Genomic DNA, 71,872 nt, shown 5'->3' with positions numbered 1-71,872 from the left:
CCGTTTAGCGAATTTCACGGCCTTCCCCAAAATAATAATGCTTTAGTCTCTTTAGGCGCGTATTTTAATAATATTACCTTCTTAAACTCGGGTGCACATTTATGTGACCCAAATCCAAATCTCAACAGAGTTGAAATGTGTCAATAACCACGGGTGCATTGATGTGACGTGGTTCGAGATGTATTTCCACGATGTTACAATTTTCGGTAAAAATAATATTAGTAAAAGCGGTACGCAGTTAAAATTTGCACATAGGTTCAACATGTATTAAAATCAGATAAATAAGTCGAATATGACAGTTGAGCGACCGTGCTAGAACCACAGAACTCGGGAATGCCTAATACCTTCTTCCGGGTTAACAGAATTCCTTACTCGGATTTCTGGTTCGCGGACTGTAATACAGAGTCAATATTTTCCTTGATTCGGGATTCAACCGGTGACTTGGGACACCATAAATCTCCTAAGTGGCGACTCTGAATTAAATAATAAATCCCGTTTCGATTGTCCTTTAATTGGAAAAAATCTCCCTTTTATGCCTCTTTGCGGGCGCGGGTAAAAAGGAGGTGTGACAGCTCTGGCGACTCTGCTGGGGATTTCAACCCAGAACCTCTGGTTCAGGGTTCAAAATTCGAGCTTAGATAAATTGTTTTATTTGGCTTTATCTGATTTTGTTACATGTTTGGGCCTAATGTGCTAAATGCTGCTTTTACCGCTTTGCTATTATCTGAACTATGTATAAACTGTGCCGAAACCCTTCTTTTCTTACCTCCGGGGATGAGCTTGCTGGTCGAGACTCCCTATTCTGTTAGTGTCAATTCCTGAAATAAGAAAGAGGTCAGACAAGTTACTAAGCCGGATGACCTTTTGGTTCCCGGTACGTAGCCCCCTCCTCGACTCGAGTTGTCCGCTCGGGTACACAGTCTAGAACAAATACCCAGGTTATGAACCTAGAATAACTCAGCTTCATGCCGGATCCCTAGTAGGAACGTTTGTTTGCATCACGTGCATTTGACTTTGGAGGCTCAACACAGGGGTTGGGTCTGTCTAGGACAGGTGTACCAAAAAATGAAAATGACCATCCTGATGCATCTTACTTGCTTCTACTTGTGCATTTATTTGCTTCGGACTTGCATGCTGACCGACTTTTTAAGGAAAGCGAAATAGCAGTATGAGAGTTAAGGAGAGTTAATCGCCTGTTTTTGAAAAAGAAAAAGAAAAAAAACCAATGTCCAAATAGTGTCGAAACTTTGCCGAATTTTTTTTGAAAATATATATATATATATATATATATATATATATATATATATATATATATATATATATATATATAGTTTTGTTTGCCAATGAAAAGAGTCTGTTTTTCAAAAAAGAGTTTGTTTTATCGACCCGAACTACGCCGGTTTGATTCTCACAGGGTGCGGGATACGTAGGCAACCCTCATCGGGTCCAACCTCCCCTTTTACAAAAATAGCCAAAAATGTCAAATGTTAATTGTCAGCATAAATAAGTCGGGTGACGCTGTTTTTTGTCAAAATAGCCTAATGTTCCCAAAGGGGACGCCGGAAGGCTGACTTTGCATAAACGGCCACTTTTAGTCATTTTTTGATTTTTGACCGATTGACTCACCCAGCTTTAAAATCTTCGTTCCCGAAGTGCTGAAAAGCCGTGTGCGGAACCGGGTCTTCCTTTTAATCTGTGAAAATTAAAAAAAATATATAGTCAATTTGTTGAGTCAAATAAATTTTATTTCTTAATCACCTTAATAAATGTGCAGGATGAACGATGCAAAATGAACCTTTTTTAATAATGACTAAAATCCCTTTCAAGTTACGGCTATGGTGGGATGATCTAGGTGGTGAAGGGCAAGATGAGGTCAAGAAATATCTAAAAGGTCTTACGGGTTTGTTGGAAATCCAACCTCGGGCCATAACCCAGATTTGGCTGCAGGTTTTTGTAATCCACGCTTCATATACGACAGATACGGTCAGGTCGGAGGATTCAACAACCCGGGTAACAAGTTATGCAGCAAAAGTAACCGTCAGAAATGGGACGAGCATAGACGAGTGGCTTTTATGATAACCTTTTTGGGCCTTTTGGAATTTCCGAGGAAAGACGGAAACATTGATCTGAAAATAGCCGGGGTCGTCAGTACCTTGATCACTCAAGATAAAAGCACTCTTACGCCTATGATAGTATCTGATATCTTCCGAGCTCTCACAACCTGCAAAGCCAGAGGGAACTTTTTCGAGGGGTGTAACGTGTTGCTACAAATATGGATGACTGAGCATCTCTGCCACCATTCCCAGCTCTTGAGTTATGGTTCCTCGAAGAAAACTTGCATAGAAGAGTTCTACACAAGAATCAAGGGGGTCAGTCTACCCGAGGGAGTTACGATGTGGACATCATTCTTTTGGACCCTCACCGCCAGCCAAATACAGTGGACACTAGGATTGTTGCCTGTGGATGAAATCATATATATGCCAGCCACGGGACCCCATTTCCTTTTGATGGGACTCCAGAGTATTCAGCCCTATGCCCCGTATCGAGTCTTGAGATAGTTAGGGAGATGCCAAATAGTTCTGAAAGATGAAGATCTCAGTGGCAAAATAGTCGATATCGGGCCCAACGGACAGTTTCCTGAAGAAGCAGTCTGACAAATTTGGAGCGAGTGTCAATACTTAACAGCCAATACATGTGTACGCGATCGGTCCAAGGGTGAAGTTTCGCCGGGATACCTTGCTTGGTTTAAGAAAGAAATCAAGTTTGGGAGACCGGCCAAAAGGCCCCATCTCTAGGAGTTCGTCCAGGCGTCGCAAGAACAGTGGGATTGGTTGGCAAAAGAAGAGAGTTACAGGGCAGAAATAGGCCAGCTAAAGCAACAGATTAAAAACCTGGGATTTGAAAATAGTCTGCAAGTTGACGCCGATCAGGGAAAAAAGAACAAATTGGCCCAAGAAAATGAGGCGCTGAAAGCCCAAATCCGACAAATAAGGATAGATGCCGACAACCAACAAAGGAGTCGATCGGATGAGCGATTAATAAAAGGGTTGAAAAAAGAAATCAGTGAGTGCCGGAATGACTTGAAGCAATAGGAGGGTACCATAGCACAACTCCAGGCGCAATGGGCAAGAAGAACCGAAGAGTGCACACGGTACTTACAGCAGGCGAGGAAGGATTATGAAAAGATCATTGCCGGTCTAAAAAGAAAGGTAATCACCCTAGAGAGCAAGGCGGCTAAACAAGCCAAGGCTTTTGAAACCGAGAGTAAACACTGCTATAATCTGATGGCTTCAATGAAAGATGAAATGCAGCAGTTACGGAAACAAAATCTGCATGATTCTCGGGTTTTGAAGGCTAGAGGGGATCATATAGAATGCCTACTCCTAGGAAAGAACCGAACCAGGAGCAAGACTCTGACTATTGCTCGTGATATTACCCGAAAATGTCGGGAATGTGAAAACATGACCCGTACTACCTTCTTCTCGGCGGTGATGATATTTGTGAAGCAAATCATGTATGAATTGGAACAGCTGGAAAAGAACCTCACCCCTAAACCCGCGGCGAGGCCGAATGATGCCCTGCGGGCACCCAAATTTAAAACTTTAATGTGTTCATAGTTTGAATCTGCATTTTTCTTTCTTTCCTAGAGTCTGTTGTCTATTAGAGTTTGTCTTTCTTTTGCGTCAGAGTCTGTCAGTAGTTATCGAGTTCGTACTTGGTTTGGTTTCGAGTCTGTTATTTTCCTTTCCAAAAAGCATCGGGTTTGTAATAGAATGTTTATTAATGAAAAATCGAAGTTATTATCTTTGCTTTTCGCACTTATAGGGCAGAACTACGTCCGGTCTGATTCATGCGAGGACATGATACGTAGGCAATCTCTATAGGATTCGACCACCACTAAAAAAAGAAAAATAAGGGAAAATGAAAAATGAATAAAGAAGGATAGAATAAAGGAAGCTTAAAAAGGGACACAATTATGAGAAACTCTTTTGATACATATATATGGAGATGCATGATAGAAATAGTTAATTGCCTAGATGCATTGCATCCCAACGTGTAATCGCATATGTGTTAAACTCTGAAAACTATCAAGTTTGTTGATTACCAGAGAATTCAAGCAGTTAGTTTATTTAGAGGATACTGGCACCTTACCATTACCAAACCAGATCGAAGGGACCAATACCGGAAACCATGTCTATTCCAGATGTCGACACTAGTGTTGAAGTAGAAGAGTTGGACGTCTACAAAATGAAAGAATAGATGCTCAAGCTCAAGCAACAGATGGCTAAAATGTACTAGGCCTGGTCCAAAGGGCAATCACCGCCAGCTTACCCTGCCAACCCGGCTCTTACCCCACCACTTGCTCAAGATCCTCCCGCCACCGATCCAGGTTTTCCCATTTATCAGCACTACCATGACACTACTTCTCATACGCCACAAGCTCCACCACCAAAATCAGTTCCATACCCTCCTCCGCCAATCACCCCTGTCTTTGTGACATCTCTACCAACTGCACTCCAAAAATCCCCGAGTGAACCTTTGTTCCAAGCACAGGACAACCAGTATTATCCCCCGAAGCTTACCTTCAAAGCGCCTGGAGCCTATCCATATGATCCACATTATGACCTACCGGAGAAAGCAGAGAAACCGTCCAGAAATCCTGAACAGGAAGAGATGTTCAGAAAAATGAAAAGCATATAGCAATCCTTCAGGGATATGAGAGGGCTAGGAGGTCAGGTAAGCGTGGCTTACAAAGATCTGTGTTTATTCTCGAATGTACAACTACCGGCAGGGTTCAAAATGCCCAAGTTCGACTTGTACAACGGACACGGCGATCCGGTGGCTCATCTGAGAGGTTTTTGTAGCAAGATGAGGGGAGCGGGCGGAAGAGATGAATTACTGATGGCGTATTTCAGCCAAAGTTTGAGTGGATCGGCGCTAGAATGGTACACCAGGCAAGATCATAACAGGTGGTACACATGGGACGATTTGGCCCAAGCATTCGCTTGTCACTTTCAATATAATCTTGAGATCATTCCGGACCGACTGTCCCTGACCAAACTAGAAAAGAAGCACAGTGAAAGTTTTAGAGAGTATGGGTTCCGGTGGAGGGAGCAAGCAGCAAGGGTAGATCCCCCAATGAAAGAAAGCGAGATGGTCGATTAATTTTTGCAAGCTCTGGAGCCGACTTACTTTGGCCATTTGGTGTCCGCAATTGGCAAATATTTTAATGAGGTTGTAAAAATGGGAGGCATGGTTGAGGAGGGGCTTAAGTCCAACAAAATCATGAGCTATTCAGCGATCAAGGCAACCACTCAGGCCATCCAAAGCGGCACTGGGGTGTACTTGGGAAGAAGAGGAAAGAAGATGTCACGACTGTTGAGTCCGGAGCCTGGTTCGGATCTAGAGGCCAGTCACCCTACTATAGCCAACCACGACCCTACCACCAAAATTACCCCCATACTCCATATAGCCCTCCACAACATCACTACCCACCGTCAGATCCCCATTTTTCCGTCCATCATGTACAAACTTATACCCAAACTCCAGCACACGCTCCATGGCGTACGCCAGCTCCACAAAATCCATACCCAGCTCCACAAAACACATATCCACCCCCGAGGGCCTATAGAATGAGAGGTCACAGAAGCAAAAGATTTTCACTCCACTGGGGGAATCATATACCAGTCCTTTCCACAAATTGAGGCAGTTGGGCATGTTAAGTCCTGTTGAGCCCAAAATGCCAAATCCTCCTCCTAGAAATCTCGACCATTCGGTGAGTTGTGAGTACTGTGCAGGGGCCCCAGGGCATGATACAGAGAAATGTTAGAAGCTGAAAACAGCTGTGCAAGAGCTTATCAATACTCATCGGATCGAGGTTCAAGCACCAGAAGCACCAAATATTAATCAAAATCCACTGCCAGCTCACCATGAGACACACATGATTGAGTTGATACACAAAGAGGGGGAGCCCAGGAATCCCTCACAGACGGTAATGATGATCCGTTCCAGCGAAACCAGCTCAAAGGAAAAAGTAACCAGTGGGAAGTCTGTGGTCCAGTTGAGAGGGGTAGATGATAAGCCAGTTGTGGTAGCCAAGAGAGGGTCGTCAAGCAAAGTTGCAGTGAAACCAGAGAAAGCTAAAGTGGTAGTGCCAGGGGTTGCAAGTAAACCTGTTGTGGTTGTTAAGGGTGCTCGCACAAAGCCTGTCTTTATAAAATCGGTAACTCAGCTTCCACTGATCAACAGCAAAGCGTTCCTTGGAATTATGAACGAGCGACGGTGATATACAAAGGGAAAGAAGTCAAAGGAGAAGTGTGTGAAGCCCAAGGTCTAACTCGGTCGGGGAGGTGTTTTGCTCCCGCAGAGTTAAGAAGGGCCAATCCACTAGCAACAATGAATCCAGTTACCGAGGAAGAGGCAGAAGAATTTTTAAAGAAAATGAAGGCGCAAGATTACTCCATTGTGGAGCAGTTGAGGAAGACCCCGGCACAGATCTCATTGTTATCCTTATTGATCTATTCAGAGGAGCATCGTCAGGTATTGATGAAAATTCTGAACGAAATCCACGTTCCGGATAAGATCTCTGTGAACCATCTGGAGAAAATAGCAAACAAGATTTTTGAGGTCAACAGGGTCACTTTTTCAGACGATGAGTTGCCCGTGGAAGGTACATAACATAATAGGGACCTCTATTTGAAGGTGAAGTGTGAAGACTCGGTAGTCACTCGAGTACTGGTCGATAATGGCTCCAGTGCCAATATCTGTCCGTTGACCACCTTGAAAAAATTGAAGGTCGATGGTGACAGATATCAAAAGAACAGTATTTATGTTTGAGGGTTTGATGGTGGTGGTACAGACACAGTGGGTGACATCGTGCTTGAACTAACACTTGGTCCGGTCGAGTTCACCATGGAGTTTCAAGTGTTAGACATGGCAGTGTCATATAACCTTCTGTTGGGGCGACCCTGGATCCACGCCGCCAAAGCAGTGCCTTCTACATTACATCAGATGGTCAAGTTTGAATGGTCATGCCATCGTACCCTTCATAGAGAAAACAATACAAGCGACGTGAATGATGCCATCATACCCTTCATAGAGACTGACGATGACAAAGGGCCGTGGGTCTACCAGGTTTTCGATACGGTTTTAGTGGACAAAGTTCCCGAGGGTGAAAGCATCCTACTTCCCAAAATAGCAGCTGCAACTGTCATGGTAACCTCGGAGATGTTGAAAAACGGGTTTGTGCCAGGTAAAGGTTTAGGGGCTGATCTTCAAGGTATTGTTTTAGCCGGTTTCTTTGCCCAAAATTCTGGATACCTTTGGTTTGGGGTTCAAGCCTACAGTGGCGGATTGAGACGGGCCCGTAAATTGAAGAAAAGAGTCTGGGTCCTTCCCAAGCCAGTCCTGCGCCTGTCCAAATCTTTTGTCAGGCCAAGCATCAAAAAGCAATTATTATCCAAGGTTACAGGGCCATTGATTGGTGCAGATGGAGACTTAAATGAAGGTTTCAAAAGATTGTTTACCGAAATAAACATGGTAGAAGTTGGGGAGGGGTCCAGCAAGGCGGATGTGCAGTTTGTGGGGGCAAAGGCAAAAATCAATAATTGGATGGCTACTCTTTTTCCCATTCGGAGGAAGCCTTGGTAGTTGGCTCTGATTTTCCTTCCCGTTTTATGGATTATTCCAGGGTTGTAGTCCAGATTTCTTTATTTTGTTGTGTTCGTCAAAGTGTGAAACCTTGTTATCCTGTAATTCAATAAAATAAAAAGTTTCTTCTTCATTCCTTATTTTATTTTAATTTTGTTTTCTTCTTTTCTTTTTTTTGTACAGTTCTCTTTATACTGGTCTTAATGACATGGCACGCATAAGGAATTCTCAGCCCAGTCTTAAAAATCAATCTGATTCCGAAATGATAGTTCAAGAAGTAGATTGTGATTACGAATCAGAATATGATGATGAAGATGAAGCCTTCGAAGAAATTAGTAAGGAGTTAATTCACTTCGAAGAAAAACCAAAACCCAATTTAAATGACACAGAAGCCGTCAATTTAGGGGACACAGACAATGTTCGAGAGACTAAAATAAGTGTCCACCTCGAGCTAAAAATCCGGGAGGAGTTAATCAAAACACTCATTGAGTACAAAGATGTTTTTGCGTGGTCATATGACGACATGCCAGGGTTAAGCACTGATTTAGTGGTCCACAAATTGCCCACTGATCCAGCATTCCCTCCCGTCAAGCAAAAGTTGAGGAAATTCAAAACTGATATGAGTGTGAAGATTAAAGATGAGGTTACCAAACAGTTGGATGCAAAGGTTATCCGGGTCACCCGATATCCTGTTTGGTTGGCTAATGTTGTGCCTGTGCCGAAGAAGGATGGCAAGATCAGAGTATGTGTCGATTACCGCAATCTCAACAAAGCAAGTCCGAAGGATAACTTCCCACTACTCAACATCCATATTTTGATCGATAATTGTGCCAAGCGTGAGATCGGATCTTTTGTGGATTGCTATGCCGGGTATCATCAGATTCTAATAGATGAAGAAGATGCAGAAAAGACAGCATTCATCACACCCTGGGGAACTTATTGCTACCGGGTAATGCCATTTGGTTTAAAGAATGCTGGGGCAACCTATATGAGGGCAATGACTATTGTGTTTCATGATATGATACACAAGAAGATTGAGGTATATGTAGATGATATGATCAGAAAATCAAAGCATCAGGCCGACCACGTCAGGGATTTGAGGAAATTCTTCCAGAGGCTTCGCAGGTACAACCTCAAGCTCAAACCCGCCAAGTGTGCATTCGGTGTTCCATCCAGAAAACTGTTGGGATTCATAGTCAGTCGGCGAGGCATCGAGTTGGACCCATCAAAGATCAAAGCCATACAAGAGTTGCCCCTTCCGAGGAACAAGACTAAAGTGATGAGTCTGTTAGGAAGGCTGAACTACATCAGCAGGTTTATTGCCCAACTCACGACAACTTGTGAGCCTATTTTCAAGTTGTTAAGGAAGGATGTTGCGATCAAGTGGACCGATGAGTGTCAAGAAGCGTTTGACAAGATAAAAGGTTACTTGACAAACTCACTTGTGCTGGTTCCGCTGAAACGAGGGAGACCTTTGATTCTTTACTTGACAGTCTTGGAAAATTCGTTTGGATGTGTACTGGGGCAGCATGACGTCACCGGCGGGAAGGAGCAGGCCATCTATTATCTTAGCAAGAAGTTCACAGCTTATGAGGTTAAGTACACTCACCTGGAAAGGACATGTTGTGCCCTAACTTGGGTGGCACAGAAGTTGAAACATTATTTGTCATCCTACACTACTTACCTTATTTCACGCTTGGATCCTTTGAAGTATATCTTCCAAGAGCCTATGCCGACAGGAAGACTTGCAAAATGGCAGATTTTGCTCACAGAGTTTGACATAATCTATGTGACTCGGACTGCGATGAAAGCCCAGGCATTAGCCGATCATTTGGCCGAGAACCCGGTCGATGAAGAGTATGAGCCACTGAGGACTTATTTTCCTGATGAAGAGGTGATGCATATTGATGAACTAGAACAAGCCGAAAAACCAAGCTGGAAACTTTTCTTTGATGGGGCTACTAACATGAAAGGAGTCGGAATAGGAGCTGTGCTTATTTCTGAAACAGGGCATCACTATCGTGTTACGACTCAGCTTCGTTTTTATTGTACCAATAATATGGCTGAATACGAAGCATGTATTTTGGGTTTAAGACTAGCTGCGGACATGGATGTCCAGGACGTCTTGGTCTTGGGAGACTCGGACCTCCTGGTGCATCAGATTCAGGGTAAATGGGAAACAAGGGATTTGAAGCTCATACCATATTGATAATACTTGCTTGATCTGAGTAAACGATTTTGATCAGTGGAGTTCATTCACATCCCAAGAGTTCATAATGAGGTCGCCGATGCTTTGGCCATTTTAGCATCGATGTTGCACCATCCGGACAAAGCTTATGTCGATCCTTTGCATATTCAAGTCCGAGATTAGCATGCTTATTATAACATGATTGAAGAAGATTTGGATGGCGAACCATGGTTTCACAATATCAAGGAATACATCAGAATGGGGATATACCTAGTGCAAGCCATGGGGGATCAAAAGAGAACAATTCGATAGTTGGCAAATGGATTTTTCTTGAGTGGAGGAGTTCTGTATAAGAGAACACCAGACCTGGGACTGTTAAGATGCATAGACGCTAGATAGGCTATGGCTATCATGTCCGAAGTACATTCAGGAGTCTCCGGACCACATATGAGCGGATATGTGTTGGCAAAGAAAATTCTCCGATCAGGTTATTATTGGCTCACCATGGAGCGAGATTGTATCAGTTTTGTGCGCAAATGTCATCAGTGCCAGATACACGGATATCTGATTCATTCTCTACCATCAGAATTGCATACAATGTCAGCACCATGGCCATTTGTTGCCTGGGGCATGGATGTCATTGGACCTATTGAGCCGGCAGCTACCAACGGTCATAGGTTCATTCTGGTGACCATTGATTATTTCACTAAGTGGGTTGAAGCTAAGACTTTCAAGTCAGTAACCAAGAAGGCAGTGGTAGATTTTGTTCACTCCCATATCATCTATAGATTTGGAATCCCGAAGGTGATCATCACAGATAATGGTGCTAATCTTAACAGCAATTTGATGAAAGAGGTATGTCAACAGTTTAAGATTACACACCGCAATTCCACCCCATATCGTCCCAAGGCGAATGGAGCAGTTGAGTCAGCCAACAAAAACATAAAGAAGATACTTCGGAAGATGGTAGAAGGCTCGAGACAATGGCATGAAAAGCTACCATTTGCATTGTTGGGATATCGCACTACTGTTCGCACTTCAGTAGGTGCAACTTCTTATCTGTTGGTATACGGAACTGAAGCAGTGATACCGGAAGAAGTTGAAATCTTATCCCTTCGGATTGTCGCTGAGGCTGGGATTGATGACGATGAATGGGTCAAAGCCCGATTGGAGCAGTTGAGCTCGATTGATAAAAAATGATTGGCAGCAGTATGCCATGGCCAACTATATCAAAGGAGAATGGCAAGAGCCTACAACAAGAAGGTGCACCCCAGGAAATTTGAAGTAGGGCAGCAGGTGTTGAAACAAATCCTGCCACATCAGGCCGAAGCAAAAGGCAAGTTCGCCCCGAATTGGCAAGGGCCATTCATTGTAACCAGAGTATTGTCCAATGGCGCTCTATGTTTAACAGATACCGAAGGGAAATGCATCGACATGGCTATCAATTCTGACGCAGTTAAGAGATATTATGTATGATTTCTTTTGATTGTAATTGTTGTTTGTTTGTACTTGGAATTTATCGAAGACTGAAATGACGGAGGCAATTCTTTCTTCTATCCAAACACTTTAACCTTTGCTTCCCCTTTTGAGCCTTATTTATTCTTTCATACCCCTCTTTTGGAATCAGTAGTGAAAATGAAAGAAAAAGAGAAGAGAAAAATAATGATAATAAAGACAAAAGAAAAGTCACAAGAAAAACAAAGGAATTGGGAACTACGTTTGACCTGATTCCTCAAGAAGGATACGTAGGCGCCTCACGGCTCGGTCATAGTGTAACAAAAAATAAAAATCCCCAAGCAAGAAAAACTAGGGCAGAAGTTTGTGTTTGTAATTTTAGAAAGAAAGTTTGATTCCAAGAGTTGTACTGTTTTACCCATCAAAATTATTTTGAACTCTTGATACCCCTTTTCTTTAGCCATACACGGAAACCCATATTGATGTCCAAAAAAGACCTCCCGATCGGTATCCGAGAGTGCCAAGTCATGCAAACGGAAGTCGGGGATAACACCCCGATCCCCAGCAGAGGAGAGGATCACAAACTAGAAATGAATTGATAGCCGAAAAGAATCCCCAGCAGAGAGAGTCATATCGGCAGCACTCCAATCCCCAGCTGAAAAATAAAATAAAATGAGAGTCTTATCGGTGAAAACCTTCACAGGCACCATAAAGCGACGGAAGATGAGAGAAATAAAATGAGAGAGTCTTATCGGTGAAAACCTTCACAGACACCATAAGACGACGAGAGTTTAGTGAATCTTATTAGTGAAACCCCCTCGAAGGGCACTATGAGGTGACTAGAAAAGATTGGCGGAAAGGATCCACATTTGGCAAAGAGTTGAGTGCTTGTTTATCCCCAGCAAGATGGCGTCGTCCGAAAGATTGATTGATACAAATAGACTGGGTTTGTTAATCCGGAATGCACGACATGATCGTTGGGATCAGTTACATCATTCAGATAAGTTCTTTTCTTTCCTTTCCCCCAGCATTTGTTCAGAAAGATTTCTTCTTTTTCTATCTTTTGAAATCATCACTTTTGCATTTTTTGGTCTAAAAACTTTATCCCTCCAGCAGTTTGTTTTTTAAAAGGATTTTTAGAGCTTATTACCAGTTGCCAAGATGGTGCAAAAGCACAATGTGGATAGGACGGGCCAAAAATAATGCAATAGAACGAGAAAGACGTTCGTTGCAAGACCAAATGATGGATTGATCTAGGATTCCAGGGGAAGTTGGAGAAAAACAGAAAAAACAACAATGGAAAAATTGTGGATCAAACTCCAAGAGGATCCCCAGCAGATTTGCGAGATACAGGAACAACTCCGACAGATTATCGACCAAGTTCCGCGATGGTCGGACAACACAGAGCGAGGAGGGAAGGAAAAAGAAAAACCATCCCCAATAGGAATATCATCCCCAGTAAATAATGTCATACCCAGCAAGTTTTGTAATAAAATGCAAAGTAGGGAAAGGAAAAAGGGAAAAACCATCCCCAGCAGAAGTGGCACGACCACTCACCACGTTTTAAACTAACAAATTTTTCTTTGATTTGAAGCAGGGAAAGGAAATATTATTGACCGCATGAAGACATGGCCACAAAGAAGATTATCAAACTGGGGCAGAAAATTTTCTCTCATTGCAAAAAAATTCTCGAAAATCAGATAGCCACTTGGGGAAGAGGGAAGATAACACAATATTTGGAGGAAGTGAAATCCCCAACAGTATATGAGAGAAGGCGATACAAGTCTTAAAGAAAGCAATCTTGGAAGAAGCAAGATAACCTGAGTTTTAAGGGTAGTGGTCTGTGAATCAGTGTCGTCCCTACTATTGTTAAAGAGGGGAAAGTAACTAGTCATAAAGAAGGAAAATAATTCCCCAGCAGTGTTATTCCTGGCAGGTTTCAGAGAAGTGAAAACACCAGTCGGAGGGGAGTAATTCCAGTGGAAGGAAAGCGCCAGCTTTAAAGAAAGTAGTCTTTGAAGTAGGAAAATGACATATTTTTGAATAAAACATCGGTGTTATCCCCAGTAGTTTTTGGAGGAATAAAACACCAGTTTTGAGGGAAGCAGTTCTGAAAGAGGATGATTCAAGATTAGAAGGAAAAATGGTTAAGGAGGCAAGAAGGAGCAACATCAATGTTGTATTTTCAAGTTGTAGTCAAAGTCAGGAGCCCGCCTAGAGAATGGAGGTTTTATATTTTTAAGAAGTAGTCGAAGTCAGGAGCCCGCCTGGAGAATGGAGGTGTTGTATTTTTCAGAAGTTGTTGAAGTCAGGAGCCCGCCTGGAGAATGGAGGTGTTATATTTTTAAGAAGTAGTTGAAGTCAGGAGCCCGCCTGGAGAATGGAGGTGTTGTATTTTTAAGAAGTAGTTGAAGTCAGGAGCCCGCCTGGAGAATGGAGGTGTTATATTTTTAAGAAGTAGTCGAAGTCAGGAGCCCGCCTGGAGAATGGAGGTGTTGTATTTTTAAGAAGTTGTTGAAGTCAGGAGCCCGCCTGGAGAATGGAGGTGTTATATTTTTAAGAAGTAGTTGAAGTCAGGAGCCCGCCTGGAGAATGGAGGTGTTATGTTTTAAGAAATAGTTGAAGTCAGGAGCCCGCCTGGAGAATGGAGGTGTTGTATTTTTAAAAAGTAGTTGAAGTCAGGAGCCCGCCTGGAGAATGGAGGTGTTGTATTTTAAGAAGTAGTTGAAGTCAGGAGCCCGCCTGGAGAATGGAGGTGTTGTATTTTAAGAAGTAGTTGAAGTTATGAGCCCGCCTGGAGAATAGAGGTGTTATGTTTTAAGGAATAGTTGAAGTCAAGAGCCCGCCTGGAGAATGGAGGTGTTATATTTTTAAGAAGTAGCCGAAGTCAGGAGCCCGCCCGGAGAATGGAGGTGTTGTATTTTTAAGAAGTTGTTGAAGTCAGGAGCCCGCCTGGAGAATGGAGGTGTTATATTTTTAAGAAGTAGTTGAAGTCAGGAGCCTGCCTGGAGAATGGAGGTGTTATGTTTTAAGAAATAGTTGAAGTCAGGAGCCTGCCTGGAGAATGGAGGTGTTATATTTTTAAGAAGTAGTTGAAGTCAGGAGCCCGCCTGGAGAATGGAGGTGTTATGTTTTAAGAAATAGTTGAAGTCAGGAGCCCGCCTGGAGAATGGAGGTGTTGTATTTTTAAGAAGTAGTTGAAGTCAGGAGCCCGCCTGGAGAATGGAGGTGTTATGTTTTAAGAAATAGTTGAAGTCAGGAGCCTGCCTGGAGAATGGAGGTGTTGTATTTTTAAGAAGTAGTTGAAGTCAGGAGCCCGCCTGGAGAATGGAGGTGTTGTATTTTAAGAAGTAGTTGAAGTCAGGAGCCCGCCTGGAGAATGGAGGTGTTATATTTTAAGAAATAGTTGAAGTCAGGAGCCCACCTGGAGAATGGAGGTTGTTATATTTTCAAGTTATAGTCGAAGTCAGGAGTTCGCCTGGAGAATGGAGTCGTAGTAGAAGTCAGGAGCCCGCCGGGAGAGCGAAGGGTTACAACAAAGATCCCCAGCATAAATTAAATTCAGATGTCGGAAGGAAGGCAACACTAGTCAGAAGAAGGTAGTTCAAGCTTCGAAGAAAGAATAATTCGAAGCTCACAAGAAGGAAATAAGCAGTTCAAATTCGGCAATCAAGAGAGAATACGAGTCAAGTCAGAAGCAAAGAAACATCAGAGGAAACGCAAGACAGCAAGACAGCAAAGCAACAAGGCAACAACAGTCACATCACCGAGTTTGAGAATAAATCTTTGTAATTCATAGGCCATAGCTTAGTATAACTTCTTTATTTCTATCAAGGTGTAACAAGGAGGTCAGTAAGTAGCAGCAGCAGTAGCAACAGCAGTAACAGCAAAATCCCAGTCACATGGTAGTCCCAGCTACCAAAACTTCCCGAACTATATTGACCTGATTCCCTTTTAGCCAGGGATATGTGGGAAACCTTTGAAGCAGAAGTTCGGTCAAATCTTTTAAAATGCTTCTCACGGAGTACCCCAACGGGCAAAAATCACTCGTATCCACTCACTTTATCTTTGCACGAAAACATTTTGTGTTTTCGGACAAAGAGGGGCAGCTGTGAGCACGTGATTTTTGCCCTATGAGAACTACTCCCAAAAATTCAAAACAAAATGGTTTTGTGTTGTTTGCAATTTATTTGTATTTTTGTCTGCGCATGTTTGTTTCTACTTTAAATAAGAAAAATACAAAATATGTGTTGCATGTGCATTTAGGATTTAATTATGCATCTTTAAATTAATTAAACCACGTCCTATTTTAAAGAATGAAAATCACAAAAAAATATATGAATTCCGGTAGTTTGTCATTTTATTGTTTAATTGTGCGATTTTATTTTTCGATCTTGTGTGTTAACTGTTGTTAAGGGTTAATTAATATCCTTTTCAATAATCTTGGTTTTTCAACTCAATTTAGGAATTTTGAATTAAAAAAAAAAAATAGAAGAAAAAGAAGAAAAACAAGAGAAAATCGGACTGGGCCAATTGTAAAAGAGAGTCCAGGCCCAGCCCAAGTACCTTGTTTACCCGGTCCAATTAGTCTGGCAACACGACCGTCCAAACGACGTCGTTTTTGCCAGTCTCAGTCTGGGCCGTTGATCTCACTGGATCAACGGTCCAGATCACTCCACCCTTACCTATTCCCTGGCCCGACCCACTTGCACACGGATCGACCCTGCCCCAACACTAAACCAAACGACGTCGTGTCTGTTAAATGAACTGATCCAGGCCGTTGGTCGGGCTTGATCCAACGGCCAGGATTAAAACACCCCCCCCCCCCCGTATACACCCGTATATAACATTGATTCCTTACCCCCACGCCCCCTAAACCAACCCCCCCTTCACCTTCGTCTCTGAGCTTCAGAGACCAAACATGTCCGCCACCTTCAACCACTATCCTCTGCCCACCGGAAATTGCCTCACGGCGGTTCCGGTGGTCCAAACAGCCCCAAAAATTACACCATGGAACCCCCTTACCATCCTCTTTCCGAATCCCCACCCCATCGCCCTCGAATCATCCCCGAGTTCTTCGAATCTTAGATCGCAGAACTGGCCCCTAACCCTAGTTCATCCAAACAGCCCTAAATTTACACCACAGCTTCCCCTCAACCTCCCCAACCTAACCCCTCTAACCGTCACCCTCGAATCCTAGCCGTTTATTTCGAATATCAGATCAAAAATCGGACCAGAACCCTAGTTCATCTAAATAACCCTGAAGTCACACCACTGAACCACCTAGCTAACCCCGTCCCAAATCTCACCCAGGTTCTGTCCAAATCTTGTCAAAGCCTTTCGAATTTCAAGTCGAAGGCAAACCCTAGAGGAACCAGCTTCAGGTTGTTAACCATAAGGGTTAAAGGTTTGAGGTCTTAACTGACTTTAGTCGAGTGTTCTCAGTAGAGAACACTCGATTAAGGTCCGTTTTGGCTTCAAAATTTCAAGACGAAGTGTCAGTGAGAACGGAGTTCATTTTGGTTTCTGATTTTTGAGGTATTTCTCCTCTTTTCCTTTTTCTTATCTGATTATTGTTTGTTGTTGCCTAATTTTCCTTGCTACGTTTGTCAATTAATTCCCCTCCTCTTTCGAACCTTTTCTTGGTCCAGTTTCCTGCTATTGATTAACATGTGTTTTAAACAGTTTCGTCATTTAATCCATTCATGCCTGTATTTTAGTATTTCTCGTCAAGTTGTTTGGTGTCGTTTGTTTTGTTTTCAGTCGTAGGGCTCCATTCAGTATATCCTCAAGGTCCTTACATTTTTGTGTTTAAGGCTAATTTAGAACCATGAATATTGGTTCGAATTGCTTCATTTCTGTGATGTCTGATTCCTTGTTTGTTTTGTTATTCGTCATTTTACGTTGTAAATGCAGTTGTGCCCATCCAGTGTGAGAGAGTATTTCATGCATCTTGTTTGATTTAGAATTGGGAACTTAGTTAGTCACCCCCCTGTCCGTGTCAATCATGGTCTGAAATTTGACCTTGGTAGTTTAATAGGATTTTGTTCACATGCATTAGTCTTTATGCTATTTGATCTGACCTGAGTTCTAGTTTGAATTGCTGATTGGACTATTAACTGATTTGAATTGGTTATAGCTATGGTAGTTAGTTGGATTCAGTTTAGTTAATGGTTAGGTATGAATAGGTTATAGTTGAAGGTCTCAATGCAGAGTGAAAGGGATTGGGTAAGATAGTGATTCCAGGGGCTTTATGAGGGTATTTTGGGGATTGGAAAGGTTAAAAATGGCTAGTTTAAGTGGGCTGTCTGTAAAATACTAAACTAATGAATTGTTTAGTATTAGTGGGGAACAAAACATAAAAGCATGGGGGATTAATTGAATATTATAAGTTGCTCATACCTTTGGGCATAAGACACTGGATAATGGGCTGTAAGGGAATATCATGGGCAAAAAATTTGATAAGATAGAGGGGGCAGGCCTGCCTTGGGGGTTATATATAGAGTCATTTTTAGATAGGAAAAGAAAAACAGACCTGAAAAGAAAGGGAGGGAGTTTGAACAACAGTTTCAGAGAGACTTTTAAGAGTTTAGGACCTGAAAGAGAATCTGAAAAAGAAAGAGTTAAAAGAGAGGAAGAGAGTTAAGAGCTGGGGAAAAGGGCTATAGGATATAGATACAACTACTGTTTCATGGCATTTTGAGTGAGCTTTTGGTTTTCTTTTCAATTCTTGAAACCCTTTATTGAGTAGGTTGAGACTAGAAATGAATTAAGCTTGATATTGTTGTGTGATTAGAGGGGTTTTGAGTTTATTTGGGTATTTGCTGTGATTGTTGTTTCACACTTCATTCCGGACTGTGTTCAAGTGTGTTCTGGGCTGAACTGGTTGTGTTTGTGGCTGTTTGAACTTCAAATTGCTGCTGCGAACTGCTGTTATATTGTTGCTCGTATTACTGCTGCTGATTTTTCTTCTATTTTTTTTTGTGTTCCAATCCCAGGTACACATTCGAATCCACCATGATGTAGCTTTGAAATGGAGTTGATGATATAAAAGTGTTCATCAGATCCCTATTTATTTGGATTTCAGCTGTATTTATGGTTAACATAGACAGTAACTGTTATGGGTTGCCAAGCGTAGTTTAGTTTTGTATTTTGCTGTTAAAACTTGGGCTGTGTAATTAGAACTATAGTGGACTTTTGGATTATTGTGTAGAATGGTATTAGCTGTAGCATAATTTAGCTTGATTCTGTTTAGTTTAAACTTTTAGAACTAAAAATAGTTTGAGCTGGGAATCAATATGGCTATCCGTTGTTTAACATATACATGAGAATAAGTGTCGTGGAATTAGCTAATGTGCGCATCTGAATTGTTATCGTTGAATTAACGTTAGGTCTCGTGAGTACTCAGATTCATGGAATTGGTTCGTTGAGTCTAGTAGTTTGCTTTAGTTAATAACTTCCCTTAGTTTGATCAAAACCTTCAAATAAATACCTTCAGTTACTTTCATGCCCGAGTAGGAAGCTACAATCAGAACAATCAATACTAACTTGAATCAAGTAAATGAACTTGAGACGACTCTCTTCATCGGGTTTATCTTAGAGCCCGATGGCTTTGGTGTAGATTTATTATGTGGTTTGCCTCAGTCCAGCAACAAATAAATTAGGACCTCTCTTTTATCGGTAGAGACAATAAAGGTAGAAAATCGTAGTCACTTTAGGATCAGCCTTAAAATAAAAAGGTGAGCCTCGCCGAATAAAAAATGCAAAATTACGGGGCCCACAATAATTCTGTATATTAAAATACTTAGATTTCGGGACGGGTCGTTTAGCGAATTTCACGGCCTTCCCCAAAACAATAACGCGTTAGTCTCTTTAGGCGCGTATTTTAATAATATTACCTTCTTAAACTCGGGTGCACATTTATGTGACCCAAATCCAAATCTCAACAGAGTTGAAATGTGTCAATAACCACGGGTGCATTGATGTGACATGGTTCGAGATGTATTTCCACGATGTTACAATTTTCGGTAAAAATAATATTAGTAAAAGCGGTACGCAGTTAAAATTTGCACATAGGTTCAACATGTATTAAAATCAGATAAATAAGTCGAATATGACAGTTGAGCGACCGTGCTAGAACCACGGAACTCAGGAATGCCTAATACCTTCTCCCGGGTTAACAGAATTCCTTACTCGGATTTCTGGTTCACGGACTGTAATACAGAGTCAATCTTTTCCTCGATTCGGGATTCAACCGGTGACTTGGGACATCATAAATCTCCTAAATGGCGACTCTGAATTAAATAATAAATCCCGTTTCGATTGTCCTTTAATTGGAAAAAACTCCTTTTTACGCCCCTTTGCGGGCGCGGGTAAAAAGGAGGTGTGACACACGTAGTACGCATTTTCAATAGAGTGGGAAAGAGACTTCTCGATCCTTCCAACTCCCAGAATGTATCCCTTCTTGCCATTTTCTAAGGATACACTCCCTCCCTATAGGGTCTTCAGTGAAAAGAAATCATTTGTACTTCCAGTCATGTGCTTCGAGCAGCCGCTATCTATGCACCACTGTTGACTGGTCCCTTTCACTGTTCCCTGCACAAGGAAATCAAGGGTTAGACTTAGGAACCTAAACAAGTTTGGGTCCCTTGTAATGAGGAAAGGGGTGAGGGCTCTTTTGGTCCAATCAGGCATTATATGTTTTTTATGTGAAGGACCAGGTTCCGTAGCAGCAATTACTTTTTCAGCAAAAATTTTGTTTTTCTGTTGAGACTGAATTCTGGCCTTACAATTTTCTTTAAAGTGTCCAGTGTTGCCACAGTGAATGCAAAGCCAATTGTCAGGTACAGTAACGTACTTGCTCTGAGGGTTGTAGGGAGTCTTTTCCCTTTGGAACCCGATTCCTTGCCTATTTCCCCCATTGTTTGTGTACAAGACAGTGATAGCATCAGAGGACCAGGTCCACTTAAGTGATTTTTCAAGATCACTCTTCACTCTTCCTAGTTTTTTCTGAAGTTGTTTATTTTTCTCAAGCTTGGCACACAAACTAGATTTCACTAATTTTAACTCATTTTCAAGCTTAAGGTGTGCCTTACTTGCAACTTCCTTTCCCTTTTGAGTGTTCACAGGCCTATTTTCCCTTCTTAGTTCCTCAATTATTTCCTTTAGGTCTACAACTACCACCAATAGGTCATCTCTCTCATGCTCTATGTTTGCAATTCTCTCAGTCAAGGTATCCTTTTCCCTTTTTAAACTCTCAGTGGTCTCTCTTAGATCAACCGCAACCACCACTAGATCATCTCTCTCGTGTTCTATATCTCCTAGTTCCATAGTTAGTGCATTTTTATCATTAATGAGACTGTGATAAGCATCAATTAAAACTTTTGCCAAAGATATAATCTTCTTTTGAGAATAGGATTTAAAATTTCTTTGAACATCTAGAAGGTTTACCTCATCATCATCATCGTCATTTCCATCATCATCAGATTTTGCCATCAATGCAAATATGGAATCATATTTTGCAGCTTTGCTTTCAACGGCCATCATGGAGGTGTCTGTATGTTCATTATCACCCTCATATTCACTAGAGGAATCTCCCCAGGCATCCAGAGCATGCTTTACAATATTATCAGCGCACTCCCTTCTCTTGAACTTTCTGTCGGGGGCCGGGTTCCTCTTAACCATCTTGTCAGCATTATGTTTGTAATGGTACTAATTATGGAGAGGACAATCTTTGATGAAATGTCCTGGCTTTCTGCACTTGTGACAATAATCGTATCCTTTACTATTTTTGTTATAGCTTCCCTTCTTGGGAATGCCTCCATTTCTACGAACCATTTTCTGAAATCTTGGTAGTTTGTTGGTTGATTGACTTTCATCGAAGTTTGGTGGAGCATACATGTTGATATGTTCTAGGTGCTAACCTTTTTGAAAGAACCTGCTCTGATACCAATTGATAAAAACTAAGCATCCACCAAACTGTATAGAGAATCGGGTTCTCTATCAGTTCCCACTGTAAGCAACAGACTGTAAAACCAAAAAGTATAGGGAATCAGGGTCTTTCACAGTAAATCGACAGTAAATAAAGAACATACAGGAATTTTACGTGGAAAACTCCCAGCTCAACGGGATTAAAAACCACGACCTACCCTTGTAGGATTTCAACTTCACTACTGAGAAATCTTTAGATTACAACCTATTGTAACCTAGGAATTAACCTCTTAATCCTTCACTAACTTGTAACTACACTATTACAAGCTACTTTGTAGTAACTCTATTACAAAGACTTAATCACTCACTAACTTGTAACAATACTATTACAAGCCACTTTGTAATAACTCTATTACAAAGACTTCACAACTCAACTAACTCTAGCCAAGACACAAACACAAGGGTTTATGATTTATAAAGGGTTTCCTACACAATGCTTCTAACTAAGCTAAGTAGGAATTACAAGTGAAGGACAAAATAACAAAGACTCAACGAACCTAAGGACTTATGATATCTTCAATCTTTGGATCTGGTCTTTGAGGTTGCAGTAGCTTTGTTCTTGAGAGATGTGGTGGCTAGCACTTGAGAGAATATTTTCTTTTGATTTGCAAGTGTTCAAGTGATTGTGTTTTACCTCCCTTGTTGTTAATAATACATGTGTGACCTCACATACAATGATGTAAGCAAGGTAGGTAAAAAGATTTCTGCAGAAAAGTGACTGATGCACTGTTCATGCACTGTAGCATGTGTAGACATGTAATTTTTGACTCGCATAGTTTTAAAGTTAGTTTTAGTATCTTTATGTTTTAAAATATCTACTTGAGTTATTATGTAATTTTAGCCCCTTTTTTTTTAAATTTCAAATCAAATTAAAAGAAAAAAAAAGAAGAAAGTTTCAATTTATCTTATTAGATATGCTTGTTTTTGTTTTAATTTTTTTTTAAGTTCATTAGTATTTTTATAGTAGTATCATGCTAAGTTTTCCATGGTTTTTATATTTTTATTTTTAGTATAATCCTTGAAAAATACAAAAAAGAATAATAAATATATATATAGTTTCATGTTTTACCTTATTTCTATTTAGTTTAGGCTATTAAGATTTTTATAGCCATATATTTTGTTTTTACTACGATTTTCACTCTTACTTTTAATTTATATAAAATATGATATATTAGAAAATATATAGTTTCATATTATTACATAGTTTATTTAATTAATTGAAATTAGTTTAGTTTAATTTAAAAAAAGATTGGGTTGGTTATTTAATGGACTTTTAAAAATTGAAGAAGTACAAATTTTAGCCCAATTTTACACAAGAGAAGGCCCAAATCGAACAGCCCACGTCCCCCACTAAACCCGCCCCAAATAACTCTCTGACGGCGGCCATCCCCTCTTTGAATCCTAGCCCTCCATCCCAATTAATCTAATGGCCAGCATTAATTCCACCAACCATATAAAAGCTTAATCTTCCCCAAACCCTAAACCTAAAAACTAGCCGCCCCATACCTTCCCTCTCCTCCAACCCCTCTGCCCACATCCAACTCGCCCAAACTCGCCGTAATCGGGCGAGTTCGCCCTCAACGAATCCCATGGTCCCCCTCTCTCTCTTCTCCTTCTTCCATGTCATTCATTCCGTACTAAATCTCATCATTTCAATCCGATTCACGGATTTCTTCTTTTATTTCTTTTGTTTAAACATAAATCCGAGGCCCTTGAATAAATTTGGGAGAAATGGGAACCGTTGGATGAAGATTTTTGTCCAAAGTCTCCAGTTTTCTGATTTTTGTTTGTGAAAGGGGGATTTTCGGATTTGATTTTGGGGTCCCACACGATATCTTGCTGAGGAAGAAGAAGCTTTAAGAGAGGGTATATATTTGGAGCCTTTAGATAGAGAAGAGGAAAAAAAAAGTTCGAGGGTTTTGATACTGGATTTCGACATTTCTCTTCTGATTTCGATTTTTCATAAAAAAAAATTCAATTCTTCTTGGTTTTAATTTGACTCCCACTTCGAAAAATACAAAAAAAATTATTATTTTCAGTTCTGTTTTGATTCTCTTTCATGGAGTTCAACTGAGGCATTGTGGAGTTTTGAGGTTTTGTTAGCCGTTCGAGTTGGCTCGCGATTCCGTTCGAGTTAAATTTGTTCGTGTAATTGTTGGAATATCTTTATTAATCGAAAACCAGCCTTTCTCAGGTTCGTCTCTTTACCATTAGATCTTCTCTCATTTGCTTATGGTGAATCAAGCCTTAAAAGAGCCATATTAAGATGGGTTATTTGGTATTCTGCATTGAAACACTTACCTCCAGAAATATGGGTAATTGATAGTTGAGATTTGTTTAATTTTCTTGGGGTTTGTTCACTCCTCTGTTTTAGCATTTCATTTAGTCTTGTTTAACAGATCTTTGGGATTGAGTGAATCTATTTTGTGGTGAATTTACACCTGAACGGCAAAGAATTTTTATACAAGAATACCAGGATCGCGTTTGATTTTAGTCAAATAGGGATGAATATTCATGTAATTCTTTACCATTAAAAATCACTTAAAACTATAATTATCCATATGTTCGCTCGCTTTCTTTTTATGGCCAAAACATGGATTATGTGAGTTGAAGTTGTCAACTGGCCTTTACAATCTTCATATAAGATGCATCCATCATGAGTGTCTCGAGGTTAACCTGTCAATAGTTGGGTTTTCTAGCCTACCAAAGGTGATTTATGGCATGTTTCAGTCCACCTCTTGAGTTGAATTTTTTGTCGAATCTTAAAAAGTTGGGATTTAGTTCTTCGATTGAATGAGTTGAGAGTCTTTCTTAAGGAAGAAAAAATTAGTTCTATAGCATATTATCTCAATAGCGTAGGAGCTTTTGTCATCGGGTATGATTGTTTGGCATTATTTTAAAACAAAAAATGAGTTTTAAAATCATTGTTGTTGTTTCGTTACCTTGTAAGATTTGTTGGTTTACTTTTGAGGTAGATTTGGACGTGTAGTTAATCTGGGGTATAGAGCACAATTTATGATTGATTTAAATTGTTTTCTAAATGATGTAAGATAAAGAAGAATTAGGGTGATTAGAAATCTTTTAATGGCTCTTCTTAATGGCTTTGATTCACATTTTCCTTTATTGTTCTTCAGCCCTCCCTTTATTTGCTGAACGTTTTTCTTATCTATTTGAATGCTACTTTGTTCGATCATGCTGGGTGTGAAATTGTATGAATGATGAACTGGGTCGTGGGATTGGAGGGTACGACCAGCCCATTTGATAATTATTTTGTTTTCATATTTTTAGATATAGGGCTCGGTCCCATAAAAATAAAAGTTAAAAACAATACATGAGTGAATTTAATTGTTCTTTTATTCAGTTCTTTACTTTATTTTCTTTATTGATCATATTATTCATTAGGATCATGTCTGGGCCGGCCATATTTGGGTAGGCAAATCTTCAGGACATTCGTGTTTTAGCTTCTTTTGAGGCGAGAGGTCGTTCCCTTAGTTAAATTTATCCGGGGAATGACCCGAAGAATTTGTAAATATATTTTATTCCGGGGAATGCCCCATCGTACATGTAAAAGGAGGCCAAAAGTAGAAACTTGTAGTATTTTTATTTTATTTTCATTTTTCTTTCTCTTTTATTTAGGTGGGGACGACCTTGAACATCTCGTGTGTTTATTTTCCTTTTTCTATGTTTTCTACCTCAATTGAATATTTTTTAAAAGCCGACTAGATCGACTACGCAACCGTGACTTTCACGGGACTTGGGGAGTGCCTAACACCTTCTCCTCGAGTCAAATGAACCCCCTTACCCTAATCTTTGGTGTAGACTTAGTTTTAGAGTTCAGAGTGTTTTGAAAGGAAAATTATTATCATTTTTAGAAAAAACGGTGACCTGACACACCGAAATCAAATGTCAGGTGGCGACTCTGAGTTATTTTCTTTTGAACACAATTTTTGTCACATTCTAATTGGAAACCCTTTTCAAAGCTTTACTACATCTTTCTATTTATTTAAGAGGGTCAGTGAGGTTTGTTAAAAAATGGGGTGTGACAGCATGTGCAAGTAGCACTTTCCAACTGGAGAGTTGACTTCGTATAGTCACCTCGGGAACTGGTAGGGACATGTTCCCTCAGTTGTTCCTTCGACTCTGAAGAGTTGAGCCATAGTCCAAACTGGATCCCAAACTGGAACATTGTGATCTTAAAGTCTTGAGAATGTTTAATGTAGAGTTGACTATACGACGACTAGGGGAGCTGATCTATATCTGTTCCCTCTGTTGTTCCCTTATCTGATTTCATAGAAAATTGAACCAGACATCTGACTGGTTACTCTGAATACAAGAGAACTAATTGTATCAGGTTCCTTATCTGTTTCTATCATGAAGTTTGTCAAATCATCAAAACAAAAGACGCATAACTTATCAGGAAGGAAGACCACATCGACCATCTAAAGGAAGCCTTCGATATAATAAGGCGATACGGCATGAAGCTGAACCCCAAAAAGTGTGCCTTTGGCATAACCTCGGGCGAGTTCCTCAGCTTTCTGGTGTCATAAAGAGGCATCGAGGTCAACCCCGACCAGATCAAAGCCATCGAGGAAATACCCGAAATATTGACCAGCAAAAAACAGGTACAAAAACTGATTGGTTGTATAGCTGCCTTGTTGAGGTTCATCTCACGATCCTCTAACAGATTCCACAAATTCTTAAACGTTCTTAAAAAGGACAATGAACTCTAGTGAAATTCAAAATGTATCAAGGCCTTAAGAGAACTAAAGGCATACTTGTCCTCGCCCCCACTACTCGCCAAAGCAGAACCCGGCGAGCGCCTCCTGATATACTTAGCTGTATCAGAGGTTGCAGTAAGTGCAGTGCCAGTCTTTGAAATCAAAGGCACGCAATCTCCAATCTATTACATTAGCAAAACCCTAGTCGACGCCAAAACAAGGTACCTCCACCTCGAAAAGTTGGTTTTGGCATTGGTCATAGCTTCACGAAAGCTTAGACCCTATTTTCAATGTCACCCTATATCAGTGGTCACGACCTTCACCCTAAGAAGCATCCTACATAAACCCAAGCTGTCAGGTAGATTGGCCAAGTGGGCCATAGAATTGAGCGAGCACGATATAACATATCAACCGTGAAGAGCAATAAAATAGCAGGTACTCGCCGACTTCGTCGCCGATTTCAATGCCAAAATAAAGCCTGAGGTCGAGCAGGAAAGTTCTCGCACCTCTCCTAGGTTACCCGACCTATGGGTCCTATACACCGATGGCGCTTCCTACGCGTCAGGATCTGGACTAGGACTCATACTCGAGGTCCCAACAGGAGAAGTCATCTGCCAGTCCATACAGTGCCCCGATATGACTAACAATGAGGTTGAGCACGAGGCCGTAATTGCAGTACTAAAGCTAGCTCTCAAGTACGAAGCACGACGAGTCGTCCTCTGATGCGACTCACAACTCGTTGTCAACCAATTCACAGGGACTTTCCAAATCAAAGAGTAGAGGCTACAAAGTACCAAGCAGAAATTCATAAACTACTGCCGGAATTCGACGAATGTCAACTCGACCAGATACCTCGAGCACAAAACATCGAGACAGATGGCCTCGCCAAGTTAGCAGCAGCCACCAAAAACATTAGAAAAGAAAACGTGGTTACCCTCCTCCACTCTTCAATAGACCAACTTGAGGTACACTCTATAAATTTAACTTGGAACTGGCGCAACCGTATTATAACATATTTGCAGGAGGGAATACTCCCATCAAACAAAAAATAATCCAAAAAGCTTCGAATGCAGGCGGCCGAATACAACATTATAAACCACGACCTATACAAAAGAATATTTGGCGGTCTTTTGGCAAAATGCCTAAGGCCAAACCAAACAAGATTCTTCCTCGAGGAAGTACGCGAAGGCCACTGCGGTACCCATACCGGCAACCGAGCATTCATCAGATGCCTCATACGAGTAGGCTATTATTGGCCTACCATGAAGAAAGAAACCGCCAACTTCGTCAAGAAGTGCGAGCAGTACGAGAATACGCTCATATGATACACCAAGCGGGCGAGCACCTCCACTTGGTCACATCGTCATGGCTATTCATCAAATGGGGAATGGACATCGTGGGACCACTCCCAACGGGATGATGTAATGTGCGTTTCCTTTTGGTTTTAACTGACTACTTTTCCAAATGGGTAGAATAAGGTGCATTCGCCCAACTACGCGGACAAAAAGTTATCACATCATATGGAGGAACATCATATGTCGCTTCGGCATCCACAAAGAAATCAGCTGTGACAACGGACCCCAGTTCCACCGGGAAAAAGACCGCTGAATTCTTTGAGAAATGGCACATCAAGCGAACACTCTCCACGCCATATCACCCTGCAGGCAACGACCAAGCCAAATCCTCCAACAAAACAATACTAAACATCATGAACAAGAAACTCGAAGACGCCAAGGGACTATGGCCGGAACTACTACCAGAAGTGTTATGGGCATACCGCACCATGCCAAAAACAAGCACAGGAGAAACGCCATATTCACTAGTCTATAGGACTGACGTAGTGATACCAGTCGAGGTCAGGGAATCAAGTTTGAGATACTCCATGAGAGCGGACCAAGCAACGACGAGAACAGAAAGCAATACCTCGACGAAGCGGAGGAGCGAAGAGACATGGCTCATATAAGAATGATAGCCCAAAAACAGCAAATAGAATGGTATTACAACAAAAAGGCCAAAGTAAGACCACTCAAAGTCGGGGACTATGTACTCAAGGAGAAAACACAGGCGGGCAAAGACCCAAGAGAAAGCTCCCCGCAAAATCACGGTCCATACAAAATCACGACAGCAGCAAACAAAGGATCATTCCAACTAGAAACAATGGAGGGAAAGCTACTACCAAACAATTGGAAAATCGCCCCCTCAAATACTTCAACTTCTAAGAATGGACGTTCTCCAAATCGTACTATTTTTTCCCTCACCTTAGTTTTATCCCAATTGGGTTTTATCGGGGAGGTCTTAATGAGGCGACGAAGGGGATGTCTTGAAGTTCAAGTATAATTCATCGCCCCGCCTATCGACTACTTTTCCAAGCCGAGCGATGAAGGGACTAGGTAGACTAGAACTTCTCAAATATATGTATGGAACAAACAGAAACATGTAATATTCTCCAATGAATGAAATAAACAAAACAGCATGCAATATTTTTGCACAACTCCACCAAATAATTTTACATCCTTCATTCGACCTCGCTCGAATTATTTGACACTCGACCTCGCTCGAATTACTTTACACTCGACTCGCTTGAGTTATTCGACCTCACTGGAATTACTTTACACTTGACTCACTCGAGTTATTCGACATTCGGCCTCGCTCAAATTATTCGACATTCGACCTCGCCCGAATTATTCGACATTCGACCTCGCTCGAATTATTCGACATTCGACCTCGTACAAATTACTTTACACTCGACTCGCTTGAATTATTCGACATTCGACCTCGCCCGAATTATTCGACATTCGACTCGCTCGAATTGTTTTACATTCGATCTCGTTCGAATCAATCAAACCTCGACCTCGTTCGAGCTAACTAATATCCGACCTCAAGTCGGTCTATGTTCGACTCCGCCAAAATCAACATTACAGGCAAACAGCCGAAATTCAGGGACTTCCCACATAGCAGACGAGAAGAAAAAGAGAATGGAAATCCAAAAATACATAGAAAAAAAGGCAATTATTCCATTTCAATTGTCAGATTACAGTACTTTTTACAAAGGTCTCGAGGACGCCCTCACAAAAATAACAAAGCAAAAAGAAAACTAAGTACAAAAGCTTCACGCCACATAATCCCCATCAGCATACTCATCATCATACCAAGGATCAGAGGCAAGCCCATCCATGGCGTCGTCATCATCATCCCCGCCGGGTATACCAGGGTCGTAACCACAAGCTTCACGAGCTGCACATGCCATAACACAGACGCCCTCAAGCTCCACCTCAAAAACCTTCCCGACAGCCTTCAAAGACTTGTACACGTCAAGTTGAGCCTCAGCGTGAACCCACATCTCATACAACTCTCGTGATATACTAGGATCAGCAGAAGTATGAAAAGTAGACGGTTGGGCCTGCTGTTGCTCCTTCTTGACCTTTAAGGTGACGACCTGTTCATTTAGCCCATATAGCTCTACCTCCAAACTCTCGACCCGCTCCTCCAACCTCGCCACCTTGAGCGTCGACGTATCCACCTCGTTAGCCCGCTCAGACCTACAAACACTTAAGGTACCCTCTAAAGTTGCTGCCTCCGCCATAGCGGCCATCCTGGTCCTTTCAGCCAGATTCAGCTCCGCGACCCTAGTGCTCAATTCCGCCCTCAAGTCGACGACCCTAGCCTCGATTTTTTCAAACTTGACCATTAGGGACGCCTCCTATGCCAGGAGATCTGCATTCTCAGCCATCACTCCCTTGCTCACGTCGAGCTCGTCCTCTTTAGCCTTTAGCGCTCCCTCAAGCACGCTGAATCTGTTGATGGCCCTCAAAAGCTCCTCGACATTCTCCTTCAGCTCCTCGTCTTTCTTCTTCAGCTCTTCGTCTTTCTGCTGGAGCCCATCACGGAGTGACTGAAACTAGCGGTCCTGGCTGAGTAAGTCGGCGAGCGTTCGGTGCTTAGAATGGTACTCTCCGTACTTGGATGCCATTTTCTTGAAAATGACCGTCCTCCGCTCTTCCCACTGATCCCACTCAATCCCCATGATAAGGGTCTGACATGCAAAAAAAAAAGAGAAGAGGTCAGTGGAAGAAAGTTACACATATGAAATGAACTTAACCTAACATGGGAAAAGAAAACTTACTCGCAAGGCCATCCAAGATATACCCAACGACAGAGCCGTATCTTTCAGCGTCTGCAACGTCCTATTCTTAGAATTCGCGCAGAGGGGAGCGAAGGCCGGCACCACCCGTTTTGAGTTGGCTAGAAGGTCGTAATCTACGGCAATGACTATATGCCAATTAGGACCCTCCGTCCTTATCTCCACGCGAGTAGCCTTCTCCACGAAGGTCTGTACCTCCTCAGGGTCGATGTCTGAGCCAGAGTCATCGTCCCCCGCATGGACAGCTCTCCCTCTCCCAGCTGCCGATGATGAGCCACCTTTAACAGCCCGCGTAAGCTCCCCGTTACTACGAACCCCCTAAACCTCAGAGGGCCTCTTCTCCATGGCGGCACCCGCTGCAGAAACAGCCTCAACGTCTGGTGTAAGCACTGATTTCGCTTCCAAAGCAATGAATCTTTCTAGCTCAACATCAGCGTCAATGGCCTTCACGGTCTCTACCCTTCGTCTTTTCCTCGGCAATGCCTCATCACCGTAAGATGACTCGTCCACAAGGTGAAAGATAGGCTAAGAAGAGATCTCATCCGGCACAACAACCGTTTGAGGGGCAGAGTCCCTCATTGGCGGAACTTGAGTTTGACCTCGAGCAGACTCAGCTAGAGCAAATTGCATCCCGATCGAGGCCACCACCTGACAAAATGCAAGCACAAGAGCCTTCGCCTTTTTGGAAGCTTGCCAACCTAGCACCAAAGGAAGGTCGCATCAAAAGGCGATAGTGAGCGGCAATAAGTTGGAAGGTAGAAATAACACTTACTGGACGAAATCTTGGACCCAAAGATCTTGTGAAAGGACGCCCAATCACGAATTCCCACGGTGTGGGGTAACACGCAAGCCACCCAATCTTCAATATCGAAGACGAGAGAAGGTACACGCTTCTCAGCTGAAAACAAGGAAGCCTTGAGTGGGTCGAAAATGAAAGAAGATGAGGAAGAAAAGAGAAAAATAATAAACATATGGAAAGATACTTACGATTATAGTTCCATTGCTCGGGGAACCCGGTCAGATTCGCCACCAGATGCTCGATCTTGATGAAAAGTATTTATACCAGAACCGCCGGTTCATCTTATCATCCATCCCGGCCACCAACCATTTGGTCTCACGATGTCGCAGATGTATCAATGTACTCTATAAAAACTGGGCAAGAATAGATGCAGCAGATGGTGGATATTGACCTCACAGCCGGCGAACTCTGCATACTTCACCAGCATCATAAAAACTTTGTATACATAAGAGGAGAGTTGAGCCGGCAGACATTGTAAAAGCGGCATAACTCCTCCGCTAATGGAGGGAGAGGAAGAGAATAACCAACTAGGAATGGATAAATATAGAAAACGCAATATCCGGGCCGATGAACCTATACTATATCGCCTCTTGCCAGAACAATTTCGACGTGAGAAGGAATACGATATTTGGACTGAAGGTCGGCTATTTGACGCAACCCCGTCTCAAAAAGCTCCTAAGCAGGAGCGGGAGCAGGTTCCTTTGGGAAGTCATTTCCGACCAAAAGATTATTAGGAACCACTTCCTCCACAGTGGGAAAGCTTTCTTCCTCCTCAACCATAGATTCCTCACCGCAGGGAGGAATGGCCACCGATAAAGGAGTGGCATCGGAGACTCTGTCGTGAATATGAGGGGAATCTGACATATTCCAGCAGTAAAGTGTGCACAGCAAAGTCGGAGAAAGAAAATATCAACCGAGAAAGAAACCAGGGACTGAAATTGAAGAAGCTGTAAGAAATCGAAAGTGGAGATCAAAGAAGAAGGTCAAAGAAAAACAATATGCATACAAAATGGAAAATGCTGAAAGTTTCAAAAGTGAAGCCCCTCTCCTCTATTTATAAGGTTGGGTGACACCAAAATCGAGGCGAAGAGTCGTCAATGGCACCAAAATCGAAGCGACAGAAGCATATACACTGTATTGGGAAGACGTGTAATGATGACGTGCCTGGCCATGACGTCATCCTACGTCAGCCACACCGACCGCAGCCCTGCTGACAACGCCACCAGTTCGACCTTGGTTGATTCGATTCAATCATCACGACCAAATTTCCTCTGAACGGTTGCAAACAAAATCCGCTCATCGAGGACATCCAAGATCACGACCTCAACAAGCGGAGGGACTAACTGTATTGGTCAAAATTTAGACTGGACTTAATAACTTCCAATGGACGTGGTCGAGGATTAAGCCAACCACGACGCAATGACGAGGAGTCATCCTAAGAAGGATTAGTGCCGAGGTCGAGTAAAGAATGTACGAAAGCAATGGTGGAATAAGTTTAGAATAGAAAAAGGGATATTCTATTGAATATTCCTTTAATTGTACTTTTTTTAGGGTTTCTTAGGAATATCCCCTATAAATAGGAAGAGATAAAGAATAAAAAGGGATCTTGACTTTTGGATAAGAACACATTGTAAAAGTTGACTACAGAAAATATACAAAGCTTGTCTTGTCCATTGATTCCATTATTCAACATACATCTTTTACTCACAAGATCCAAGGATCTCTTATCCACCTTCATTTTATATTGTCCCCGCGTTATTGTCAGGAAGGAGAATCATACAAGTCATCTAACATTTGGGTGATAACTTCCTTCTTATTACATTTATTGTCATTGCCTACATTCATTGCAAGCTTTCTTTATTGCATTCATTGACAATCATTGAGCACTCTTAATCGGCATTCAATATTATCGGACATGATACTACATCGTTAATGCATTAAGTCTTCAGATCTAGTAGTTATTATATTTAACTAGAATTCACCCCCTATTTTCTTATTAATTCGTTTTAGGAAAAGGTTTAATACTTTTTTGGTAAAACAAGTTAAGCATTGACCTTTTATTCCAGACCTATTGCGGTATTATTAGTAAGTTGAATTTGCAACACTAGAACTCTTCCAACGAAGAAACAAAGAAATAGTACCCTTTCAATTCTAATCATATTGCATTCTATATTTAAAAATGTCTTAAATGATTGATCAAATTAATTATAAAATCATTTTCACATATGGTTTTAGTATCCTAACTCAAATTACTGTTAAATTATTCTTTTTTCCCCAGGAATTACTATTAAATTAATAACTCGGTCTAAAATAAAACAAACATTTAAAAAATAACACAGGTGCATTTGGTTGAAAGAAAAGGAAAAAAAAAAAAAGAACTACTGTTTTTGTGCTTCTATTTTCAGCTACCTCGGAGTAAGCCTGGACAAAAACAGAGTTAGTACTGTTACAGTAGTAGCAGCAGCGACTAAATGGAGCAGAATAAAGCTTCCGCCTCTATTCCTCCAACCAAACGCGTCCGCTGCATCGTCAAGCTTGGTGAGTTATTCTTTTTTCTTACTGCTCAATCTTGGTATTCATAAATTTTTATTTTATTTTTATCTTTTAGTTTCTTTCAGTTCCTTTTTCATTCTTTCTCTACATTTGATCTGATATTTGTGGATTTGATTGAAAAATCTGAAATTTGGAATACCCAGTTTGCTTTTTCCGACCAGTACTAGGGAGAGTGATCTCGGATCTTGAGCAATTTTTTTATTACTTTTTCATTTACTTATTGGAATGGCTGAGGTATTGAAATGGGTCTAAGAAGTTTTCATCTGGGACAATTTTGTGATAATTTTTACCTATAAATAAGAAGGGAAAAAATAACTCATCCTACCATGAAGAGGCTCTTATTTTGTGAGGTCCAGCTCCAGCCCCATCTACCAAAGTGTGAAACCATGAAAAAGAGGAAAGAAAGTTTGTTGTTCCTATTTGAACTTAATAGGCGGCCAACCAATATAATTATGTGTTTAGGGCTGTCTAAGGGGAGGGTTCTGGGTACTTAAGGGATCTGGGTAAGGGGGCGGTACCGGTAGGGAGGGGTTCCTTAAGGGGACTGGGGCTAAGGGGAATTAAGGGTATAGGGTAAGGGAATTTTTTGGGGTATCGTACTAGTACCACTTGAGGGGGTCGGTAAGGGTACTTAGGGGTATTTTAAATTAAAATTTTAAAAAATTGCTATATTTAAATACACACAAACTATACGGGCCTTGAAAAATTCTAGGCTATGAAGTGTCTTTAATTTTATTTAATGCAATGTTAATATTATATTTCTAATACATGTTATAAGTATTTATTTGTATTCCAATACTTATAATAATTTACTTATATATTTCCTTACTTCATCAAAAAAAAATTATTTATATAATATTTCAATAACTTTTAGTGGTTCTTTGCTTGAAATTGATAGTAGTAGTTCTTCTGCTTCCTCGCCATCTCTGGTAGATAGTATTTCATTTATAGGCATCGTCGTCTTCTTGAATTATTTTTGGAAGGACAATGTTTCTTTTTTCCGCTTTAATCCAATATTTCACTAAGTTTTCATTTCCTTCATCATCGCAAACATTATTCTAACCGTTGTTCTAGGAAGCCTTGAAAAGCAGAATTATATGTTTCTTGTATGTAACAAATAAACTGGACTGGTTAGTATTTGTTTCAAAACAGGGACCCCCTCCCTAGCATTACCCTTAGTAAATCTATTAAACACCTTTTTTACCAGTTTAGGAGCCATTTTTAATAATAAATAATTAAAATAACAACAAATAGCAATACATGTATAACAAAAATAAATATGAAACTTAATAAAAGTTGGAACGAGTGAACCAAACGACAATATATAATTGATGTCGATGGAAGAAAATTGCTCTGACTAGTGGTATAGTGCCAACAAAAAAAATGCGTTGTCGTATAATTGATGTTGATGCTTGAAAAATTATAGCAAAATAATTGAGTGCTAGAATGTTAATTGCAATTAGAGAGAGAGAGAATTAGAGAGATAAGAGAGTTTGATTTGACAAATGAAAGAATAAAATGAGGTATTTATAGTTTTAAAATAGGGCAAAAGTGTAATTTAACAAACTTAGAGGTTAAAAATATAAATTAAGGGGTAGAGAGGGTGTTAGGGGGTAGGGAGGCAAAAATAGCCGTTTTTCGTTGTTGCCAATAACCGTTGGCTAACGGTCAAAAAATAGTTAAATTAAAAAATAAAATAAAATGGTTAAGGGTATCGGTTCGGCACCAGACCGTTGCCGGTACGGTATCTTTAGGGTACCAACCGGACCGGTTCTAAGAGTACTTTTTTCAGTCCCCTACCCCTTCTCCTTAGCCCCGATCCCTTACTCCCCCCCCCCCCCACAAAAAAAAAAAACCCAACTGGGGTGGTACCGGTTTCGAGTAATCTGAGACAAACCTAGTGTTCACCACTGTCAAACTTGACTTTTGGCATAAAGGATGATGTCATCAATGACATCACAAGGCAATTCTACTACTATATATAAGCCAAAGCTCTCTTAGTTGTATGACACAAAACACAGAGAGCAAGAGAAGAATTTACGAAGTGTGAGAAATAAAATACTTTGAGAGGAAAAATAGAGAGTGTGAGCAATATTAGTCAAGTGGAAAAGTTCTTGCTATAGTGAAATCAGTGGCTCCTCTTGGGTCATGGTTTTCTTCTTTTTAAGAAAGATTTTCCATGTTAACATACAAGTGTCCTTGTTTTTATATTATTATTGTTGATTACCGTATTTTGGTTCTCTGTGTTTATTGCAATTATATACCGTGGATATTTTTTGTTGGTTATTTTTCCCAGCAATTGGTATCAGAGCATGTGGGTTTGCTCATGCATAAAATTATTGTTCATGGTCGGTTGTAATGTACTTTATGAAAAAAAATATATCATGAGTAAAATACGAGGTAACAAAATTCAACAGTGATAGTGATAATGGTTTCTCTGTATAACAATGAAGGATGAAAGATCTACCCATCTAACAAGCAAGGCACTAGATGGTAATGAGTCGAAACTCAAACCCTTGAAACCGAAGGATTAGGCAAACATGGATGGAAATACGGTTTGTGCAATTTGATTACACTTGCCTAATGAAGTACTCAGTAATATAGGTGATGAAGGTAGTACCTGTGACATTTGAGAAAAACCTAAAAAGTTTGTACATGTCCAAATCCTTGACAAACAAGTTGTTTTTAAGAAAAACTGTATTCCATTCATATGACTGAAGGTACGAATTTCTTGTCATATTTAAATTGTTTAATGGATTAATCACGTAGCTAGCCAATCCCGGAGAAAAATGTAGTGAAGTAGATAAGGGTATCCTGTTCCTAAACTCATTGTCATCTTCCTGTGATAATTTGGAAACAACCATCTTGCACTGTAGAGAACTAATGTGCATCTGATGCCACAAATCTGCAATCCCTTCTCCCTCATATGGCACAATTATTGGTGCCACAAATCTACTGGTATATCATCTAAAATCGCATCACATATTGAGTGGCTGCCTTGTAGAATATGTAGCGAGCAACTCCTTTAGCAATCACCAATGATCCTTTGATGAGCCTCCACTTCCTATTGGCGAAATGATTCGCGTACCCGCCTCAATTTGGAGCGACCCTAAAATCAAATTCATTCGCAGATTTCCTATGTGTTGCACAACTTTAGAACTAATGTGTCTCCAACATTTGTCTTGATACAAATGCCACTAATCCCACAATCTTTGAGTGATTGGTATTTCCCATCTTGAACGTCCTAAAGTTTTCTCTGTTATACCTATAGAAGAACTATTTCGGACTGGCATGGTAAGATACTGCTGTGTCAATCACCCATTCTGACTCCTGGCTTGCCTAGTATATGCATCCTTCCTCCTCGTGAATGAAGAGAGCCACCGAATCATCATTGTGCACAACGACAATTATGTTGTCATCATTCTTATGGCCACTGCTTTTTGATCTTTCTTTGGATTTGGGCAATTTCTTTTGAAGTGATCGGGTTGGCCGCAATTGTAACAATTTCTACCTTTTGACCGATCCCAGGACTTTCCATGACCTTTGAATTTATCACGGCTACTCGAAGCTTTATAATGACTCCTGCCTCTGATTTCCATGATAAGAGCCCTGCCCCGGATTTTCAAGCTTGTTCCTTATCTTCTCATTGAGTAGGATGACTGATATGACCTCCTTTAACTCAATGGCATCTCTACAATGCAGGATGATTATTCATAGGAAGATGGCAACGAGTTTAGTAGCAAGATAACCTTATCTACTTCACTAATTTGTTCTCCGAGGTTGGCTAGCTGCATGATTGATCCATTTAACATATTTAAATGTGATAAGAAATTTGTACTTTGTTTGCCAAGGATTTGGACATGTACATGCTTTTAGTCTTTTCTAAATACCACAGTCACTATCTTAATCACCGACATTATTGAGTACTTCATCGGACAAGTACAATCGGATTGCACTAGTTGCCTTTCTCATTCATGTCTGCCTCGTCCTCATGTTTCATGGGTTCGGGCTTCGTCCCATTGCTATCTAGTGCCTTACTTGATGGATAAGTAGACCTTTCATCCTTCTATGTCATATAGAAAGACCGTCATCACGGTTGAATCTTGTTACCTCGTACTTTACTGACATTTTCTCTTAGAGTTACAACCGACCATGAAAAATATTTCTATTTATGAGCAGAACATGTGCTGTGATACCAATTATTGAAAAAAATAACCAACAAAAAATATTCACGGTTATAATTGCAAAGAACCAAAATACAGTAATTAACGATAATAAAATGAGAAACAAAGACACAGGGATTTTAACGTGAAAAATCCTTCTAAATAATTAAAAATTACGACCCGAGAGGAGCAACTGATTTCGCTATAGCAAGTACTTTTACACTTTGTAGTTCTGCGGAAAATACTCAAAAGAAAGAACCATTTTTTAATTTTTCTATGATCCTTGTATCTTCTTCAGGGAAAGAGTTCCTTTACTTATCAACCCTCGGATATGATGATACCTCAGCTTAGATGTGCTTTCATCTTGCACGAAACACTGTTATTTTCTTTTTTGATAATTTTTACCTACAAACAAGAGGGGAAAAACTAACTCCACATATGTGCAAAACATAGCATTACAAGCCTGGATAAAGGAGAGTTATAATAGGTTGAGGGACAACATAAAAATAGCCAAACAAGAATGTATATTCTTTCACTGATACGGAAGATTCCTTGTATATGAGCCCATAGTTTGGGATTGAGACATAATGATTGATTTTACCTGTAGAAAAAATAAAAATAGAAATGTGTTGGTCACTTAACAATTAGAATGGACCAGTTGATGCCCTCTTCGGAGTTTGTATTTAACTATTTTAGGTTACTCTTAACAATGTATAAATAGCATTTGAAGTGACATCAGGTTGGTTTACTTTAAACAAGGGGATTAGAATCCTTTTCTACTTATTAGTATGTCTTCTTTCTGAGGATTCATTATTTGTTTACTGTTTAGTTCAGGAGGTGCAGCGATCACATGTAAAAATAAATTGGAGACTATAGATGAGGAGAATCTTAAGGAAGTTTCATCCCAGCTTCGTCAAGCATTGATTCCGAATTCTGATTCTGCAAAAGTTCTTGGAATGGATTGGAGCAAAAGGCCTGGACAGTCTGAACCTCCAAGTTTCGTCGATGAGTTCAGTGATCAACCAGTTGTGGATTCAGAAAGTTTTATTGTTGTTCATGGAGCAGGTTGATATTGTCGAGTGTGCTTAGTCATTAGCAAGATTTCTAAGGTTCATTAGCCAACAAAACTATGTGAATTATGAAATGAATAAAATATAAATCTACCAGATTTACTGCTCTAGAAGGACAATTTAATTCTTAGTTTCGTGTAAACTCGTGACCCTTTTACGTTGTCATCATTGCCTTCAGGTTCCTTTGGACACTTTCAAGCTAGCAAGTCAGGTGTTCATAAGGGTGGACTAAGCCAACCTCTTGTCAAGGCTGGTTTTGTTGCTACAAGAATTTCAGTAAGATCCAGCCCTCACCTTTCCGTTTTCAAGCAATATCTTTGTTCCGCGTGGCATACATTTTTCAACTCTATTATATAGCTGATATTTGGTCTTTATTCCTTTTCTACATTCTGCTTTTAACTTAGGACTAGCGGCGCCGTTGCTGAGACCAGTGAAATATTTGCTTCCCTCTGTTTCTTTTGCATTTCTACATTCCATGGTTTTTTCATTTGGGTCACAAACATAACAGAAAATACTTCATGCATGCATCTTAGTTCTCCTCTTCTTTTGGGCATATTTCCAGGATCTTATGCGGGCTTAACTTCCATGCTTGAGTTCTTATCTGCTTAACCTTATGCACTACCTGAGAGATGTCTATTTAGGTGTGACGGGTTTGGTGTGTCCTGCACAAATTAAGTGATTGTCACTTAATTACTTGTTAGACTCCTTTGTCTCTATGTAATGATCCCCTTTTTATGCTTTTGCTTTGACTCCCTGGTAATATGCAATAGAATACTCATTTTTCTTTATGCCAGGTCACATCCCTCAATCTTGAAATCGTGAGAGCCCTAGCAAGAGGTACTCATAACAATTTCTTTTCTATACCACTAGTCTCTAAGCCTGTCTTGAAATAGATGAGATTAAATGTAACTGGTAGCGTGACATGTAACATTTTCACATCTGCACTTCATTTACCTCCAGTGGGTCTCACTTTGGGCAGGGTTGGGATTTGAAATGAATTTTGATGTTTAAGTGCTGAAATCTCTCTCTTAGCCCAACTTCTTTACTGCACGATAAGAAATAGGATTTGAAAAGACACTGTGAAGGCCATAAGTAATTGTCATATCAGACTGGAGGGGCTATGATGCTCTGTGGAAGATGTTACAAGGGCACATCACTCTTTTTTAAAGCTAACATCCTAATTAATCTAGTCATGCTGTTGATCTACATAGTACCAGATAACTGTCCATCCAGTCAACCGTCAAACAATCAACGCTCTTCATGTACAAGGCTTGTTAATGATTCATCATAAATGCATATTTTTAACTTGAAGAGCTTACTTGAATTCACTCTTCACAGATTACTTAGTCATGCGCTACGTTACGATTTTATGTCTTTGTCTCTTACCAGTACATCCCTAACAAATGCTTTTTGTTGTTGCAGAGGGTATTCCTTCCATCGGAATGTCTCCATTCTCATGTGGTTGGTCAACATGTCAAAGAAATGTTAGAAGGCGAAATGAATATCATTTTATTAAATGGATATATTGCTATATTTTAAGCTCTTTTGAAAAAACAAATTGTTCCTTGCCATGAAATTGTTTGAAATTTGACAACTTGTGCTTTTGCAGATGACAGAGGCTGACATTTCAATGGTCATTAAAGCTATTGATGCTGGTTTTATACCTGTGAGTTTAAACTTGTTGGGTCTTAGCCTGACCACTCATTATTTTTCACACATATAACTATCTCCTTAGGACGATGTCTATTTCAGATAACCAGTTCGGGTTTATGCCGGGGCGATCTACCACAGAAGCTATCCACCTTATTAGGAGGATGATGGAACAATACGGGGATAAGAAGAAGGATCTCCACATGGTGTTTATCGATCTAGAGAAAGCGTACGACAGGGTTCCTAGGGAGGTCCTATGGAGATGCCTAGAGGTTAAAAGGGGTCCCGGTTGACTATACTAGGGTGATTAAAGACATGTATGATAGAGCTAAGACTCGGGTTAAGACAGTAGGAGGCGACTCCGACCATTTTCCGGTTGTTACGGGGTTGCACCAAGGGTCTGCGTTCAGCCCTTTCCTATTTGCCCTGGTGATGGATGCCATAACACATCATATTCAAGGGGAGGTGCCATGGTGCATGCTATTTGCTGATGACATAGTCCTAATTGACGAGACACGACGCGGCGTCAACGAGAGGCTAGAGGTTTGGAGACATGCCCTTGAGTCCAAAGGTTTCAGGCTGAGCAGGACGAAGACGGAATACCTCGAGTGCAAATTTGGGGCCGAGCCGACGGAAGCAGGAGTGGAAGTGAGGCTCGACTCTCAAGTCATCCCTAAGAGGGGTAGTTTCAAGTACCTTGGGTCAGTTATTCAGGGGACCGGGGAGATCGACGAGGATGTCATACATCGTATAGGGGTGGGGTGGATGAAGTGGAGGTTAGCAACGGGAGTCTTGTGTGACAAGAAAGTGTCACCGTTACTAAAAGGTAAGTTTTATAGAGCAGTGGTTAGGCCTGCTATGTTGTATGGGACCGAGTGTTGGCCGGTTAAAAATTCACACATCCAGAAGATGAAAGTAGCAGAGATGAGGATGCTGAGGTGGATGTGCGGGCATACAAGAATGGACAAGATTAGGAATGAAGATATTCGAGAGAAGGTGGGTGTGGCCCCCATGGAGGACAAGATGCGGGAAGCAAGACTCAGATGGTTCGGGCACATTCAGAGGAGGAGCACTGATGCACCAGTGAGGAGGTGTGAGCGACTGGCTGTGGTGGGCACGAGGAGAGGTAGAGGGAGACCTAAGAAGTATTGGGGGAGGTGATCAGGCAGGACATGGCACGACTTAGGATTTCTGAGGACATGGCCCTTGACAGGGAATTGTGGAGGTCGAGCATTAAGGTTGTAGGTTAGGGGGAAGTTTGTGAATATTACTACAGCGCACTAGAGGGAGACTAGCCATTTAGGAGTTAAACTTAGGATGCTACTGATCAGCTACGGATGCAGGGCTGTATCTGTTGGATATTAGTATACCTTACATCCTTTTCGTATTTCCTATATTTCTTATATTGTTGTTATTTTGTTATTTTATGTTATGTATTTTATGTTATTTACTATGGGTCTATTGATAGTATTAATATATTGTCTCTTGTTGCTCTCTTGAGCCGAGGGTCTCCTGGAAACAACCTCTCTGCCCCTCGGGGTAGGGGTAAGGTCTGCGTACATATTACCCTCCCCAGACCCCACTTGTGGGATTATACTGGGATATTGTTGTTGTTGTTGTATAACTATCTCCTTAGGCTCTGTGATTATTTTTCAGTTTTTTTTTTATGTGAAAGAGAGACTTCCTGACCATATTCTTGCCTTTCCCCTGATATCTTCCATATCATTTTCTTCGGCAATCATATCATTCAGAATGTGCATTGTGTACGTAGCTTTCTCATGATGTTTAGGCTTTTCATCTCGAGAGGTGCTTAACTGTCAGCTCTTTTTGATGTGTATTCATAAACTTGATGTTCCACATGAATGTCTATAAGAATGTTATAGATAGTGCAAAATCTCATGATCATATGGGTTTGATATATACACCAAAAGCTCAAAAAAACCTGTAGAAGAACATGGAGAAAAGGAAAATGTTCTACTACCAAAGCTCCTTCTAGCTTTTTACTTTTAGGATGATTCTGTGCGTGAATGTTGTTGGTAATGATGAATCGCACTGTCTTACTCAATTTGACATGTTGATCAAGAATTTTGAATCCATTCTTCTTGGAAGAGGGCGCCGCTGTTGAACAACAACAGTCGAGGTTCCGGAGGCGTTGTCGCAGGTGCCAGCACCAGCTAAAGGCCCGAAGCTTGTAAAACAACAGATTATATGCATAAGGAACGGAACTCTGGTGATCCATGGGATCCTTAGAATCTTTTACTTCGGGATCGGCTATTTTCGGGTTGAAGAGAGAAAAGCAGATACATTCCATGGCGATAGACGAGCTGATAAACATGCATGAAATACTAAGTAATAAGTGAAAAAACGAGTACTGGGTTAAGGAATTAGTGAATTACACACGAGGATTCAAAACTGAAGTTACCAAAATTCACGTGGCCGTCTTACCTAAAAGGGACTCTGACCTTCCTATTCAGTGGATTGTTCTGTGCTTAAAATTTTGTGACTCATAAGCCCATATATCTAAACCAAAGGCTTGCCATGTTAAAATTATAAATAATCTGCACATCCAATCCAAATCCTTAATATAATGGGTGGAGCAGCCGGACAATGATAAAGCTCATCTGCAACTCTTAACATGGTGCGGCATGTTGTGTATCTGTAACATTATTTCGCATATGTAATCTCAACAACTTGAGTTTTAATGTGGCTCGTAGGTTGAAAAGTGAGTTTAGAGCAAAGAGATTAGGATCAACAAGTTGAAGAAGGTATCTGGAGGATTGAAGCATCGAAACTGGGTTAAACGAGTAGAGAAAAGAACCTACAATAGAGCTAGTGGCTAGTTGAGTTGAGTAGACTGAGCCAAGTGCAAAGCGACTAATTGGGTAGAGACAATGTACAATTGGACTAGAAGTAGAGAGAAAACGGTTGATTGAACAGATTTACATAGAGAACATTTTTACTTAAGATTAGCTCTGTTACCTTGTAAAAGAACCGGAGTATTGAAGCCAAAACCTTATGATATGTGTGAAGCAGCCTAGGTCATAATGTAACTTTTTGGAAACTTTAGACTGATGCATGACATTGTATCTAACAAACTATGACAAAACCCGCAGAAAAAGAAAATTGACAGAAGTGGTGTTGGGGCTAAAATCTTTTGGATGAGGGCATTCCCATCATGCAAAACGTTATGCTTCATTCTTGAGGGGTGGAAGTTAATAGTATCGATGTAACACTATGTGCCCGCTATTACTTCTGCTTCTAGCTCCTTTCACGTGCTGGAGTAAGTATCTTCCATGTATTTGAGTATGACTTGAGCTTAAGTGTTAACTATCTGCTATACCACTATTATAGGCAGAAAGGATCACATTTAATTATGATGTAGGAGCAGATTTCTGTTGAGAGTTAAAGATCTGAAGGCATATAAAGTGTTTTTTTTCTTTTAGCACAACATTTGATTCATGACATTAAACATTACCAAGAAATTTTAAGAGATATGGAGAACTTGTTCCTCACTCATAGTAATTCATGTTTCTTATTTGAAAAATACCACAGATGATTGTCTCTCTTGCAATCGCATATACGCATGAAACCTGCTCAGTGCTGATACTTAGCCGTATGGGTTATTTCATGAGTTAAAAGCCAATAAATGTATTAACACATAGTACAAACTGTCTGTGCGTAATTTTAAGCTATCTTTATATTGAACTATACTTCACAATCAGATATTCAGTTCTAGAGTACAATTAACTATGGATTATCTAATGTTAATGATAGTTCATCACTAAATTATATATGAAAGGAGCTAGCAGTTAAAGTTTATTTATGTAGTCCGAAAGCTTTTCAAAATATTATTTTACTTGAGCTAGTGTCATGTTCATTATAAACAATGTTAATCTGTGTGAAATAACCAATTTATGTTAGCAAAAAGAAAAAGATGGTTTTCTACAAATGTACCTTAGCTTAGCTTTCGCTCTGCCTTGAGTGAGGACTTTTGATTCTTTTCTTCATTGCAAGGAACTTCGATTATATTGCCCTTCATAAAGCTTTTCTTCATTATTCTTTCATAGGATATCAGATTAGTGAATTAAAGTATCACTTCCTAATTTGGTCACTTTGTTATTGTAATTGCTTCACTTTTCTAATTTGTGAGCATAACTATTGGAATGTTGTAACACAAGTTCATTCGAATTCCAGGTTTTGCATGGAGATGCTATCCTGGATACGTTACAGGTCTGTTTTTCAAGTATAATTGAACGTTAACTTGGTGATCATTTACTTAATCCTTTCACTTGTTCAGGAGTGCACTATTCTGAGTGGAGACGTGATAATACGTCATTTAGCAGCTGAACTAAAGCCAGAGTTTGTTGTTTTTCTTGTATCCGACGCATTGTTATGTAGAGAGTGCATTCTGATACTGTTCATGCTGGAGATTTGCAAATAAGAATAGTTACTCCGTAAGACTTTCTAGATTCTTCATTTTTACACGAATGTGCTAATTATGCTTGAGACATAAATGTCACATTGAGAAAATAGTCTTAAAGTGGGTCCGAATGCTCTTTCTAGCATAATATCTCTGTAAAACTATGAGAAGACATCATCCCTGTGTTATATGTGAAGGTCCATTTACAATCTTTTCGGAAACATTGCCTTCAAACCTGCAATCTGTTTTCAGATTTAAAAGGCATTGTAGATTCTATTTCTAGATCCATCTCAGGATAACAGATTTGCGTCTAGGTGCTTTCAGTCTTGCACAAAATGAATACAGAACCACTAACTTGGCCTGACAGACATAAGCTGTTACTTTTCATCTCATCTCTGTGGTTCTGTCTTTGATCAACATGAGATCATGTTCTGTAAATGCTATCCTATACATCTTGAGTGAAGACGGATGTACTTGGCGTATATGATCGTCCACCAGTAGAACCTGGCGCTATACTTATCCAAGAAATTGGTAAATGCCCATTAGCGATAGAGTTGGGTTCATTGTTTTGAATATATTACTTTCCGTAGAGCATCTACAGTAAGCTGTATCATATTGAGATGAGAAATGTTTACTTGTGACAGCTGTACGTGAAGATGGAAGCTGGTCGGTAGTGAAACCTAGATTAGAGGACACAAGCAAGCCAGGTCAGTGTAGAGCGATCGTATTGTCTCATCAATTTTGCTTACTCTGGGAACTGAATATGCATTTGAACACCAATGTAGCTTATTCTCAATCTGCAAATTCCTCAATATTGATAGTCATAAAACAAGCCCACAATTATGTATGAGAAAGCCAGACCCAAAAGGAGAAGATTATACTGTTGGGGCTGCGAATCTGATTGCCTTGTGTGCGTAATGAGTATAAGTACATCTGTTCTTACCGTAAATTGTGACTGAAGAAGACAGTGTCATTCTGGATTAGCTGCTTATGTCTTAATCAAGGCACTAAACAACTTAACTTGCATTCAACTATCTTTCAGAGACAATTTGTTTATTCATCATTCCTCAATCTTTCATCAACAGTTGAATTCAGTGTAGCTGCCCATGATACAACTGGTGGGATGGTGACAAAGATAACAGAAGCCGCTATGATTGCAAAGCTTGGAATCGATGTCTACATAACAAAGGTAATATGTAATCCTGGAAAGCCACTGAGGGTGAAAAAATACAGCCTATGCCAACTAGTTTGAGATTAAGGACTGATATATTATTTCTTTCTTGTGTGTTGAGAAAGAAGTGAGGATTCATATAGTTGATCCCAACTTGTTTGGGACTAAGGCGTAGTTGTTGTTGTTGTTGTTTTCTTGTGTGCTGAGACTTAGGTTGGTGCAGGCAGGAACGGACCACTCAGTGAAAGCCCTTAGTGGAATCTTGAAAGGCAGCATACCTGATGACTGGCTTGGAACAGCCATCAGGTATATGAGTTAAATCATCGATTACTGCAGTGAAACCTGGCCAGTGTATTCGTGCAGCGAGGATGATGATTAATACAGTAAGAAATGTACCATTTGGACCCCTGAACGAGAGGGTGCAAATCATTTCAAGACCTTTTTGTTTCTGGGTGAATTACAAACAGCAAATTTTCAGTTTATAACTTCTCAGATTTTCCTTATTACAGATCATAGCAGTATAATTTCATATTTTGGTCTGTTGGTCCCATCACAATTTTAGGTGATAAGAGAAGAAAATTTGCTTATATTCTAGCCGTAGCTTGCGTACCAATAGTCAATAATACGATGCCAAAACTCGACTTCACTATAAGAAGAATTCAAGTGCGCTAATTTAAGACGCCATATCTCAACTACAGTATAAGAAGCTAGTCCCCAGTGGGAGTCTAATCAAAGAAATTGAGGATGCTAGTTAATTACCAAGGAAATTTTTACTCAATCTAAGGAATTCCTTTTCGTCAAGTTCACCAAACCAGTATTGGACGTTATAATCATCCGTAGAAAATGAGGTTAAGAGGATGCAAATGCAGGATAAAAGGAATTAGAAATGTGTCAACACTTATGAATATAATTGTGCACCTTCATAAAAGCTGAAGATGCAAAATTGTATATAATGCAAGATTAACTTTTCCCACACCAAATTTGAAAACCTTTAACATAAACAGAACAAATACCAAAATATTAAAACAACAATCTAACTCAAGTCCTAATATTGATATAGGACCAAAATAAAATTGGGGCCTCCGATATCAAGAAAACCACGTAGATGTACTTGAACAAGTTGGTCCACAATCTTTTTCCGCTATTGCCATGTCCATCTCCATTAAGATAATAAATATTTTGCCTAGAGCAACCGCTCTCAACGAATTTACTTTGGACCAATATCCTTCAGTGCACAAATCTGCTCCTCACCCATGGCAGACATGACAGACACAACAAGGTCTTTGCCCTCAGCAAATCCATCCTTGATCTGCACATTTAGCAAATTATAAATCGTTAAGCAACCTGCAACATTTTCTCGAAATAGAAGAATTAACGACCAAACATAACTCCATTATAAGTTTCTCACAATGTGCACCAACATTTATAATTTTGACTTGAGGGCACAAAAATTCCCCTTTTACTAAAAAGCCTGCTCCATAAGCTGTTAAAATTCCAAGATTCAATGAATTAAGGTCATCTCATGAACCCACCTAAGCTTCCCTAGAAGGTCAAAAAAAAAGGGCAGCCCGATGCACTAAGCTCCCGCTGTGTGCGGGGTCCGGGGAAGGACCGGACCACAAGGGTCTATTGTACGCAGCTTTACCTGCATTTTGGCAAGAGGCTGTTTCCACGGCTCGAACCCGTGACCTCCTGTTCACGCCAAGGCTCCCCTTCCTTCCATCAACTTGTTTATGATATCTTAGTTATTGAACCAGATATTTATTTGGGCTTAAAAATACAACTTGGAAATAGGTGGTGAAAAATTGGATAAGCCAGATGCTTACTAACCTGCGTGAGAAGATTCTCATCTGTTGGAAGCCTGAGGTCATCCTTGGTACTACCATTTTCAGTGAGTAGACTCACCTATAATATAATAATGCACAGAAGATTAGGACAAATTAATCAAAAATAACAAAAAAGAATCCGAGTGGGAGAAATAGGTATATATACAAATCCATCCTCAGAGATGTCAATGAGTTGGTAATCTGTACGATTAACATGGGGGACCTGCAACAAGCACAGTTATAATACATTAGAACAATTAAATAATGAAAAGAATATAGCGAACTGCACATGAAGATCACCAGGAGCACATACATCACAATTGTGTGAAGAGGGAACGATATCCTCGAGCTTCTTGCCAGTGAAGATATCAATTGCAACAAAGTGACATTTGGCATGTCCGTGCTTGCCAGTCTTGGAAGTAGACACTTCCACGACCTGTTACAAGAAGTGTGTACGTTAGCAAACACGAAGCAATGAAGGAAAATTTTATACAAGGACAAACTTACTGATTGAAAGACAAAGAACAAAGGCCAAATTAAAAATATTGTTGAAAGCTAGATGACCAATGACGATATCCAATTCAGCAACAAAGTGAAAATCTTTTGAATCCAACCCAAGAGTCAAAAAGGAAATTATTTTTTAAAACCAAAGAACCCTCGAATGCACGTGCACACAGTTTGAAACCCGATGGATAACGGGCTCACTCCCCTTCCCTTCTCCATTTAACTAGGCTTTTTTCTGTAGCAGGGTTCGAACCCACTCCTTACTAACCCACAGATCACAAGTTGACTCTTACCACTAGAAATTATTTTCTTTTGAGCTAATATCTTCTCTCTTTGAGTAAGACTTGCCTTAAATTAAGTCAGACAATCTTGTCATCAATATCATTATGTGATGTTAATGTTATTATGAACCCACTATAAAAACACCCTTCCGTACACGGTGGCGGAGGCAAGATTTACGCTAAGGACCTTACAAAGGATTTGAACCCCTGAACCACTAAGCCATGCATTTGGGCTTTGTCAATGGGATTCAAAACATAATATATAGAGGTAAATATATACACAATGTAATTTTTCGCGAAGGGGTTCGGGTAAACACCCTTCTGCCCCCTAAATCCGCCTCTGTCCATACTTCAGAGTTTGTATTTTGTGATGTTAATATTTTCTGCTAACAGATAGTTAGAATCTATTTTAAGTCTTGAAGCAGATTGTCTATTAACAGCAAATGATATGGAAAAGTCTTCTTCCTTTTTTTTTTGGGTTGTTGCACGAAATAGATCATACCCTAATTCACAGTCGAAATTTAGACGGCACAGAGATACAAACTTGAAACAAAAACTACAAATCTAAATCAGTAAGTAAAATTATCCGCAAAAGCCATCAGATCTAAAATTTATAAATATTCACAGTGCCAGCAAAATAAATGAATTTTTAAAAATAACAAAATTAAGAGAGAGAAAACCTTGCAAGGGCGGGCTTTGATGACAATGTAACCGTTCTTACGAATAGTACCAGCTTGTTGAGGATAAGTCTTCGAAGCTCCGGCGTCGGCCTTTGACTCAAACTGATGCTCCTCGTCCGACATTTTCTCCAAAGGAGCTTCGAAGAGATTTATGAAAAAAATTGAAAACACAAACAAAAGAGGGCAAATTACAGAGGCGGAGGGAGGCAGTGAGCGCGTGGGCTACTTATATATGGTTGTGTCAGTTGGAAACTTTTGGGCTTTACATATTCTTTTTTAGGGTTTTTTTCTAGATGATTATTTTCAACCGTTGATTTAAGTTGTCTGTGGAAAGATATTTCATTTCCCGTATGTGTTCTGCGTTGAAACGACGCTGTATTATTTTATTTTCAGTTTTTTTTTTTTTTTTAAAAATAAAGTTATTTTGAATTTTTGTAGCGGAGGTGTCAATAGTTATACAATTTATATCTTATCAATTTTTTTTTATTATTTTATAAATTTTGTATCATATCAATTAGACTTTTCAAATTTAATCCAATTATCGAGTCAGATAATTTTGTGGTCTTACAAATTATTTTTTAGTTTTATGTCCATATTTCTTTTTTTAATTGATGCTCTAAATTTGGTATGTCCAAATCGAAAAAAAATTAATTGGTGGACAGAACCGATACATATATTAGGAGTAGGTAGAAGGTACCTCATGGAATTAGTTGTGGTACGCTCAAACTGGCCGGGTATCATGGTCATTCAAAAAAATGTCACAATTGCAAGTGATGCAATTCAAATCTACCTTTGATTTTATAGCAATATCAATTCATAAGTCACACAAGTAATTCATTACTATCACCTTAATCATACAAGGCAAATGTAAAACCATATGCAATTATGTGTGTCATCCGTGTATATCCCTGTAATATACACATGATATTAATGTGATATACACGTGATATATAGTATACTTGTCACATTTTTTAGTTCTGAATTTTGACTCCAAATCACATCTGATCATCCTCAAAATTGGTATAAAGTGTTGTCCAAGTGTTTTCGACAAATTGCAATCATACTCACTCAAAACTACTACTTGCAAATTAAGATTTTGAATGCAAGTTCCAAATGAGTCTTTAGTAATGGTTCTACCAAATTTTTTTCACTTGTTTACCAAATCAGAAGGTATTAATATTGGAGATTTAATCAAGAGGAATAGAGGAAAGAGGAAGAGAAGAGAGAATTTATGGTTGGTGATTGAGGAAGGAGATGGAGAAATGTGTTGGTTTGGGGAATTGGCTACATAGCAATACTTTTCTGGGGGCTAGTGGATGTTATTTCATTAATACTGCCCACGTGAAGATCAAAAGTTAAATGTGTTAGTCATAGGAAAAGTGAGGACAACACTTATTAAACTTAAAGTTATATCCATGAGACAAATTGGAACAACTCTCAAATTTGAGAGATAATTGTGTACTTCACCCCAAATTCCCGTAAAAATTACACGGGACGTCTTATTTGGTCGCTCCCATTTAACCTATACCCATACTTTTAAAATTATTTTTTCTATACCCTAATTTTTACAACTTCAAACCAGTGTCGCCTCCTCTTCTTCTTCTTGCTACCTGTCCACACCTTTTTTCCTCATTTCTTTTCCTCTTTTTCTTTCTTCTTTTCTTTCTCAAATACATGAGACTCTGTGTAAGTATTACTGATTGAATATGAAATATATAGTGATTTAGCACTGGGGTATGAGTTTTACCTTAAGTAAGTTGTATTATGTTGAATATAAGAACACGGGTCCAAGATCGGATACCGGTAACAGGGTTACATGGCCTGGTTATCGTGCTAAGATTAACTTTTTGGATGCATCTTATTTCACTGTCTCCAATTTTATAGTGGGAATTATTGGTTGCCTTGGACTGGAGTCCCTGGTGGTTTTAATATTTATAAGCAAGAATTTTATCTTGATCTTTTATTTAATTTGGTTGTATTCTTCAGCTAATTTCAAGTTTGAAGTTCTTCAACGGGTCTGAAGTTTGTATTATAAATTGAAGAACTTCAGACTAATTTGTCTGAAGTTTGCACTATGAACTGAAGTTTTCTCAATTGCCTTTGCAAGTCAAGCTAAACTTCGAGCGAAAATATCTGAAGTATTGCTTTGATAAGGTCACACTTCAGGCAAAAAATTTTGAAGTTCAAACTTCAAACATAATTTTTTGCTACTTCAGACCCGTATGTTTGAAGTTATCCGAAAAGTGGGTAGACTTGCAATTTTTTGTGCAAAGCAGGTATAAGTTCAATAGTGACTCCAAAACTGGATATAGATGCAAATGCCCCAAATTCCGGGAGAAATTCAAAAATAGCTAGATTTACAAGTGGTCATTCAAAAATAGCCACAGTTTCAAAAGTCATCGAAATTTAGCCACTTTTCATGTAAAGACAAATCTGAACGAAAATACTGTTCAAAATCCGAAAAATACTCCAGCATAATATACTAGAATTCCAATATAATATACTGGAACTCCAGTATATTATACTGTAGCCAGCAAAGTATACCGGTCCAGCATAATATGCTGAAAGCTCATACACAGGTGCACCGAACTCTAGTATATTATGCTGGACCGATCTCTGTTGCAGCAAAATAGTGGCTATTTTTTAATGACTTGATAAATACTGGCTATTTTTAAATGATCAGTCCGAAAACTGGCTAATCCGTGCTATTATAACCCAAATTCCCTAATAAATAACCAACAATAAGGTAACTGCTATATGGGCTTGGGCTGGCAATGTAGCTGATCAAGCAAGTTCGCTATGATAAGTTTTTGGGTATATGTCGTTTATCTCGGTCTCTTCCAGAAGAAGAGAAATAGAAAAATTCACAAACCTTTAAATATTTTAATTCATAAAACTCCCAAAAAAATAATAGCTGTTCCAGTTAACTTTTTAAAAAAATCGCCAAACCTTTTTCATAAAAGAAAATTAAGTTGCCAGTTGGTATAAACAATCATTTATTTATGTCAGGTTTCATGATTTGATAGATCATTTATATTTAAACCTTGCAATATTGAATTTTTTTTTCTTTTCTATTTCTTAGAAATTCAACAACATTTTAAAAATGCACGCTCAACAGTCGTAGAAAAGATATAATTATCCTGATGTGTTCCTATGTGTTGTAGCCCTTATTTCTTGAGATTGTCAAATAGATGTTTTTATTATTAGTATTTAGTAGGTGGATACAATAATGATATTTTAGGAGTTATTACATTTGATTCATATTATTTGTATTTTTAAGGATCACATACATTCTTATAAAAGTTATGTAATACTTCTCTGGGTCCACTTTGATTGGTTTTTTTGGTTGTTTTCCCACATATTAACCAATTCACCTTTTTAATATTAATTAATGTTAAAATTACTCATATTAACATTTACTATATCTTTAATTTATTCATTAGAAGTATAACAGATACTCTGAGATTCTTTATTTCAAGGACAACTTTAAAAAAAAGAAGTTAATTTTTCTTGATATCTGATAAATCAAATATTGTGAACCGCAAAAGAGACCAAAAAATCAATTAAATAGGGCCGGAGAAAGTAGTCGTAAGTACATAAAATACTTGTTTATGCTATCATTTTTCTCTCTTAAGCGTTTTGACTAATTAAAACTCTACTGATTAAAGTAGTAATAAGAGTGTAAGAAATGTCACTCTGTTTTTAAAAGAATAAGTATTATAGAACAAATTCAATTTATCAAAACCATTCTTTTCTACTAGTATATTTTTTTTAGAATTACTAATATATAGAAGAGCGAGAGAAGCAGCTGAAGGTCGTCATGTCTGCTTGCTGCTAAAGGGTATTTAGGTATTTTCACATACCTTCTATTTTCCTCTGCGCTTACACGTGTGTTGAACTTTGCTGAGTAAGCTGCATATGAGATGAGAATGCATCTACAGATACATGTCGATGTTTTCTACGAAATTTCATCGGATTTTACTCCCATCATCTCTCTTCTTCTGTATCTTCTATGGAATTTTCTCCGTGAGCTTTTGCTGGATTTCTCAGTAACAACACGAGAATTTCTCTGTCGTTCTTCTTTACTCACTGGTATTTGATTAAAATTGGTAGGTGTTTAAATTAGGGATATCTGTTCCACCTCACAGACTGAAACACTTCTGAAATCTTCGATTTTCTGTCTCTGTCAGTGTAATTTCAAAGTTTTCTAGGGCCAAAAACTGAAATGGAATATCAATATTTTGTTTGTGGGTTTTTTATAGGCTGTATCATTGTGAAGAGACGGTGTTTATAGCAAGAAAAAGCTACCTGTAGCTTAAACCCCAAAGTTAACTCCTTCTCACTGTAAGACCTTCTTTGCCACCTCATTTGTATTCTTTATGATTATTTTTAGTTGAATATTGTATTTTGCTCTGTTAATCAAAATTTGGTTTTCTTAATGGATATTATGCGTAGTAGGGTTGGGTTCTTGTTGATTTTTGTTTGACCTAAACCTGTGGTGCTGCAGTTGTTTACTCTCTTTGTCATGTAAGTGTTTGATAAAATTCATCTTTCAGCTTTATTGTGTTTTTTCCTGTTCAAAACTTCAACTACACTTAAATTCTGTGCTAATGCCCTTATGACAATGGTGAAACGACTACTTGAGATTGTATCTAATTGTCTTTAATACACTGCATAAGTGAAAATAATATACAGGCTTCAATTATGGAACCAATTACAATAGAAACAAATAAAGACGCAGACACACGCACGCACGCAAAAGAAGAAAAATAGAAACTGACTGCTTCTGATAAAGGAAATCATACAATCAGTGATATATTTAGTCAATTTTGAGAAAGAAGAGTTAGTATGAAGTCACTAGAAGGAAACTTCCACATAGCTTTTCTAAAACCAATAAAAGTATAGCCTATGTTGTTCTCTTTATAAGATACAGGAATACATAAGTTTGAATAAACCTTTCAGGCAACTATATATAATAGTCCAGCGGTAAGGAAGTTCATGAAAAATTTGAAACTTCTTCACTTCAAGCCATTTTAGTTTTACTTTTTCCTAAAGGAATAGAAGTCAGATTTCATTGGAGGAACTGTAATGTTGACAGAGAAATATTCAAATACAAGAGTTTCCATTCTTCTGTTCAAGAAGGGATATAATCCGAGGCATTTTAGGTCAGAGTCATTCTAAAAAACTTTGCATTACTTTAAGGAATCTGGATGATATGCTTAACTGCCGGCAGAATTAACTTCAATAAAATAAATGAATCAGTTCTTTGAGTTCGTTCTTAAATCTTATTTTGACAAAAATAAATAAAATAAAGGAATCGATAGTGAAGGACTTGATGCACATTCTTTTTTTCATGTCTGTTTGAATTGAATCTTAAAGTAGAGTGAAAGGAACCGTGATTTAAGTTTGTATATTTGCCTAACTTCAAAGGATTTTGGCCTATGAATTTCACTTATCATGCCAATCGTATTAAGATCTGCCTTTTTCTCCGTATTACCAAAAATTCTTGAATATCTTTAACAAAGTTTTCAATTCTTTCTTGACGCAGGGAGTTCCAATACTCAGAAATGTAGTGATTACAAAATCCAAATCCAACTTTTACTAGAAATTCCTAATTGTTGCAAAAAATATCAAGTGTATTTTACGTATATTTGCTGCCTCATATTTGTAATGTGGGATGGTTTGTTCTTGCAATTTTACAGTTACCAATATGCAGGTTATATTAATAAAATGGAACAAAGACTTAGTATTAGTGAAATTACACCACTAACTACAGAATGGACTTGCAAAGTCCAGGCTGTAGACAAATTTCGGCCACGAGACAGTAGAGATCAGCGAGTTCATTTTCAGACAATAATTGTCCAGGATGTAAACGTAAGTCAAGTTATAACTATAGTTGTAATATAACTTCTTTTCAGTTGTACTCTTCCAATAATTACTTAGTCATCATTCTTAATAACATTGTAGGAGGAACAAGTTTGTGTGATACTTTATGGTGACGATATTAGAAGATGTGATAACTTGTTCGAACTTTTTGAAACATATCTAATTTCAACTGCCAAGGTTAGAAATCCGCAACCTTATTCACTACATATAGGCCAATTTGAGTGGATCGTTGACAGATTTACTATTGTGGAGTCTATCCAAAAAAATAATGAAAATGAGGCACCGTTACCTCTTCCGTCAAGACTGAGTACGATTTCGTTCGCCGACGTTGCACAACAGCCTTCCGGTGTTGAAGTTGGTATGTTTCAAATTACCCTATGCCTTATAATAGCTTAATTGCTTGAAACTCATGCAAGTATATTGGTTTTACGTACATTTGTTTTTTGTTTATAACAACAGATCTATTAGCTGTGGTGGCTAACTGTGGGGCAATGCAATACACCGCTGATCAGAGTAAGAGATTTCGAGAGGCCATAGTTATAGACAAAATGTGAGTCATTTAATCTTCTGTTACATAACGAAATCTCTAACTCACACTTATAAAAGTACATGTACAGGAAGAAACCTCTCTTCGTCACTACATGGGAAGACTTGGCAAGCAATGAAGGAGCTGAGTTACTGAGACAAGTGAGGCAACTACAAGAATATCCTATTATTCTCGCGAAGCGGATAGGTACCACAAAATATCAGGGTGGTAAGTTCATGCAACTCTTGTTCCTACATATGGATTATTGTTTTGCATTGGTTATTAACAAAATTTTCATGCACAGTTACCGTTTCGCAACAAGATACAACTCAACAATCTTTATCAATCCCCTATATGTGCAAGCAACTGAATTACGGAATTGGTACAATATAAATTGTACTTAAAATGTACCACATTATTATTTAGCTGTTATTTCTTCTGTGAAAAAATAATTGTCTGACATTTCCTGTGCGAATTACAGGATAAATGAGAGCAAACAAATGCTAATCGAATACACAATGAAGAGTTCAGCAGAGTCAGCTTCACCGCTTAATCTTGTAGCTGTTGACGATGAAATATTATCTGTTTCAGCTATTACTACGCAAAGCTCCACTGTGAGTTCACTAAATTACAAAATAAAATGTCGAGAACTGCCACACAATGTATCTTTTATACAATATGGATAACAGTTCAATAAATTTTATTATGAGGATTCGTATATAAAAATTATTTTTAGTGTTCTTTGTTCTTACGATTCTGTGTTTTGAAGATTTTTGGGTATTTGCATCAAAGCAGTGTGCTTCAATTTTTTTTTGGCACAATCTTTTCAACTTTAGTGGTAATGCACCGCATTCAACAAACCTCTAAATCTAAGTTTTATATAATGAAGCTCTAGAATGCAGTCATTTTCAAGAATGATTGGGAAAATTGGCTTATTGTGATGAACACTTTTGTTAGTTATTGCACATTCACGCACGTTAACATAATAGCAAATCTAATAGGGTCAGGAGAAGAGTTGGCTTTCATTAAAAGAATTATATTTTGTTGTTTCTGGTATTCCACAGGTGCCTTATTATCTTCTGATCTTCTTATTGACCTATTTTTCCCAAATAGTTTACATCATCATCGATTACGTTTTTCCTATCTTCCCTTTTATGGACTGCTTGGTCCGTAAAGTAACAAAGATTTAGCTATATACATGATCAATTTAGTCATTAGTGAACCCAAAGTCAACGAAGGTACTACTATGGAGAAATTGAAACTTTTGCTTCACATGAACGAGAAAATTAACCAAAGAATGAGACTTGTACGAGGAAGAACAACTTGCTCTATTCCCCGCCAATTCGCGACAAATTTAGCATTATGCTACGAAGGGATTAAGCTAATCCACTTGAACTTACTTAGGAATCTTGAAATGACTTAATTCGATAAAGAGATAGCTTCAAGAAATACTTGTTGTCCTTTGTCCTAATTTCAGGAAGCTCTCCGTGCTTACAATGTAAAGAATCATAACTCCAATTGGTGCAACAATAAGATTCTCTGTGAAAATATGAATTATGTTATCTCTGATGTCTAGATATGGTAGTTGACCATATCCCGTTGTTATCTATTTTTGGATTACTGGTAGCACATTTTTCTCATTTACCAGTTATATTCTTCTGATGTATTTCTCTTCTTTCACCACTTCTACTATGGCATTCACACCATTGCTGATTTTTCCTATGTTTCAGCCCTCCTTTGCGTACCTCATAATGGCATCTTGACCACTATTGGATCTTGTTATGCCTTTGATTACTAATTTTTTCTTTCTAAGTTTCTTCTTGGTAGAACACCAAAAGTTTACCCTGTTATCTGTTTCCTTAGGCAATCCTTATTTCAGTATTACATTTTTATCTTTTCATTATATCTTCATATGTCATCTGAGGCTTAGTGGTAATGCACAACATTTGTAGCTTATGCACTCATAAGTTTTTCACAATAAAACTCTAGAATGCATGTTATTCCAAGACCAAAAGGGAAAATTGAGTTGCTGTGATTATTTTGTTAAAGTTGTGTATTATTAATAAAGTCATTGATATATAGTTTGTCAATTTTTAGTTTTGATGGTATGGTTACTACTCTTTGCTAGAGCGGACTTTCACTGAATAACAATAAGGTCACGTCTTTTATTACTGGAGTACTAGAGTTGCTCAGTAACTGTCTTTACCGTTCTTATATGAGGACAGTTGACACACGAAAGTTAATAAATGGTTAACACTAGAAGATAAACTTAAACGCCACTCGAAATGGTTGGTATGTCTTGTATGAACCTCCAGATTGTATTGCTGAATTTGTCCTATTTTTTGGCATAATTGTTAAAGTTAATTCCTGAGTTAGCAGTTGAAAAGTCTACGAAAGAAAATGAGAAGGAATGAAGTTTCTTCTTTTCACTCTCTTGAGGCAACTAATAGTGTAGCTGTGGCAGAGATTCTTTTTCATGTTTTCAATAATTTGCTCTAATCAACTTAAAACTATTTAAAATTTGAAAATAATTTGTATTTCTTCCAATGGTGTAAAAGCTTTAATACGTTTAGCAATTTGACTATTTTTTGTATAAGTTACCAATAAATAAGAAGCTTCGTCTATCATACAAGTCACTTGCTTATAAATGAACTCTTTCCCAATGGCACTCTTTAGATATAAGAAGTATATGGTTGAGTTAGATAAATTTGTGACGCTATTATACATTATCTTTGATAGATATGATCTGACTTTCTCAATTGCTCACACTCTAATCTAAAGTGTTGGGCCCGGGCAAGCCCGGGCTGATCCCATCTAGTTAGAATTAGAAGTGCGAGTGTATCAGCTTACACAGACACGTCTTCGTCGACATGCCAGCTTAAGCTCTTATATTTTTGCCCCTGGTTTTCAATATTTTTACGTTCATTGCCACCAGAGAAATTTGTATATAATGGAAATTTTGGGGTATTTTCAAAGCTTATTTTACATCTTCCCCCGATATTAACAGCATTACATCTGCACATTTACCTCTACAGCCACCGCTTATTATTGGGGTTTCTTCTTCCTCTGTTTTTTTCAGATTTCTTTGTATCTTAAAGTGATTAATCTGCTCTGCTCTCCCAGTGTACATCCTCTTTGGTCCCACACCTCAATTGGTTAGTTTGTTGTTCTTGGATTTTATTTTATATTTCATTGTACATGTTATTTATTCGGAAAAATATTTACAATTGATACGATTTATGGGTGTTGCTCTGCATTCTTCTTTTTATATGCTTTACCTAATTTTTTACTTGGCAAATCTATATGTTTTACCTAATTTTGAGCTGTTAAATTGGAGTTTAAACCTAATTTCTTCGTCTTTTTTCCATTGCTAAGCCTGGAATTCAATTATTCTTTCCCTACTGTGCTTCTTCTCCAATCATTGTTTATCTGCTAACAAAATCTTCATCTTTTCCATTTTCTAAACACCCAGCGCTGCTTCATTTTTCAACCGTGGTTCCTTCTTCTGAAGCTCTTTTTTTTTATTAGTAAGCAGCTCCCTTATTTATTCACCGGTATGAACTCTTATTTTGGGGATATTTCCCTTTTCCACTGTTTGTCTTTCCTTTCTGCTTTATCTATTTTTAAAAGTTTCTGAGTTGTATTGTCCTTTGATTTATCTAAGGTTTCTCAAAAACTTTATTTGTTTGTATTGTCGACATCCCTGCTTGCCGACAGATAATATTTTGGGAATTTTCCAGTTTAAAATGTCAATTATGCCCTTCTAATATTGGATTTTTGTGCCTCCGAAAAGGATTCTATGGTAATTTGCACGTAAGCCGAAAAGGTCACCGCTTCAAGTTTGTGTTTATCCTTTCCTTTGCATTTCTTCTTCCATAGTTTTCTGTGGTTTGCCTTTGGATTTAGATAGCTTCTTCCGACTGATTTCTATACTTCTCAACCAAAAAATATAATTCAGCTTGGATTTGTTAATCTGAAGTTGCGTAGTCGAGGTTTCCAGTGATTTTTTACTTTTAGTCGTTGATTTCTCTGAAGAACAGAGTTTTAGTACTCAGACAATTACAGAATCTTTTGGGTGTTTTCTTCTCGGAAAATATTCAACTGCTTATATATCTTTATCCATTTCATTGTAAGTTCTTCAACTTCTTCGTGCTTGCATTTTCTGATCAAAGTTTGATTGTTCAACACCTCAGTGAGAAGTTGTTGTTTGAATTTAAACATTGTCAAAAGTTTCTTTGTTGGTACTGAAGCACGATGCTTTTTAATACCAACTGATCTACAAGCCTTTCTTGGTTTATACTTGCTACATATTTTAAAATGTTCATAGTTTGACTTTGAGATATAATTGATTTGTTCCATTATTTTGTCTCTTCAATTCTAGAATTTGCCTAGCTTTGCTGTTTCGTCGGATATAAAGTTGGTGCAATATAATATAATAGAGAGTGGAGGTGGGGAATGCTTTGATTTCCAGAAACATAATTTTCAGTTCTAGACAAGCAAATACAAAGAATTTCAAAGAAAAATTATTTTATATCATCTCAAATAGGACCATGTATTTTATGTTTTATAATCACATTTATTCTTGTATCACTGAGCATCCCACTATAGTGGTCCATTTGTCCTATGGAATGTTATTTGTATTAAAAATGTCCATCCAAAATGGATTAACGGATCTATGTTTTAGCTTTTGATGGCTGAAATTACTTTGGGATTAATTCCAGTTGCAAAAGTAGCAGCAAAAGATTATTTCTTTAGTATTGTGATTCCTCAGTTCAATTTTTGCAGTTTAATTGATTAAGATATTTAAGAAGAGTCAAATAAGCTAACCCATCAGGAAAAACTCGGCGACGTCCATTAACATATAAAATTGCTTCCTTTGACTCATCTCCTATCCTTTCCATTTACTCATGTCCATCAATGACCCCATTTTTTAAAGATTTGATTTTTTCCAGTAATGAAAAATTGTTTTGGCTTTGATGATTGAAGGAGACAAAAGAAAGAAAAATATAGTTTATATTACTAGAAAAAAGATTTGAAAAGAGTCATATGTTATATGTAAGTTACAGGATTTTATTTGGATTATAGTCGGTTGGTCCAGTAGATAGAAATGAGCTATCCAATTATGCTATATGATACTACAATTAATAAACACGGAGAATCGTGATGGGAGGATTATGAATTTTTACTCTCAAGTCTTAATTAAATATTACGAGTTCGAGTTGTAAATATGGTTTCTTCACTCTTAGTCAAACGTCCCAGGTTCAAGCGATGAGGAAAAAACAAATTTGCTCAGCTCTGGTTCTATTTAAGACATCCATATTTTAGCTTTTGATGCCTGCTACATTACTTTGTTTTACCACGTTTTATCCAAAGTTTTTATCTGTTTTGGTATGTTTTGTTTAGTACCACCATAACGAGTGCTGATATTCATTGGTTTGTAGTGCATATATTTTACTTCTAAGTTTTGATTTGGTATATGTGAAACTTATGTATACCAAAGATGTCAAATTTTAAAAAGGGATAAGGCAAAAATAGATTTGCTCAGCTCTGCTTCTATTTAAGACATTCATGTTTTAACTTTTGATGCCTGCTAAAAAGTTTTTATCTGTTTTGGTATGTTTTGTTTAATACCACCATAACGAGTTTGATATTCATTGGTTTGTAGTGCATATATTTTACTTCTAAGTTTTGATTTGATATATGTGAAACTTATGCAGGCCAAAGATGTCAAATTTTTAAAAACCCGTGGATTCAACATGTTGGAAACAAAAAGGGAAACATCAATACTCTGAAGAAAGAGGCATCTAAATTAAACAAAGACGTCGCGGAATGTATAGGGCGAGGTCAGCTGATAAAAGAGAACTAAATTTACTGGAGCGCCGAACGACATACCTTCGTTCTAGAATGTAGAATCCAGCCAGTGATTCCACTGAAGTATCAGCTTGCTACCAATTTAATAGAGAATTAGCGAGGCAACGTGCTGCTCTGACAGGAGCCTCATCTTCTACCTTGAGAACAGGTTTGTGCGCTAAGATTTTGTTACCCTTGAATAAACTATGTGATACACATATTTTGTATGCTCATAACTTGCTCTTATATTTTAGTAAATGTGTTCACAGTTAATGATTCTACTGTTTCTGATAATGGGAAAGATCTACATGATCGCTCTTCCGTTTTTGAAGTTGGTAAGTGCGAAAGTACAGTGTTCAAAGTTGTGCAATCTTTTAAGACCCAGATTTATATGATAATTTGTTTTCTCTTAGGGTCTACATCAGGAACGTGTAGTGAACAATATAATATTACCATGCATAATGCTACAAGCAAAGGTTCGTTTCCATCTAACTTTAATGTCATTTCAGTCATTTCTTTTTCAGGACTGGCCTTTTTTCATTCTGGTAAATCTAAAATATATAGGTCATACATCTAAAAAAATGTGTGTCTGGAACACCAATGACTTGCCCAATAGCCCTTATAGACTGAAAACTGTGCCGAATTGCAAATTTTGTAGAGCCAAAAGATTTCAATATGAATCACCGGGATTTTGTTGTGATAATGGATCAGTGAAATTGATTCACTATGGACTACCTGCTAAATTGCTAAATCTTTATTTAGGGAACTCTGAGGAGTCCAAACATTTTCGCACTTATGTTAGATTGTATAACAATATGTTTGCATTTACTTCTCTTGGAGTGAATTATGACAGAGATTTAGCAAGAAGAAATTGTGGTATTTATATGTTTAGAGTTCAAGGAAAAATGTATCATTTCATAAATGACCTTGTGCCTTCGAGTCAACCAGCAAAAAATCTACAGTTGTATTTCTATGATACTGATAATGAACTAGCAAATCAGATGGCATTCTCTGACAAGCTTAACGAATCAGTTATCGGGACTTTGATGGACGCATTAAAAGTTAATCCATACTCTATCTTTTTGAAATCTTTAACAGATATCCCAGAATTATCAAACTTCTACATTGCGCTTAAGTCCGACTCTGGTTTAGATCAAAGAACATATAACTTACCGACATCATCTGAAGTAGCAGCAATATGGATAGAAGATGAAAGTAGTTCCAGTATTTTTCTACCACATATTCGAATTTATACACATAATAGTAAAAGCCAATTGGTAAATTACTACTGTGGTTGTTACGATCCATTGTAGTATCCACTACTATTTCCTTATGGACAAAACGGATGGCATTGTGGTATTAAAAAGATTATTTGAATGAATAATACTATTAGCCATGAAACTTATTGTGAAAATGAACAGCTACCAAGTGTAGAAAACATTTGTTCAATCGACATGCTACTTGACATGGAAGCAGAACTTCTGGAAAAAAAGAAACAAAAAAGAAATACCGTGTCATGTCGTGAGTATTATTGTTACAAGCTCCAAATGAGGGACGATGAAGAAAATGGGGTTTTACATGCTGGAAGAGTATTCCAACAATACTCAGTTGACGAATTCATCAAGCTCGAGACTCAAAGGTTAGATTTCTATTCATTTAATCAAGATTTATTTAGAATTGATGCGTTAGCGGGGATTCTTGATGTTCTAAGACACGGAGAGAGAGAGCCATGCAATATTGGTAGACAAAGTTTTCTTCCTACAAGTTTTATAGGAGGTCCTAGGGATATGCGCCGACGATATATGGACGTTATTGCGTTAGTGCAAAATTTTGGGAAACCTGATATATTTTTGACAATGACATGTAATCCATCTTGGCCAGAAATAGAAGAACATTTATTGGTAACAGATGAGGTACAAAATAGGCCCGATTTAGTTAGTCGTGTGTTTAGAGCAAAGGTAGAGGAGATGAAAACAGATATTCTAAAGAGAAACATATTTGGAAAAGTTGCAGCTTCTATGTACACTATTGAATTTCAAAAGCGTGGTCTTCCACATGCTCATTTTCTTATCATACTCAAAGATGAATATAAATTGTTAACTCCGGAAGCTTATGATAGAGTTGTTTGTGCTGAAATACCCGATTCTGATAAGAATGATTACTTGTATTCAGTTGTTACTAAACATATGATGCACGAACCTTGTGGTAGTTTAAATCCTAAATGTCCTTGTATGAGGAACTGAGAAAACTGTAAGTTCAAATATCCAAAAGATTTTGCTGATCATACAACAAAGGGACAAAATGGATACCCAATTTACAAAAGGCGAAATAACGGTAAACGTGTAAATATTAGAGGACAATTTCTTGACAATTCGTGGGTAGTTCCTTACAATCCATATCTATTGAGCAAATTTAACTGTCATATTAATGTTGAAGTTTGTTCTGATATTAAAGTTGTCAAATACCTTTATAAATATATCTGCAAGGGACATGATAAAATTGCCTTTTTCGTGCGTGCTAATGATCCAAATATTAAAATAGATGAGATCAAAGAATATCAATTGCTAGGTGTGTATCTCCACCAGAGGCAACTTGGCGTTTATTTGGTTTTCCCATTAGCGAAATGACTCCATCCGTTTATCATCTTCAGCTACATCCTGAAGGACAACAATTTGTCTCTTTTAAAACCACACAGACCGTAAATGCAATTATAAATAATTCCATGATTAGGAAAACAATGTTGATGGAATTCCTTTTTGATGAACAGAGAAAACTAAGATGCCAAGAAACTAAATTTACTCTATAAAGAATTTTCAGAATATTTTGTATGGTCCAAACAATATAAAATGTGGACACATCGACAACAAGGCACTGTTATTGGACATATTGTGACATGTCATCCAACAAAGGGGAAAGATATTATCTTAGATTATTATTAATGAATATTAGAGGACCAAAATCATACCAACATTTGCTAACTGTCAATGGAATATGTTGTAGTACATTTCGAGAAGCCGCAGAAAAACAAGGATTATTACAATGTGATAATAACTTGGTTGACTGTATGTCAGAGGTTGTAATATATCAGATGCCTTATAGTCTAAGACGTTTATTTTCTACACTTTTGGTATATTGTAATCCTACTAACCCAAAAGAACTTTGGGACCGATTTGAAGATTCTATGTTTGAAGACTTTAAGATTTTGCCACATTTGAACGAGAAACAAATTCGTCGTATGGCTTTAGATCATATTAACAACATTTTGCATTCAATGGGTCGTGATATAAATGAATTGCACTTGTACCAGAAAGAATTTTAGCTTCATCTGCTGCCAAGGAGGCTCAAGATTCTCATTTTGAAAGAAATATAATTGTTAGAGAAGAAGATTTATTACTAGAAACAAAATTGAATAATGAACAACGAAAAACATATGATGTAATCCTTGATAGAATATTTAAGAATAAATCTGGAGCTTTTTTTATCGATGGTCCCGGAGGAACATGCAAAACCTTTTTGTATCGTGCATTATTGGCTGCTGTACGATCAAAAGGATTCGTAGCTTTAGCAACAGCAACCTCTAGTGTTGCAGCTTCAATTCTTCTCGGGGGACGGACTGTTCACTCCCGTTTTAAATTTCCTATTAATATTGATGAACAATTCTTCTGTAATATTAGTAAGCAGAGTTCGCTTGCATCATTGATACGAGATGCCAAACTAATTGTGTGGGATGAAGTATCAATGGCCAAAAAACAATTGATAAAAGCTTTTGATTTACTACTGAAAGATCTAATGGATACAAAGACACTCTTTGGTGGAAAAGTTGTCGTTTTTTGCGGTGATTTCAGACAAACTCTTCCAGTTGTTCGGAGCGGGAAAAAAGAGGATTTCATAAGAGAAAGTTTATTGTGTTCTGAAATTTGGAACCAATTTGAAAAATTGCGATTATAAGTAAATATGCGAGCGAGAACAGATCCTGCTTTTTGCGAATATTTGATGCGAATAAGGAGCGGAAAAGAAAAAACAAATTGCCAAGGTAAGATTGAAATTCCTGATTATTTCATTGTTCCTTTTATAAGCGAAAAAGAATCGTTGAATCTTTTATTTAGAATAATTTATCCAGATTTATATACATCTGCTTGTGATATGTCTTCTACAACTTCTCGTGTCATTTTGACAACAAAAAATGATTTCGTTGACGAAATAAATGATATGCTGATAACTCAATTTTTGGGTGAATCTAGGACATGTAGCGTTTGACGAAACTATTGAAACTACCGATCAAAGTCAATATGAAGATTTCTTGCATACTTTACATCCAGCTGGCTTGCCTCAGTATAAATTAACTGTGAAAAAGAATTGTCCTGTTATTTTACTGGGTAATTTAAATCCTTGTGAAGGTTTATGTAATGGTACACGACTTATATGCTGTAATTTCGAAAGACATGTGATAAGTGCTAAAATTGCAAGTGGTGACTTGAAAAAACACACATGTATTTATTCCCAGAATACCTTTGTTGTCTTCACAAGATGAAAAACTGCCTATTCCTTTCAAAAGAACACAATTTTCTATTAGATTATGTTTTGCTATGACGATAAATAAAGCTCAAGGTCAGATGTTAGATTTTGTTGGAATTTATTTACGAGAGTCTGTTTTTTCCCACGGTCAGCTTTATGTTACTTTATCGCGAGCAAAAAACTCAAGTTTTGTGAAATTATTGATCCGACCGCCAACCGCTAATAGCAACGAAGATCATACAACACACAATGTAGTATATGATGAAATCATTCAAGTGCCCCTCTTGTGAATTAACAGTAACACTATGAGCAATCACTTATTTGAGATTTGATGTACATCTGATTGATATCCTGCAAAAGATTGATCCTCATCACCTACAAATTGGATTGATATCACATAGATGTTAACTGAGATGTCTTTGCATCTTCAATCCTTGCTTCACTAAAGATCCTAAAAGTGGAATACTACTTGAATATTGCACTAACTATTCGGTAAGTAATTTTTTTCTTGAATATACATCTAATACTTGAAACCTTGCTTTGATTAATAATTTTGCGCATGCATCTATATGTTTACATGTTTGCCTGTTTTTGAACAGATTCCAATAGTATACCAAATAAAATTCTTCTTCTTCTTTAGCTGTTGGAAATATGATATCTCCTTATCTTCTCCAAAATGAATGAAAGAGCTTGGTTTAGTTTCTGCAATGGAGATCTAAAATGAATTCGTTTAATATCAGCTTACTGCATATAATATTCCACAAAACTACTTGATGATTCCAAGATAAGTTTCTCTTTCTTATAGTTTAATATGTTATTTGACGAAATTTTCTAAATTGTTTGAGTTCTTTAGAAAAGAATAATATCTTAATATTTTCATTTTACCTTCTCAGTTTCCCTTAACTGTATAATTTCTTTTGCTGAATACTTTTGTAGGTCCTGAAGACATATTTGAAAAAAGAACTATTATTTTTACAGCTTCTTGCCATTATTGGTTGCAATAGTTCTGCTAGCTTTAGGTTTGGGCAAGTGTAGACATAAAAGAACAGAGAGTTTAATACTAAAAAAGATAAAGCAGAATATACTATTTTGGTACTTGGCAACCACAACCAAATAATCAAATAGTATTCTTCTCTAATTGTTTAGTTTTCTTGACAACTTTATGGTCTAAATTTTCTACTTGTATAAACATATTGCAGGAAAATTGGCCCACAACCATAACAAAGATCATAACAGTTCATTGCTTGGTCTGCTTTCTACTTTGTCGCAATCATTTATAATTCTTGATCTGGGTACAGAGCCTCAAGAAGTCAGACGCTTAGCATGCCAAATAGTAAGTACTTCTGTGATAAATTCAAGGCTTTTTACTAGACTTAAAGTACGTGCATGCATAAATTAAATTTAAGATATTATATCTTATTATTTTCTCAGTTTCTACCCAATTGAAACCCTTTCTGTATGACAAATTATTTTTCCTGAAAAATATGGCTAACTATGTGTAGATCTAACTTTCATCTTTGCTGGCATCTATAATTGACTATGATGTTATGTTCTATCCATGATTTGCTATTCAGTTAGGTGACAACTACTTTGCTGCTATTAACAGCAATGAGATAATGCTCTGTGCATTCTAAGATCCAAAATCTATTTCAACAAGGAGACTGATCTTTTAACAAGGTTTAGATAGTTCGCCGCCTTAACAAATTGTTCCACATTTTTTGCGTAAATAGTTATAAGTAATATGTGCCTATGTTTGTGAAGGCAATTAGTATTAATTTTTGGATATTGGAGCGGCCTCCAAATATTTTGCAACAACATCTTATAATTAGAATGCATGTACATTTTCAAAAGTTTACAACGTTTACCATATGGTGTTTTCCTTTATACTACTGATGTCAACGCTTACTCTTTAATAAAAGAATTACACATGTATCATTTACATAATTTTAATTTTAGTTCAGTTATAAAAGAGTGTGGCAATGTTTAACAATTCATTGCCACTAAAATGTTGATAAATAAGATTTTTTTTCTTAGATGAAGTATTTATTATCGAACATCAGTAAATACTTTAAAGTTTATGTTATATAAACTACGTCATTGTGCGCGGGCTATAAATGGGCAACAGCCAGCTAGCCTACATTACAAGTGCAAATTAACAAGTGAGACAAGCGGTCATTTTTCCTTGGGATTTAGTTATCTCGGTTTGTTATTTGTATAATATTTGTGTGTTTGTTAAAGCTACATTTTCAGACGGAAGCTAAAGGCTAAAGAGCTTCACCGCATCTTATGATAACTTATGATGGAGTCAAGCTATGATGGAGTCAACGTAATGTCCAATAGATTGCATTTATCTCAGATTTGCTGAGAAAGTAAATTACTTTCTTAAATTATCTTACGACCAAGGTTTGCTAGCTATGATTATAATCATATTTATCTGTCTAATATAAATATTTGTTGAATTTCTTCACTATTCAGATGAAGAACAAGGTTTAGGTGGACTCATTTGGTCATTTTTGTGCAATATCTTTGCCAGCATTGGAATAAAATGGACCCGAATATATAGAGCAAACATAGATATAGAAGATTCATGTAGCTAAACCCAACTAGCTTAGGATTGAAGCATAGTTGATTGATATTCTGATTTTTTCTTGGAACACGACATGTTGGTTGATATTTTTATTTATCCTGGCATTTGGCATGTTGCTTAAATCTTTGAAGTAACAGTCTCACTGGGACCTTCATACTTTGCCTATTTCTAAACTTCCAGAAAAAATCAAGAGTTGCTGCTGAATTTACTTGGAACATCATGAATGTGAAAAAAGATCAAGATGTGAGGTTCAAAGTTGGATATGAAGTTGTTGAAAAGGTAAACTATTTTCCTAATCTGCAAGTAGCATATTGTCCATCCATCCTGAGCTTTTCTAGCTATCATTCATAAATGCATGGCATTTTCTTGTACCTTCACATCTCATAAATGATTATAATAAGATATTGTTTTATATAGTACTCCCTCCGTTCCAATTTATGTGAATCTGTTTGACTGGGCACGGAGTTTAAGAAAAAAATGAAGACTTTTGGATTTTGTGGTCCTAAACAAGTCCAAATGGGCCCCAGAGTATTTGTGTGATTATAAAAGCTTCTCATTAAGGGTAGAGTTGTAACTTTAAGCTAAATTGTTACCAAATTTAGAAAGGGTTCATTCTTTTTGGAACGGACCAAAAAGGAAATAGGTTCACATAAACTGGAACAGAGGGAGTACTTATTGTGAGCACGTGATTTTTGCCCTGTATGAGAATTACTCCCAAAAATTCAAAATAAAACAATTTTCTTTTGTGTGCAATTTTTGAATTTTATGGCATTTTTGGATAATTATTTGTATTTTTGTCTGTGCATGTTTATTTGTTTAAATTAATAAAAATATAAAAATATGTCGTGTTTGCATTTAATATTTAACTGAATTTGTTTTACAAAATGAAAAAATCATAAAAAATAATGTACGGTGCATTTTTAGCATTTAACGTCCAAATTATGTGATTTTATCGTTAATTGCTATTTAAATGTGCGATAATTGTTATTAGGAGTTAATTAGTATTTTTAGATAATTTTGGGTTTTTGTAATTTAATCTTAGCATTTTAGCTTTATTATTTAGGAAATTGAATAAATAGAAAAGAACAAAAATAGAAGAGATCGGATTGGGCCTTTTCTTCAATTTTAAATCACAGGCCCAAAGATACCCAACCTTCCCCTACGACCCAGTCCATTTCAAACCGGGTCGACCCAGTCCATAACCCAAAAGACCCAACACCCCTATCTCCCTATCTTTCATTTCACAAAAAAACAAACCCAAAAACCTAAAGAACCTACCCGCCCCCTCCCTCTTCTTCTTCTCCAAAACCAAACCCCTCCAAGCCCTAGCAGCCATGGCTGCCTCCTCATCGCCAACCACCTGAAGCAGTCGCCTCACCACCACCAGCCTCGTCATCGACCACCCTCGAGACTCCAACTCCAATAGCTGCTCGCTTTCGTCTACGTCAACACACACACGCAACCATGTCTGCTGTTTCTTCTTTTCCGTCAGTCGAGTTATGACCATCTCCAACGTCCGCCGATAACGAGCAGCAATGCTGCTGCGTTTCTGCTCGTCGAGCATCTGCTTCACGTCCAAACTACCATCGCTGCTTCTTCTTCTTCTTCTTCGTCATAGCCACTGCCACGTCGACCTCCAGCAAACCCAAACGCCTCACGTCCCATGGCTGCCCTTTTGCATCTGCTTCACATCCAAACAACCACAGCTGCTTCCTTCTTCAGTCGACCAGCCAAGTCAACCCCCCTCACGTCCGACAGCCCCACGACCACCATGACTGCTGCCTAGTCTGCGACCTCCAGCCATGAACGATGAACCACCACAACACACACACATACACATACACACAGTGGGGCGTCCAAACAACCTACTGTCTCGTCGTTCTTCAGGTTCCATCCGTCGAGGTCGTCATTTGTCGTTCTGAGTTCGTCGAGGTTAAAAGAGAAGGTGGGTTGTCATTGAAGTCAAGATCTGTTAGGGTGTTGGCAGTTTTGGTTCAAATTTTCCGTTTCCATTCGAGTTCGTCGTTGTTCCGATCCGGTTAGTTGGTTTAAGTTTCATTTCTGTCCGTATTTTGTTTGATATTCTCGGATATGAAATTAGTATATGTTTGATTCTTTTCTTGTTCGTTGTTTATCATTTCTTGATTATTTCTTCAGTTTGTTTTTATTCATTTGTTCTTGTTTAGTTTTTATATAGGAATGTGTTAGATTTAATTCGGGTTCATTTTTTTTGTTTGAAGTTTGTTAGTTTTTCATCAAGTGATTTAATGTGAGTGTTTATGTGTTGGTCTTTAGTTTTTGATTTAGTTTGAATCATTCATCTTTGTTATGATATTTTTCGATTTAGTTTGAGTTCAACTGATGTTGAGTTTAGTGATTTAAATCTACTTGTTTGTCCTGTTAAGTTTGTTGATATAAATCTGACTCTGTTAGTAATTCATGAATATTGTTAATTTGGCAAGTTTATTATGCAGAAGTTGATTATTTGTTGATGAAATTTGATTAGGAATTGGTTATAGCTGCTATATTTTGGTTAGAATTAATTAGGTGAATTGGTTATAGCTGATGGGGGTAGAATGGTCAATTGCAATATTTTCAGGGGTAAAATGGTAATTTCAGTAATTTCAGTAATTTCAGATGGGTATTCTTGGAATTGAAAATTTGAACAATTATTTAATAGGAGTGCTCTGTCCACTAAGTATTCAATAATATTTAAATAATATTAAAATAATACGTAGTGGGGGACAAGACATAATGGTGGGAAATTAATACATTGTTTAATATAGTGGGGGACAAAGCATGCGGTAGTGGAGAATAATGGAATTAAATAAAGAAAAGATATGTGTTAGTGGGAACTAATATATTTGTTTAATGTAGTGGGGTACAAAATATCAGGTAGTGGGATTAAAAAGAGGGATGAGTGAAAGATAGTGAGATTTAATTTAAATAAGGAGAGTTTGGCTATAAATAGAAGAGCTAGACACAAATAAAAGGGGCTGGATATTGAGAAAAAAAAGAGACTTCCAAAAAATAGAGAGAGGATTCCGAAAAATATTGAAAGGGGATAAGGGATTGGCTGAATATTGAGAAAACATTTCGAAGGAGATTCGAAAGAGAGAGTAGTATACACTTGATATACAATCTGCATACACTGGATATACAGAGGGGTCAGAATTTAAGGGTTAAACATTAACTGGTCTTTCAATCTAAAAAAGATTCACTTTGTTTCTGCCCGTTGATTGTTGTTGG

The 71,872-nt window shown here is 38.2% G+C and overlaps 3 protein-coding genes across 37 annotated transcripts; 2 read left to right on the top strand and 1 right to left on the bottom strand.

Moving 5' to 3' along the window:
• Positions 1-22,758: 22,758 nt before the first annotated feature.
• LOC107793526 (isopentenyl phosphate kinase) lies at positions 22,759-46,507 on the top strand. 4 transcript variants are annotated; one of them, XM_016615898.2, is made up of 13 exons: positions 22,759-23,477; positions 33,347-33,479; positions 38,492-38,722; positions 38,906-39,003; positions 39,522-39,564; positions 40,150-40,211; positions 40,337-40,393; positions 44,572-44,607; positions 44,675-44,752; positions 45,262-45,328; positions 45,442-45,504; positions 45,883-45,986; positions 46,192-46,507. In XM_016615898.2, the coding sequence occupies exons 2-13, from the start codon at positions 33,413-33,415 to the stop codon at positions 46,285-46,287; spliced, it is 1,002 nt and encodes a 333-aa protein (XP_016471384.1). In that variant the 5' UTR covers positions 22,759-23,477; positions 33,347-33,412; the 3' UTR covers positions 46,288-46,507. The 4 variants fall into 4 exon arrangements, with proteins under 4 accessions (XP_016471384.1, XP_075089376.1, XP_016471386.1 ...); XM_016615900.2 differs by lacking the exon at positions 22,759-23,477 and adding an exon at positions 23,486-25,905; XM_075233275.1 differs by lacking the exon at positions 39,522-39,564 and having other exon boundaries at positions 40,150-40,188.
• Positions 46,508-46,855: 348 nt separating this feature from the next.
• Positions 46,856-49,488, bottom strand: LOC107793525 (eukaryotic translation initiation factor 5A-2). Its single transcript, XM_016615895.2, has 5 exons — positions 49,260-49,488; positions 48,108-48,230; positions 47,961-48,017; positions 47,799-47,873; positions 46,856-47,277 (listed from the first exon to the last, which is right to left on the bottom strand). The coding sequence occupies exons 1-5, from the start codon at positions 49,380-49,382 to the stop codon at positions 47,176-47,178; spliced, it is 480 nt and encodes a 159-aa protein (XP_016471381.1). The 5' UTR covers positions 49,383-49,488; the 3' UTR covers positions 46,856-47,175.
• Positions 49,489-53,176: 3,688 nt separating this feature from the next.
• On the top strand, positions 53,177-67,369 carry LOC107794475 (replication protein A 70 kDa DNA-binding subunit B). 32 transcript variants are annotated; one of them, XM_075233271.1, is made up of 14 exons: positions 53,185-53,368; positions 53,522-53,603; positions 54,808-55,133; positions 55,227-55,503; positions 55,605-55,695; positions 55,763-55,899; positions 55,976-56,053; positions 56,153-56,285; positions 58,751-58,826; positions 59,144-59,225; positions 61,389-61,690; positions 61,791-61,856; positions 61,935-61,997; positions 67,236-67,369. In XM_075233271.1, the coding sequence occupies exons 3-8, from the start codon at positions 54,930-54,932 to the stop codon at positions 56,155-56,157; spliced, it is 792 nt and encodes a 263-aa protein (XP_075089372.1). In that variant the 5' UTR covers positions 53,185-53,368; positions 53,522-53,603; positions 54,808-54,929; the 3' UTR covers positions 56,158-56,285; positions 58,751-58,826; positions 59,144-59,225; positions 61,389-61,690; positions 61,791-61,856; positions 61,935-61,997; positions 67,236-67,369. The 32 variants fall into 32 exon arrangements, with proteins under 32 accessions (XP_075089375.1, XP_075089374.1, XP_075089363.1 ...); XM_075233272.1 differs by having other exon boundaries at positions 53,186-53,351; XM_075233257.1 differs by lacking the exon at positions 59,144-59,225 and adding an exon at positions 62,943-63,160 and having other exon boundaries at positions 53,186-53,368.
• The last annotated feature ends 4,503 nt before the right edge of the window (positions 67,370-71,872 follow it).

Source organism: Nicotiana tabacum, chromosome 16, assembly GCF_000715075.1.
Source record: "Nicotiana tabacum cultivar K326 chromosome 16, ASM71507v2, whole genome shotgun sequence".
NCBI classification, from domain to species: Eukaryota; Viridiplantae; Streptophyta; class Magnoliopsida; order Solanales; family Solanaceae; genus Nicotiana; species Nicotiana tabacum.
This window is presented reverse-complemented; position numbering and strand designations above follow the sequence as displayed.

Bases quoted from the DNA above. Each gene is read 5' to 3' on its own strand.
- LOC107793525 (XM_016615895.2), bottom strand. From the start codon at position 49,382: ATGTCGGACGAGGAGCATCAGTTTGAGTCAAAGGCCGACGCCGGAGCT. The intron at 47,874-47,960 runs GTATATATACCT...ATTATATTATAG, and splicing joins ACATCTCTGAGGATGGATTT to GTGAGTCTACTCACTGAAAA. The intron at 47,278-47,798 runs GTTAGTAAGCAT...CTAAATGTGCAG, and splicing joins ATGAGAATCTTCTCACGCAG to ATCAAGGATGGATTTGCTGA.
- LOC107793526 (XM_016615898.2), top strand. From the start codon at position 33,413: ATGGAGCAGAATAAAGCTTCCGCCTCTATTCCTCCAACCAAACGCGTC. The intron at 39,565-40,149 runs GTACTCATAACA...TTGTTGTTGCAG, and splicing joins CGTGAGAGCCCTAGCAAGAG to AGGGTATTCCTTCCATCGGA. The intron at 45,329-45,441 runs GTAAATGCCCAT...TACTTGTGACAG, and splicing joins TATACTTATCCAAGAAATTG to CTGTACGTGAAGATGGAAGC.
- LOC107794475 (XM_075233249.1), top strand. From the start codon at position 61,779: ATGTGTTCACAGTTAATGATTCTACTGTTTCTGATAATGGGAAAGATC. The intron at 61,857-61,934 runs GTAAGTGCGAAA...GTTTTCTCTTAG, and splicing joins CTCTTCCGTTTTTGAAGTTG to GGTCTACATCAGGAACGTGT.